This window comes from Brachyistius frenatus, unplaced genomic scaffold (genome assembly GCF_029030835.1).
Source record: "Brachyistius frenatus isolate BFR_SWC_R1_liver_20210118 unplaced genomic scaffold, ASM2903083v1 Contig_17, whole genome shotgun sequence".
Taxonomy (NCBI): domain Eukaryota; kingdom Metazoa; phylum Chordata; class Actinopteri; family Embiotocidae; genus Brachyistius; species Brachyistius frenatus.
This window is the reverse complement of record NW_027210616.1, coordinates 2037450-2103097: the sequence shown is the minus strand read 5'-3', so window position 1 is coordinate 2103097 and position 65648 is coordinate 2037450. Positions and strand designations below refer to the sequence as shown.

The window sequence follows — 65648 nt, the reverse complement described above, 5'->3', positions numbered from 1 at the left end:
GCGAGAGAAAGGGTTACACTGACTTGGATTGATTCTTTCAGAGCATGTGTTCTCTCTCTGTGTGTGTGTGTGTGTGTGTGTGTGTGTGTGTGTGTGTGTGTGTGTGTGTGTGTGTGTGTGTGTGTGTGTGTGTGTGTGTTGCATTGGCTTGGATTGGCTGTGTGTGTGTGTGTTCAGGGTCAGAGAGAAGGGGTGATGTTGAGGAAGCTGTCTGGCAGCGGGGCTTGCCTACTGTGCCTTGCTGTCTACACCCACATGCACAGCTGTGTACCACACAATCCAATCTTGCCATAGGGTTAACACACACACACACACACACACACACACACACACACACACACACACACACACACACACACACACACACACACACACACACACACATAGAAAAGCAAGGCCAGAAGTTCAGCCGCAGCCACTGCCACTATCACCTTCTTCACCGTCTCCCTGAGCCTTTTGCAGATGAGAAAATTGTTTGAAGTGAGAATGAAATCATTGCCCGAGCTCCACATTCAGCAACAATCAACCCTCCATTACATCCAAACAGACACTTTGCTTTTCTGTTGAGCGCTCCATCGATCGCCTGCCATATGGTTAAGCAGAGGCTCTTATGGATTACTAAAATAATAAAAGGCTACTCGCAACCGTTGTGTCTGCGCTATTCCTTTGGTTAGTGAATCAGAGACCCTGCAGATGGAGCGAGCGCCGGGTCCTGGGAGAGGAGGACTATTTCTGTGTCGCCTGCAGCCACTGACACAGCGCGAGTGTTTACTGCTGTGCCATGCTGCCTCTCACAGTGGGAGCAGTTGAAGGATGACGGCTGACATTATCGTGCCTCCAGCCTGTAGCAGGAACAGTACAGGGAGAGCTTATTTAACCATCAGGTCACCAGACTGACTGCAACATCACACAGAAAAGGTGTTGATGACTGCAGCCTCATGGCCACCGCAGCTCCATGCAGGCTGTTAACTTAACAACCTGCTGCTCAGGTTGTACTTAAACAGAGCGCTTTAATATTTGAGGTTAATCTCATAGAAGCAAGAGCGATTGTATATTTAAGAACAGCAGGTGCAGCGTGGTTTTATAATGTTAAAGAAAAAGGAGGTGAAAATACATCATCTCTTTTGATATTAGAGCAGTACACCTTCCTCCACACAAGATGGCACTGGTAGTACATGTGTCCTGAGCCGAGCCCGAGACTCGGTGTGGATTGGAGAGAACTGTTCCTTCAGGTCACTAATCTAAATACAGACACTCCTCATACATTGGTTTTCACTCCCCACCGCCCCAGAATAGCAACTCACGGATCTAAACGAACGAGCGATTATTTGAAATGAAAATAAGCAGCTGGGAGTGAAGTTTTCCTGCATTTTTAATCAGTCATAAAATGAATGAATTTACTTGTGAGCCTCAATGGAAGTGGCCAGTCCTGAGGCCAGGTAGTGGGAAAAAAAAACATCCTTTGAACTGTGATAACCTGTTAAAAAGGCTCAGCATCTCTGTTTATCCTGCAGAGCAGTCGATCTTGCTTCCTCTCTTCATCAAAACAGTGATAAACAAGTGATGGAGGAGGAGGAGGAGCAGGAGGATGAGGCGTGGGGGGGGGGGGTTCCTATATAAAATGCATCAGAAAAATAGTGCAGGGCTTCAATAGAAATTATATATTCTTTAATTCTGGTCTGCGTGGGAGGAGTTCACTGTTACAGACTCCCAGATTTGCTTCATATCTTATGTAGCCGGTATTGAACCACTTCATACCTAGTAGGAAAGCAAATTAACTTTCAGTTTTGAAAAAGCCCGACTCATCAAATATCAATAGATTTTGAGGAGATCAAATTTTTGCATTTTTAGAGGAAAAACCTCCTTTTTGGGGGGAGACGGAACTTCCTCTCTATCATTTTTAGATTTCATCATAAAATATCTTGTTAACGAAGCTGTGTGAATTAACATCACATAATGAAACGCTGAATGCTAACAGATGCAGATTTTTGCTCTTATTATCTGTGTATTGGTCGCTGCACTTTTCCAGCAGGTACAACTGGACTGGGATTTGCTCTCCTGTAGCTTCATCAGCTCTATCCAGTGTCTTTCTCCTCCTCCCACGATGATTTTTTAATTGTGACACGTCTGTTCTTTAAAAGTTTGACTTTCATGGTTTAACATTGGACTTTTTGTCCCAACAGGCATGATGAGCTCTCAGGGAACCAGCTGTAATATCTGTATCAGCCTCTCCAGTCAGGGTGAACCATCCCATTCAGACCGACTCTCAGGGCTTCCATGGCAATTTGCTCTCACGACTGCACAAAAGAGTCCTCAGTCCTCAGAGACCTCACTAGATAGACAACTAACAACTAACAGCATCTTAGGAAAAATAACACTTTATACTATTTCCCAACTCTGAGAGTGCAAAAGCTCTACAGCAGCAGCAGCATGCTGAATGCATCCATTATGAGACACACTTGACTGTTTGATGTAATAAGCGGGAAATGGTGAGAAATGAATTATATAAACACTGATTTTATGAACTTTTCAGAACTGCCTGAGGGGGGTGGAGGGGCGGGGCAGTACACTTGTCAGTTTATTTGAAGTATGTTGGCAATTATTACATTTGTTAAGTCCTGGCGGTGTTTTTTACTTGACATGTTGCTTTGGGCCATTGACATTATTGATTTAAAAATAATATTATTTTGCAGTCTGAACTCCATTTATGAACATGTTCATAAAACATTTATATACAGTAATATGTCTCGCCCTCTTTTTCACAAAATACATCTCGCTGCCAATTATTGTTGATATCATTGACAATATTATCATACTGAGCCGACATCCAGATTTAGTGAGCAGGCGTGATACTTATTACTGTAAACAAAGCATTATTATGTATCATATACACAAGAGAGTCTGGGGTTGTAAAGTAGAGACAATAAAAGCATGTATATATGTGTTTTTTCCTGTCAGGACATAATAGCTAAACGCTCCTGCTACTGAGGAGGGGGACTAATGGAGAGGAGAGAAGGACATCTGTCTTTTCTATGGATTCAAACCCATACTGCCATCACACACAAATACCCTGGGGTATTAAGAGTCTTTCAAATAAATCACATTGTTTCATATGATAGGACAACTGAGATTATTCATACAATGAAATTTTAATTGGGAAAAACAAGGAGCGTGGAAGAAACATAGAGAAGACTTCAAAGCCAACTATCGCAACACAAATGCTCCATTTTTGTCTCTCTGTTTGACTTCTGAATATCACATAGCTTGAATACTCTTGGGCATTTATGCACCTTGTTATTGTGATGACAGAACATCAATTACAAATGCCTATCTCGCTTGCTTATCTGTTAGTTGCAGCTAAGAGTTATTTCGTCTCGACACGGCGAGATGCAGCGTTCACAGATTAAAATCGCCTCAGCAAAGAAGAAGTTGTTTGAACAGCGTCACTATTTAAAGCGTTTCACAGATTGCAACAACAGTGAAAGTAATGGAGGATAACACATCTGTAAGTACATCACAAAAGAGAGCTGAGGTCTACGCATCTCTAATTAAACATCTTTAGTTTCACATTATACAAAAACATACGGAAGAATTGCAAAAATACATGGAGACATTTAGGAAACTCAGGACTTAATCTTCAGAAGCTTCATCTGTTTCTGTTTGGGCATGTTTAAATTATTATTTTCTTCTTGATTTGAACATTTTCCATATAATTTGCAAATATATAATTTTGTATGTGGTGTCTTTTAATTTTTTTGAAATGTTTTTTGTGTGTACGTCTAAAAGGGATGTTAAATGAAGCCCATCACTCCCCCTAGTGTCCCAGAGCACTTCTGCTGCATGCATTGCTCTTATTTGTGTGTTTTGGTATTTGCAGCATTTCTGAATTTGGAGTGTGTTTCCCTCACTGCTTGTGCTTTGACTCTTGTATGTGCTTTGTCCTCAGGGGCTGCTGTACTGCAGAGTATGAGAAGGACTTTTATCTGCCAGTTATGTAAGCAATAAAAAAAAAAAAAAAAAAAAGATATATACACTCACCGAGCACTTTATTGGGAACACCTGTGCAATCCACTGCAATCCAGTACAACAGCTCTGCCATAAATTCTGCTTTATGAAGCTTATACATTTTTGTTGACCTTGTCAGAGAGGTGATCCCTCTACTTTGTGTTTATTATGGAGGTCGCAGGGGGAGGCGGTTGGTGGTGTACTGCGCTGCATACTGTTGAAAAATGATCCTGATATTTACATTTTCTAATGTGGATACAATACTCCGAACAAACAATGGCCTCTATAACAAACATAAAGTAGAAACATCACCTTTCCAACACTGTCGACAAAACTGTATAAGCTTAGTAAAAGTAGAGTTTAGAGCAGAGCTGTTGATTGCACTTGTGTTCCTAATAAAGTGCTTGGTTAGATATGTTTAGCTAAAACTATAGTGCTGGACTTCTACATGTAAATGAAAGGCTGTTACATTTCAGATCTTGTCAAACGACTTCAGACAATACTGATGTAGTTTTTGATGTAGCCAGTGTGCAGGATTTAGAGGGATCCATTGCCAGAAATGGAATATGATGTTTATAACTCATTCATTCGTGGATAATCACCTGAATCTAAGAATTGTTCTGTTTTCATGTTGCCCTGCCATGTTCCTGCAGATATGACTTGAGAGGATCTTTGATGTTTTTGGTGAGTTTTGTAGTCTCTCTAAATTCTCTTACACACTTGAAAGGTGATGGTGGTGAGGCGAGGGAGTGTTTTGTTCGTTGCATTTTGAAAACACACCACTAGATGCCACTAAATCCCACACACTACTCCTTTAAATCTGTCTGGTGAGACATTCCCACAGCGGCCAGATGAATGCACACTGGGCACGCTCAATGGCCGACCTGACAAACTTCCTAACTTGAATGGGGATAAAAAAAATAATTCAGCCGTGTGGCTCTTTTAGACTTTCTAAATGTGGAACCGAATGGGTCAAATTCTGATTGTAAAATAAGTCATTTCGTGGGGGTTGAGATGCTTGAAACAATTTCGTACACAATGTAAAACGATAACGTAAGCATGTGTCTGCAGTGTTTCTGTAATACTTTCACTGGAAGAAGTGGGAGACAAAAGTACTGTGATACTGCAGGTTTAAATGTTTAATATGATACCACCATTCATATTGTTATTTGCTGAAATACTGTATGCACTGTACATTTTCATATATCATATTAATAATAGAACGTGTCTTTTTAGCCCATAAAGAAACAATAAATGCACACCAAAGTCGGCAAAGAAAGGACAGAGAGCGCTGAAGTATTCTGTTTTGGAGAGCATATCTTTCCAACTAAATTGCACTCATTGAAGAGGATCAAATGGCAAAGAGAGCAAATGAGAGAAGATCAGACAGCTGCAAACAAACAATGCCTTTTAAGAACGATTTAAAACTCTTCAAATTCCATTTAGACTCTTTAGACTGACTCATATTCAATGGGAGAACTACGGTATGTAATAATTGTGTGCTGCTTTGGTTTCACAATGCTTATAAAAAGCAGAATTTGCACATACAAATCCATAAACAGTTTAAAACCCAGGCAGCACGCGGCCGCCTCAGATCTTCCCCAGCATACGGGCGATCCACCAGTTGCACGGCATGACAATCTGACAGATGACCCTGCCTCCCTGGTAGTAGTACGGCCAGGGGTTGAAGCCACCCAGGGGCTCGTGGTAGCGGCGGCAGTAGCGGTAACCACGGTGACAGTCCTGGCAGCAGTAGCCACGGTCATCCAGACGGTTATCCAGCTCGATTCCAGCATCTCTCTGCAGAGGACACAGGAGTGGGCAGGGTTACAATCACACACATGACAAATGCCAGTCCTCCGGAGGCAAGGGCAGGAGAGGAGGAAGAGGAGGGGACGACGTGAATTGATGAGGCTGCTTTGGTTGTAGGTCAGCAGAATATATGTAAAAACCAGTGAGGAGATCAGAATTGATGTCTGCAAAAATGCAAAGTTGTGCCTTGCCTGATGACAAAGAGATGAAGATAGCGGTGGGAGTGAGTGAGCGTGATTTAAGCTCCAGCAGCATTAACATGAAATAATACCCTTGACCTTTCTATTATACCAAAGGTAGAATGATTGGCAGCTACACAGTGCCCCGTCTCTGAATCCAGCACTCACAACCTGTCTGCCGCTGTTTTCCTCACTCAAAGGGACTCTAACGTTGGTAGTTACCAGCATAATTACACTATTTCTTTCATCTCTGACCTCTTAACTCCCTCGACCGAGGCACACACTCTGCACTAAAATGGCTGCCCCTCCTCCACTAAAGCATTTAAATTAGAGCTCCTCACGTCTTTGCGTCCTCCTCCTGACCTTGACTTTAAGTGCACGGCACATTCCTAAAGCAATTAGCGAAGTAATGATCGCCTAACAAGGATTCTTTCATTTGCTCTTGCTGGCTGCCTCTGAATTTATAGTGAGGGCCAAATGAAACCCAAACGAAAGGTAAATTGGGTAGAATTAATGGCCCTTGGATTTTTCCATTGTGCTGGTTGGTTCATGCCCTCATAGACTCGTGGGGGCTGAGTGCCATGCCTTTGATCAAGAGCAACTCCAAATGGGGTTCGGAGAAGTGCCACTTAACTCACGGTGTGAGTTGAGGCAGCAACTGCCCTCAGTATGCATTTGACCACATTTCAATCTCTTTTAGTAAATGAATCCTTGGAGACAATCCGGCGCTGTCTCGTTAAACAGCTCGGATCCAGGAGTCAACGGCCTGACTTCACATTCAGAACAAACCGGTACAATTCTCTGCCAGCGCTTACAGTGACTCAGCTACGTGCAACACTGCAGAACAAAACACATCCACTGTTGGGAATAGAAAATGTGTGGGAATTGTTTAAGAGGACAGGACCCGCAGGAGAACATGGCTGAGTCCCTCCAGTCCCTGACCGCATTAAGGAGAGGAATTAGGGGATTTCTTGCATCTCCTCTGTATTTCAGCGAGGAGTCAATCACAGTCCTTTTACACACACTGTATTTGTTTTCTTTACGGTAAAAGCTAGCACAGTGCCCACCGTGTATTTGAGCTGAGAGATGATCAACTGCGTAAAATTACACACTCGTGAGACATATTTAAAACACACAGAAAGGTGTGACAGATTATATCTAGGTGAGTGTGATTTATTACTTTGACAGGCACAGGTAAGGTTTTTAATGATTTATTGCTTCAGTCAGGCTTCAGGTCATCAGCTCCCAGGCAACAATCTGTTATGGAAACAACACGAAAGCTGTCAATGGACCAACGATAATCTTATCTGCTCCTCGCAGCCCAAACTGGGATGTTACGAAATCTGGGGCTGCGGCTCGGAAAATGAAGAAAATATTTTATTCAAATGACGCGTTTATCAAAACAAACAGCCAATAGGCGGCATTGTACCTTAAAGACAATTAATCAGAGCTATCCTTTTAAAACGGAGGGTACATATTAATCATTCTGGCTTTGAGTTGCCGTCTCTAGTGAGAAGCTGCGTTGATAAGAATGGTTCACCTTGGGAAATCTGAGGCAGTCACTCACAAACAAGCAGCATTAATGAAGAGTAAAAGCCATTACCCCCTTGCTGCATCTGATTTCATCACACACCCAGGCTCACATATACACATGCAAACACACACACACACACACACACACACACACACACACACACACACACACACACACACACACACACACACACACACACACACACACACACACACACACACACACACACACACACACACACAGGCATCCCTGTACATAATATGAAGCATTGGATGTGAATGAGTCTGCAGAGTAGAAAACTGTGTCAGTCATTCAATAAGATGTAACGAATCAAAGCATGACTCCTCTAATCTCCACACTTGTTGGTATTATTTCACACACACTGATCACCGCTCTTCATAAGCTTGAAGCACATGCCTGGATGTGTTATTAAATCTCATAGCAGAGCTCATCACATTCATTCTGGGATCAAAACAGCAGAGATAACATTTCTGTTTCATACCCTTCTTTGTATTCAAAGACTTTTTTTTTTTATTTTTTTTTTTATGTAGACACACAGGACAGTGCAACATATGAAATGCTTTGCTGCATGCCCTGATCTCAGATTTGGATCTCACGGTGCTGGTGAGGTGGAATGACAATGAAATTGGACGTAATTGAATAAGCAGATAGTCATGTATTTCAGTAAACTCTGCTGGTTTACCAGGGTGATAAGGAGCTTTAGCTTCAGTGCAAAGATTCCTCTGGAGGCAACAAACAGCTCCTGCATTCATGGATTTGAATTCCTTTTTGCACCTCTGTTATGCATGAGCAGCCATCTAACCTGACCCTGAATGTGGCACCTAGATATTTGTGAGGACGGTGCAAGTTTAACACACAATGCAAACGCAGGCGGACACACACAACAAACATGTTTGGATGTCCGTGAGTGAGGTCAGCTCTTATTGTAAGCTCGTCCTTACTTTGTGGGTTAAGGACAGTGGTACAATCCTTTCAGGCATGTCAGATGGTAGTTATTCAGTTTGAAATTTCCAGGGCCACCTCTGATACAAACTGCACTCTGACATGGCAGCGGTGGCAAAGTTCAGCACTATATATCTGTCAGCCTCCGTCACAGCGACTTCAACACTTATTCTGCCTTGTGAACGTGTGCTGGTGGACGCGGCGCTGAAATTCAGACTTATGAAATGCAGATGTAGCAAATGCATGTTTTTTTTGTGTGTGTGACAGAAGAAAGCACGCATGTAGAGAGGAAAGCGGTGCGAGCAGCAGAAACTGTGAGTGTACCTGTCTGTTTTCAGACTTTGTGCACATTTACATGAGTTCTGGATGAAGAAAAATAACACCAACAACCACAACAACAACAACAAAAAAAAAGGGCAAGGCTCGGCTAACACATGTGGCATCCCACTGGCATGAGCGAGAGTTCAGACTCCCAATTACAGACTGCTGCCTGCCCTCTGCTTGGCCACAAAGGCCTTTGTTATCACTGGACCCACAAACAGTGCCCGGACGTGCTGCTAGAATGGATTGCGATGGTATGCATTACTCTGCTGATAGAGGCAGACCGTTTCAAAAGGAGAGATGAGTTTTTCATCCCCTGGTATGTTTTAATTGCATAGCGCTGCATCTCCTGCCACAGACAATGAGGGAGAAGACAGAGGAGCTGGGGGGAAATTGAAGGGTTGAGCGGGAGGTGTTTCTGGGACGGGCCTGATAAATGTCAACATTATAGGATGTCTCTCACCGTTCCTCCCAGCTCTGAGGAGGAGACCCAGCCTTACTCATTATCCTTGAATGTAACGTTAGCTGCTATTCACCTGTAAGTGCTGAATGTGTGTGTGTGTGTGTGTGTGTGTGTGTGTGTGTTGTGTGTGTGTGTGTGTGTGTATGTGTGTGTTGGATATCCTGGCACCTGTGCATGTTCCTGGTATCTTTAGTGTGCAAATGCAGTTTCTTTGTGTCAGTATGAGTGCATAATTCCTGTGTAATATACTATGCAGTGTGATTTTCCCTCACAGTCAGGGATAATTAATCATGCCGTATTGAGTGGTTTACAAGCAGTATACCAAAATATGCCACTTGGCCTTTACATTCATTTTATACGCTTTGATAATTAAAGCATTATTAATAAATGTAACTTATCTGTGCAGCAATGAGTGACCTTGAGAGTGCTCCTTTGTACAGTGCTTTCCACTGCTTGAGAAAAAAGGAGGTGAAAAAAGGCGCTAACGGGTGCTGTAAGGCACAAGTTGCTGCCTTTGAAAGGCTGGATATTCCTCTCAATTAATGGAGAGACATTAAGGGAGTCTTCAATGAACTGGCCTTACTTAAACAGATATATAGAGCAATTGCTATGCCCTCTGGTGCACAAAGTCAGTTTTAACATCAATTAGTGAGCAATTTATATGCAGAAAGAGTCGAGGCAGAGCTGGAGCGGATTGAAGTGGTTTTACTGTATCTCTTGGTGTGGTCCCCGGGTGACGTGGCAAGAGAGGACCCTACTTACATAGTCATTTACTTGAAGGTGGTCCCCGACGTCGCGGGTGAAACGCTGACCTGTGACCTCTGCGTCAGGCGTGTCCACATTTTCAACCTCAGCATCTGGAGAGAGAGAAAGGAGATGATGTCATGTACTCGTAGCAGTTATCTGTTGTTTGAAGTGAAATCAGAAAAGCTCTTGGATTCAGCTTTGGCTTCCGCACCCTGTTTTCCAGCTAAGGTTCAAGAGAAATATGCTGGAATTCACTCATACTTTGGTCAAACAAAGGTGTTGTTGCTGTTGTAATACTAACACACACATTCTAATTCACCAAGTCTTATGGGAAAATCCCTTAAAAACAAATCTCCCCATGAGGACACTGGATGTAACAGGGTACATTTACTCAAGTATATTTTTAGATATTTGTACTTTAAGACTGAGATACAGCCGACTTCTGTTCCACCACATTTCAGAGAGAAATATTAATACTTTTCGACGAGATTTATCTGATTGCTGGTGTTACTTTGTAGACATTTAATATATTGCACACACTGCAAAAATCATTTTTTGTCCAACACAGATTCCTAAAAGGCTTTTCAAGGCGTTTAGAAAGCTCTGCCATTGTGGTGAGATAATTTCATGCTGCTCGACAGAGTTTAACTGGTTTTGTGGGATGATGTCTCTTCCCTTTCGCTCTTCCTTTAAACCAGAAATGACTGATTTGTTTGACCGCTCGGGGGGAGCAAAAGCAACCTGCGAGCACAACATCAACATCCCTTTTAAAATTGACATGGCAGACTTGTTAGCAAAAATGTTCCTATTTAAACATCCAGCAGTTATGAACTAATATCATAATTCACATGCAGTCATGTTTTGGATCACGGTGAATTCTGACTCTTTTTTAACTCAGTTTTTTGGTCTCTAGCAGCTAATGAAAGAAAATATCTGTCTTTTTAGCTGCTAAATATTCGACTGTCTGGGGCTGATGGTTGTTAAGTGCATCCGTCTGCTGTTTGGCGCTTAGCTGGTGGTGTGTGTTTTCATGAGAGCAGTGAGAGTGAAACAAAACAGAAAACGTTGCTGGTCAGACGGCTAAATAATGAGCTGAAACTCACCATAAAGCTCTGTATGGTTCAGGGGAGGTGCAGATTCAAGTTCATTAGGACAGTCAAGATCTTTCACAATGTCACATTGTTTTACGGTTGCTATTTGGATGATTGTTCGTATAAAAAGAATATCTATTATTGCTGCATTAAGGTTCCCACCATCATTTCTTAAAATGACTGAGCTAGAAAAAGACAGAGACTGGATGAACTAATCAAACTAGCATGGCAGATAGGACTAATTCATTTACACTTAGTACGTTTGTACTGAAAAATATAATGTCGTCATCATAGAAAGTGGTGAAAATCAGCTCCACCATGACCAGTTTACAAATTAAAGCATCGCTGATAATAATTTGTTCAGTTACTCAGTTCATTCCTTGCTTCACTCCCTCCATCCACCAGAGGTCCCCAGTGTCTCTCTGTCCTTTCTGCCACGCCCACCTCACCCGCTGCCAATTCTGAAGCTTTTGTACTTCAGATGACCTCTATTGCATCATATTCATCACGTGACTTTTCTCATGTAATGTGCATCTACTTTCCAAGCTGCAGTTTAACGTAAATGTCAGAAATACACGCTACCCTCTAGTGGACTGGTGGTTGAATTACATGCTTTGCTGATACTGGGCTGGACCATCAGTCTCTCAACTTTCCTAACACACGCAGCGTATCCTGAGCCAGCTGTTTCCTATGGTTGGGGAAAACACTCGGTCTCTGTGGACCTGCATGTGGCCTGTGGGGATGCCCTCCAGCGAGAGTGTTAATAGTCTCCGTTTAGAGGCAGTGATGGCCCCTGCTCTCACCGCTCAGGGGGGAGGGATGGATCCAGTGGATGGGCAGCTGCTGGCAAATCTCCCAGATCTTGGAGTCGAGGAGGAAGGCCGGGTTAGCAATGGGCTCCTCGGCAGGAACCCACACTTGGGAGTCCTCCACCTTCATATCCATAGCCTCTGTCTCATCCACCTGCTGGAAAACACCACACAGCCACACACATGTTATGTACACACATTTTATAGCATGTCAGAGCCTGCAAAAAAAAAATGTCTTGGCCCCACACAAAGTATAGTCCTGCACTTGGACTCTCCTCCCCTGAGCCATGGAGCAAATGCAGCTTTGCTGTTTTATCTCTCACCTCGCTCTCTCTCTGCAGAGGACAGCAACTTCCTGGCTCCTGACTCCCACTGCCCCGACTCCCTCCTCTTCCTCCCTCTCTCTCACCCTCTTCTCAACCCTCTGGCATGCCCTTTCTATTATACATCATTGAAATTCAGAGACAGTGATGATTTGACTTTTAAATGACTTTAGAAGTGGTCTTCATTACTCTGAGTGTGGCTGCAATATCGTTTAATGTGACAGACACAATAAAGCCTTGCATTTTCCTTCCCCCTCCCTCCCCCACTGCCCTCCCTTCACCCCTCCCCTCCACCACAATGCTTGGCTTGGCACCCAGCACTATCAGCGGGCTTAATTTGTTGATACTGTAGTTCATGAGCTGTAAAGTAAACTATTATTGCTTAATGATAGGGACTACATGTCAGGGTTGTTTAATAGAGACATATGAAGGGGATTTGGTAATGCTTTCCCCTAACAGTGCGGATATTTATTTTCTTCATGTATATGTAAATACACACACAAACAAACCCCTCTTCCCATTCCCTTGTTAATTAGCAGCCCAGAACAGAAAAACAGTTCACTTGACAAATGTTTTTACAAGGTGATTTTCTTCCAGTCTAAAGCTTAATTGCACATTAGTTAAGCTTGATGTAGAATCCTGGGGCTAGAGTGGGAGCAAGAATCATTTATACTGGGTCGTGCCCCCTTTCTCATGCTCAGCCCCGTCACTCTTGCTTGAATTAGAATTTCGCTTTCCATGCTGCTTCTTGTTTGTCATCGAGTGTGACCTGTAGAGGGGAAGAAGGGAAAAAAAAAGTCTCAAGCACGTTCTAATTACATCAAAGATTGCGTCTGGGGCGCGGGGGGTGTTCAGCCAAGCTTTTGACACACTTTCCCCTCACTTTTAAGCGTCGACCGGCAGATTAATGATGACGTGGAGGATTGGTGCAGCAGGGTGGTGGCGGTAGTGGTGGTGGTATTGTGGAGGGGTGATTTGGCATTGAGCTGGTGCGCTCACCATTCCCGTGGCTGCAGAAATTAAAACCAAGCTGAAGGAACACAAACAGCACCCTCTAATTGGACCTCTTAACCACTGAAGCCGAGTGAGTCTTCTCTGGAAAGTAAATGGAGGTCATGACATGGGGCTCACAACATGACTTTGACTTCGCAGTTGAGAAACGACTCCAATAACTTGTAGGAGAGAGCGCCTGGGGGGGAAGTGGTAAAGGTCAGCAGTTTAGCATGGGGCAGAGATTTCTAAATGCCAGTTGACAAGCACAAAGACAATATGATTACAGTCCTCCAGTTCACACACACTTTTGAAAGGCTTTTCCATTTTGCTGTTGACAAATGATATATTATTAGGACACCAGCAACTTTTTATCAAGTATGGGACCTTGGGAATGATGGTTATTTGTTTTGTGCAGTCAGCTGCTGGCGTATGTATGCTTTTCGCCTACAGTGCACAACTTAATTATACACCAGTTGTGCTGTAGTTAATGAATTTACCCTCTCCTGCCACTGTGTCCCAAGGGGAGGGAAACACTGTCGACATGACACATTGTTTAAACTGGTGTTATGTTTACCAGAGATCAACAAAGATTTTCTCACCATACCCAGGAGCTTTCACATTGCTGCACCTAGCAAATTCAGGGCTTTAAAAAAAAAAAAAAAAAAAAAAAAATTCAGTCTACCAGGTGGTGAATTTTAGTTGACAACCATATAGAAGCAGCTTACAATTAGTGTGCTGGTACCTGCTCAAGGCCTGGTCACAGTAGCATCTAAAACAGAGAAGTTTCGCGGCAGAAATAAATTCATGTCGTCGAATTGATTGGATTTGCGAGTCGGGGCAAAGTAAATCCGTGCCAAAATGTTCAGGTTCGTTACATTTTGTTGAATTTTGACATGCAAATTTGTTGCATGGACAAACAGCAAACTGTCTCGATGGTGCTTTGAGGAAACAGACAACCTTGAGAGCCTGAAATGAAGGAAACCGTCTCTACTTATTAGTTCTGTGGGACCACGCAAATTTATTTGACCCTCCTTTGTCAGAGAATAACCTGTTTCCTGACACAGGAATGGTATGAGACAGCAGTAGATTGTACAAATAAACTGTTTGAATGAACTGTGAATTTCCTGTCTTGTTTGGAAACTAGCTAACTGACACGTTCCCCACTTCAATAAATCTTTATTAATGAAATTATAATAGCAACAATCTCGGACAGCTATTGTGTCAGACCGAGTAGCACGCTTGTCCTGAGTTAACAGCTACGCCACCAAGTTTCTAAAATCCCATAGTTTGTTATCCCATTTTCTATTGTGACCAGGCCTATTACTGAATACATCAGCGAACGAACTGAAGTTTTTGTTGCAGCCGCACTGGCCACCCCGCCTTCCGCGAGCTCCTGCAGACGAACAATCTGCACTGTGTGCTTGCAGGACTTTGGTGTATTCACATCGTCTGCAGCGGTGTTGTTTCTCAGCACACTGTTTGTCTGAGTGGGAGGTTTTGGGTTGCTGGGTGAGCTTTGGTCATCCATATTAAGTGGTTCTTTAATGGAGCAAGCAGCATCCATTCACAATGTTTAGGGGTGTGAGGGAGGCGGATGGCGATTTCCGTGTCAGACTGGGGGAACTGGAATGAAGCTCAGGGATTACTCCCTCAGACATTTCATAGAGAAGGCAAATTGAAAAGGGAAGACAAAATCCTGGCAAACAATTCATGTTTGTCACCTGGTTCTCCCTCGCAGGGGCTGCATTTCCTTATCAGCCGCTTGCAGTTTTTCCGCAATTTTTTTCCATTGTTTTTCAACCCAGCTCTAAAGCCTGCCATGGCTGCTCTGAGCCCTTTTTTTTTCTAAAAGCCTGTGGTGGGGTTAAGCTAGGAGCCATTAATGCTTGGCTTTAACCCCTGTGAGCTTCATGAGTTTCACCACCTGAGGAGGAACTTGTGCTGCTCTTTTCCTGGGTCACACGTGGGTGGATTCTCACAGAGGACGGATCAGGGGCCGCTGTTTAATGCGAGGACAGACTTTGGTGAGGTCAAGCCAAGGTCACTGTTTATTACTGAAATATGCCCCGCTGATATTTATTCATTTCTGTTATGTAATCTGGTGTTTTTGAGGTGAAGTCATCTCCTGCAGAAATAGCAGACAACGTTTCCAGTGGTGTAAGTTGGAAAAAAGAATAATAAAAAATATCTGGAATAAATGGAAGATGAATGGCAGGTATTTAAAGAGTTCGATGAGAAGATCAGTCCCAGAGTCGTCTTTCAACAGATGGTGGCCCTGCTCCCAGCTTTAAGTTCAGAGCTGAGTAATGTGGCAACATCAGCATAGCTGGAATGTTGAGATCATCATTTAGTCACACATGATTACAAATTTGTGAGCAAAATCACAAGTTTTGCATTGTGACTACCTGGACTCTGTTAGATGTCAACCTTACAACTTGATATAATGGCAAAGTGTGTAATACACCCATTAGTCCACTAGAGGGTGTTGTGTCTGTGTCACGTTTTTGGCTGGTGGTCTAAAAAAACACTTGGTAAGGGTTACGCACCAGGAAGTGCACAGAAATACACTTCACTTCATGACCTACACCACCTGACAACCACCCCAGCCTCCAAAAGAGCTACAAATTAAATTGCTGTGACACGGGGTGGCACCTCTAGGTAGCCAGGCAACCAGGTGAAATACCAGGAAGTTAGTGTGCTTCATCAAAAACCATTTATATATATATATTAAAAAAATAAAAAAAAAATCTGGCTAGTATCTCCTGTAAAACACATCATTTTCGGATAAAACAATTTAAATATAAGCTTAAGAGGTAGCCTACTGACAGACATTTGTACATGTTCTGACAAGAGCCATGCTAGTTGTTCTATAAGCTAAACAGCTGCTGGCTGTGGCATCAAATTTACATGGTGAGTGGTGTCAATTTCCTCATTAAACTCTGCCTGATAATTAAACACCAGAATCTTAGGAGATTATGATTCCCACAGTTTAAGAAAATGTATTATGTTTTATATAATATATATGTATATATTTTTCCACTTTAATTGCTTATTATTTGCATTCACACATTTGCCATGGCCAAAAATGCTGCTGCAAAGTGTTCTGTTACCGATGTATTTTATTTGTTGTCTTATAAAATCCTTCTTTTGGAAGACAAAATGTGTTTGGAACAACATAATCATTATTACTGAAGTGTTTTTGTTGCCTAAAGCAAACAACATCTGGGATACAAAAGCTGATCTGCAGCGTTACTCCTGTACTTTTTTACTCACCGTCCACTTTCACCACCTGCAGTGCAAAAAGTTTGGAAACACTTTAATAAATGTTTTCTGTAGATATACTGAAGACACCAATTATACTTTCCCCAAAACATACTTTGCACAACAAATTAGTTAGTAATAGTAGCTCATAAACACAATTTGGATGGGACCACATGTTGCTACCTTGTCATCACTTCTCACATGTCAACTTTTAAAGCAAGGTTGTAACAGTGCTTGACTATTTACTGTGATTAGAACAACTTAATATAAACCACAGCTTAAAAACTTTTTTAACTACTGGTAGAAGCCCTCATCACTGGGCCTCCGATGATTCACTTTGGAGCTGTGAATTAAGCCAATTAGGCTTCACAGTGCACAAAAGAAGACAGAGATGGCACGGACATATGGTGCTGCCTGGGCAATTAGTATCTGTAAATGTGAATCAGACATTATGAAGATGAGAAGAATAGAAAAAAAAACAGCATTTTTTTGTTTGTTTGGCATAGCAGCATATGTTCTTAAAGTTAAAAACTGACACTGAACTGACAATTGGCTTATTCTGTTTTTAAAATGAAACAGCATAAGAGCGCAAGGGAGCGTCAGATATTTGCCAGCTACTTCTTCTCAGCTGCAATGTGAAATGTAAATGAGAGCATGCGAGGAGTAGACATTTGAGAGAAGGATTTTCTCTTTGAACATAAGGCCCACTCAGTGAATTGCACTGTGACACTGAAAAAAACGAGAATTTTGATTGACTGAATTTCCATTGCTTTTGCTGAAGTTCACATACAACTATAAGAATCCCGAGAAGTAAAATAAATCACTCTAAACTTGGAGAGTGAGGCTCGTGAATTTTACAAAGAAAACATCTTTTAGAAAATACAATTTTAATGGTTTACCTCTCACTCAGACCTATCTTGCACCTTTCCCCCTCTAGGCTAGTTGGGAAGAGCCTTTGGAAGAGATGATTAAAAATTAATATTGGCTCAAGATTGACAGCAAACACCATTTGATGTAAGCCACAAAGAGGCTGTGGGTTTGTGGGTAGCTTTCTGGCGGTTTCACAGGCACCACAAACCCCAGTTTATTCTTCAGTGAGAGGGCTGGGGGAGATAGCACAAGATGGACAGGCTGAGGATTTGTGTGGGGCTCACAGTGCTCTACTCTGGTTATCTCCCTACAATATGCATGACAGCCTCTGCAGGACTACAGAGAGTCCGAGCTACAGACAGCAGAGGGAGGAGGCATACCAGTAACTCTGTGTCCTCAGTCTCCACCTCTGCCACAGTGGGTAGTTTCTTAGTTTGGGTCCTGATGTAGCACCTCTGATGTTCGGCAAACCGGATCCCAGTGATTCCCTTTGAAAAAGAAAGAGGAATGAAGGGTTACTTAGCAATTCAGATGTATGTATCATTCATTAGCTGTCTGTGATGTGGATATCCCATAAGAACTGGGGCGATCGTTTTAAAACGCTCAGCTTTTTGCTGATAATCAAAAGCTGTTAGAAATGTTAAAACCAAATGAATGAGAAGAGGTGTGTTTTTTTTTAATCTATTTTTTCTTTTATCGTGTTATAAAATGGATGACTGCTCAGCCCTTGCAACACAGCTCCTGCTTTCAAGCTGAATGAAGTAAAAAGTTGGGGCTGTTCCGCTGTGGCTAATACTTCATAACAGTATATATCGCACAGGGGAGCCAAGTGACATTGTTGAGAATGAAGTGTTTTCTACAGAGTGCCCCCATTGAATTAGCCAGTCATAGGTTCCTGTCACTCTCTTAATCTGTGCAGTCAAGTGTGGAGTCACTCTCTTCAGCTCCACTGATGATCCTCCACCATGTGGACTGTGGCTCTATTCAGTCTGACACAGAGAGCCTCAATAGGCAAGATCTGTTAATTCTCCCTCGCCGCTATTCTATGTTAATCTAAGATATTCAGCCGAAATAAGTCTGAAAGACTTTCAGTAGATCAGATTGTATCCAATTTATTTTCTGCAGACTGGAGCTGCTCATTCAGCACACTCTGTTAGAACAGACAGCAGGATCTACATCTGCCACGGCTACTTTAAAATTGTATCAAGTGAAAATTGTTTGAGCAGTACCATGAAAATGGACTTGATTCAATCTAAAGTTAATTACAGTAACACAATGATTGCTATTACATCTCCTTTGAATAAGCTATCTTGACCATGTTGGTGCTATTTCTACATTTTCTGTGGTGCTGTCAGTCCGAAAACCAGATACCAGCTGCACAAGACATGATACAAAGTGATGGCTGTCATAATCCAGCGCATGTAATTTCATCTGTGTGGAAAAAGGATGGGGCAATAATGGTCTCAAGCACAAAAGCATGATGTTTATGCCGGGCTTTATTGTGATGAGTCTCTGTTTAATTTGGGTCTGCTGTGTTGGTGAGCTGCAGCAGAAGAGAACAAGCCGATGTTGTGATGAGATACAATGATTACTGGGCTTGGTCAACCAGAAAATGAACAAAGACACATTAACACAGGGATAAGAAATGGAAAAACGATGTCTTTTTAACAGACAATACTGAAATATCCACTTACAAGATACCCATCTGAGGCTTTTGAAGAGACTGAGAACATGAAACTGCATGCATCATTCAGTTCATTCACAACTAAAGTTGTGTCTGCAGATATTTGTTTTGGTCGATGCATTGATTTTAGCAGCAAAATTGTCTGTATTTAAGGAATGTTTCATACTCATGAAGCATATAACATCCAATCCTAACATTTTTTTTAATTTAAAACTGTATAAAATAATATTTAACTGCATCAAAATTGTATCCAATTTGACACATTACACATTATCAATATGGTTGTGTTAGTTTATTACCTTGGGTGTGCCTGTATGAGTCTAAACTAATCCCATTTTTAAGGACTGTGCATCTTTTAGTTACTTACGTCAAAACATAAAATTGATCAATTAAATTACTGAGAAAAAGATTTAACTGAATTACAGTTACTACTTAAAATGTTGGTGATTACAAAGGGGTTACATCTGAAAATATTCTTTTCAGTAAAAAGCTTGTATGTAAAATATTATATTGATTTTGTTGCTCTCCATGTCTAGCCAGGATCCATTCCTTTGGCATTATGCGCAAAAATGTTGAACTTTGTTTTTGTTTGTTGAATTTGCACCACCCATCGTCTGCTAATCAAATCAATGCTTATTGCTCTAAGCAGCTACATTGAGGCAGTTGGACATATTGGCAGAAGAAATATCTAAAATTAATCATTCAGGTCCCAGTGTGAAAAATCTATAAAAAGTATGCAGCCCTGTTGATAGTTCTATTATGTCTCAGTATGGAGTTGACCTGAATAGACTTGTGCTGTGTTCCAAATGGTGTACTTGTGCACTAACACCCACTATGTTGAGTGCATAAGTGTGTTCACACTGTCAAGTACAGAAACATGCAATGCACTACATGTATCAGGATGATGCACTCAAAACGTCCAAAAAAAAAAAGGTGTGAAGCTCTGGACACTTTTCACCCTAAACGGTCGCCATCTTGGCTTCGTAGATGAAGGGGCGGGCCCACCAGTGTAAAGAATTTTTTAAATTAAGTTTTCCAGGAAGCTGCAGCTGTTCCTGAACACCACACAAACGTTTTTTTTTTTTTCTTTCACTACAGCTGCTGGAAAAAAAAAATAATCGGTGTGTTTTTTTGAGTGTGTTAAACAAAGGAAACAAAAACACGCTCTTAATTTCAAACGGATATAGGAAGTCGGCCGACCAATGGCGAGTCCATCAGCCAGTCACCTGACATTCGCTTGGCCAATGGTGTAACCATTTCGTTAAATCAGTGAATACGCACGTTTTCACCTGCTGTTGGTAGTGGTTAAACTAAAAATGCTCCAAAGACGGAAACTATGGACGGATGTATGCTGGACGGGAGTTGTGATGCTTTTTTTTTTTTTTCTTTTCTTTTTCTGAGAAGAGTAGAGGGCATAGAAGATTAAAAAAAAAAGTACCCGTTATTTTCATATTCCTCTGTGACCAGCACTTCTTCATGGCTGAAGGCTTTCTAAAAGAGAGAAACACATTCCACGCGAAAAACCGATGATACACACAAAAACAAAAAAACAAAACAAAACAAAAAAACCCTCAAACCTACAAATCATACAAACATCTGCTCCTGGGTTAAACTTTTTAAACCGCTAAACTTTTGTTGTCAGGGTGGTTTCTGTTAAGCTTGCCAGCAGTTGTTTTCTGCTGCAGCGTTTGTGTGGCTCTGCTAACCTAACTGACTTTATAGTTTAGCCTCCAACGACTTCACGTCCACTGGTGTGGCGGTATTTGTCAAAGTCTGAGAGCACAGCTATGTCATTACATGAGCCAACATATCAGATCGGATAGATAGTATGCATCGTCAGATGTATTGGCTTTCGGATTTTTATGAGCAAGACGCAGCGTGAGCAATTCAAGAAAAAGTGAACTGTTAAAACAAAGCAAATGTGTCACCAAGTGTACGTTTGTGTGGGACAATGTGAGCCAAAATGCTGGGAGGTTGTTTTAAATTTTGATACAACGTCCCAACATTATGTCCAAGTTAGAACGTACTCACACACAATAGACGACGCAGGTTACAGGTTTGACCTTCAGTGTAGGTGAGGCACTAAAAAAAAATAAGTATATTTTATTTGTACTCCCATACTAAGTAAATACATAAGCAATTTCACAGTAAGTCTTACGCTGTGCTATCTTACTTCCACAATCTGCTGACCTGTATGATTGGGAGTGCTGCACAGCGTGGTAAATGCAGGTTATTTCAGCTGCTGTTTCCTTATCTGTCTTGACAATCATCTTTGTGTGTCGGTGAGAACGCACTGGATTGGCGCTTCTCTTTTTTGAGCCACAGATTTCTTGTGAGACTTACGTGTACTGTTGCTTCAAGACATGTTCTCCCCCGCGTGAATTTGAGATATAACTGGCAAAAGAAACCTCTCTGAGAATCGCCTTCCACTGGTTTCACCCAGTTAAGAATAGTTTCAGGTCTCTGTTGTAGCAGCATTTCCTTTTCTGTGTGCTCGTTTTCCATCATATGCTGCTGAAATCTGCAGAGCTTGTGGCTCGCTGCTTTTTCCATTGGCAGCAAAGATGGTGACAAACTAACCTGCACTTAAACGACATATTCACAGTTTGACACAGCCCCAAGGTAAAAAGCCTTCACTTTTGTCACAACCTTTGGATAAAAGTTTGATTTTAGAAATCGTTTGTTCTGCAGTTTTTAATTTTGTAAACTAGAGATGATAAAAATGCGGGACATCGTCTTAATATGTTGGACGCGGGATGAAAATACTGTGCAGTCCCGTACTAAGTGGGACACCTAGTATCCCTACATTAACACGAATATCACTTACAGAGTGGCTGCATTCTCCAGCTGTTTCTTCCATCATCTGTGGGGATTTATGGACGTTGTCTTTCTGGAACTTCAGGCTAGATGCCATTTTTAAGGTAAGAAGCTTGAGCAAAGCCAAATCTGGCAAATACCTGTGCAGTAATATTTAAGTGTTATGTGTGTGTTGCCTGATCATGACAGCCAGGTGGTAAATGTTAAAAAAAAAAAAAAAAGGATATGTCCACGCTTGTTTTACATAGACCGGTCCAGTGATTCAGAAGAGGCCCCGGCTCCTCGGGTTTCCTCTCACAGTTCATACATACAAGTTAGTTGAACTGCAACTTTAAAACTGCGATTTAGATGTCACTGTGAATGTGGTCGTGTTATCCTACATGTCCATATTACACTGTATGTATGAGCGCTGTGAAAGACCTGTCGAAGGTCTACCTTGCCTCTTGCCCAACAAGAATGGGCTCCGGACCTCAGCAGCCCCGACATAGATAAATGGATATCCGTTTACATATGTGAGCGACAGAATATGAAAAACATCTGTAAACATGATAATGTATATGTTTCAGTATAAAACAGGCTTGCCGTTGCACAGTGTGGATATGTTCACAAGCAGAAGTTTGTGTCCCGCTGTGAGGTCTGTTTGAGGACGCTACAGACTCTTGCGTTTGATAGCTTTCATGCTGACTTGTTGAATCCTTTAAGTAGTCAGCTGGTCTGCAGCGCTGCAGGCATGGCTTGAGGGAGTTACCTGATATTTGTACTGTTTAAATTAAAATTAAAAAGAGACAACAAGAAATTGTGAACATTATCAGTCGTAATTCATTTAATAATTGTCAGAAAATGTTTTATTGAAAGAGTTGTTTGGATCAAATTTAAATGTAACTAGCAGCAAGCTTGGACCACAGTTCTTTGGTCTAAAAAGGCATCACTATTTCTTTTATTCTTTTTATGTGTAGTCAAGGAAATGCTAAGACTTTTGTGCTTGAGTCTAGGAAAGATAAATACATGTCATCTACAAAGAGAGATGACAGAAGTACAGCACCAGCAAGTAAATTTACCTTTAATCCAAAGGTTATTTTAGAGGCTTCCTACTGTTTTTGACAGAATTTTTTTTTATTGCATGGTTAAGGCACAATTAAGCCTTAACCAAAATTATAAATCGCTCAATCCTAATTTTGTTTGACCTTTCCTTTGGTGTGCAGTTAAAACTACACAAATTTGTGCTTTGTCTCTGAACCTTTGTTCAGAAAATTTCTGGAAAATATTGAGGCCATTTTACTTAACTGTGCTTCTGTTCAGTTGTTCAGTTTGTTTTAACATAAAAATGACTGCGGTAATTTCCTCTTAGGAAGGCTCATTCTCCATTGTTGCCCGTCTCTCCTGTTAAAATGAGGCTGGTGGTCCACAGTCCTGGTGCCATAATCCCCTCATTTTCCATTCCACACAGCCCTTAGGCTTGATGGATATTGTTTTAAAGGTGGCCTCGGTCTGTGCAATAACATGTGACATTCCCTTTTATTGTATTAAACAGAATCCATTCTAACATCAGCACATAAGCTCCCACTTAGCATGACCTATTGTAAGTTGTGTCTGAGTCCCCTTATTTATTTATTTTTTTGTCACAATAAAGTTTGACTTGCTCTGCTCACTCGGATGGTACTTAGTCTTCCATGGTGGAGCACTGAATCAAACAAATCTCCTCAGGGGACGTGCTTCACGAACAGGAAGTGGAACAAGCAACAGGCACGTGTTTATGCATTTGTGTGCGTGTAAGTGGGACACGCACGCATGCTGGGCTTGATGTGGGAGAGAGGAACAAGTAGCAGTTGATTGCAGAGGTTTTTTTCTGGTGTTGTTCTGGTTTCCAGCATATAGCTGTTTTAGATTCACAAAGCCCATTGTAACAAAAACCACTCAATATGGTTTTTTTTTTGTTTGGGATGAGGTGCATCCTGTAACATTCAGCCTCGCTACCCAACATTTCACAGTAAATAATGGTGTGAGAGTAAGAGCATTCATTACCCAGTCAAGCAGCACGCTCCCTTCTCTGAGGTGTAGCATGTGTAACCTCCTGCACACTCGAACAGGATTTAGGAATGAAAGCTAAGTTAATGAGTTCTGCTGGAGACGAGATTGCAGCGAGAAAGGTGTGAGAAACAAATAGAGTTAGGCTTCTTAATGGTGTTTGTCTCTGTACTGTGAAGAAGTTGCTGTTGGGAATTAACGGGAAGAAAGTGCTTTTTTTTTTTTTTAGTAAGACTGATTCTCCTTTCTTGGCTGCTGCTTGCACACATAAACGCATAAATCTCCACTTGTACTGCTGCTTTAGTATTAATTATTGAAATGTGTCTGTATGGTATTTTGTTAAATTGTATTTTTGATCCCTCTGTGGACACCTCAGTGAGTATAGATTTTGTTTTCACCATTTCTGAGATGTTTCAAAGGTTTGTCACACCGCTTTATTCATAGAAAGATAGACGGTTAAAGAGGAAAATATGATTTTTTTTGGGGAAAGGATTATTGTTGTCAATCGTCTCTTTGAAAAGGGCAAGATACGAACATCATAATATCTACTTTGCTGAAGAGAAGACACAATTATAGCATCAATTTTTCATCAACAGAGGAATAGCTTGTTTAACCTGTACTTACATTTTTGAAGTCGTGCACCTCGAGAACCTCCTGGCTCCCGTTTCCCACTCTGAAGATTTCAATGCGGTGAGCAGGGTCAATCTCCATCATGCTGTCTGTCTCCACACCATCCAGCACAGCTTTGTACTGATGATCATACACCTGCAATGACACGACCAGTCACATACCTCTGTGATTAATTCATGAATGCAACAGTGGCGTAGATATCATTCACTATATCAAAAATATAAATCAAACATGAAGATTACGCCAATTTCTCAGTCCAGCCTGACTGTCAGTCACTTTGCTTCATGATTTAACGGCTCTGCTCTGCCCACATATCAAATTATTTTCAATTATTCAAACAGATGTTGTTCTCATTGACAGCTGTTTCCCTGAGTGAAAAAAACCAAACATTAATGAGTTGATAAGAGCATTGCATGCAGGATTAAGGATTATTCCTGCAACAAAACCAGAAAAAATAACTACGTACTGTACATGAAAGCTAGCAGCAGAATAATGGCCAAAGTAATGGTGACAAGTATGAATGAGATTGACACATATGCACAGGTTGTTTAAATGTTCGGTGTGTTGAGATCTGTTGACAGAAATGGCCTGTAGCCTTTTTTGGTTAAATGGGAACAATTAATAGTTTCATTTTGTTGCCACTATACTGTTAATATCATGGCGTTGCTACCAGCAGCATCAGCTTCAAATGCAGTACTTTTCAAATTTACTTTATATTTCTTTGTTGGAAATGACATTTAAATATTTTGTCTCCTCTCCTTTCCCCGTGCTACTGTGTCTCACTTTTACTTCTCTCCCGCTTCTTTTTCTTCTTCTATTGTTTAATGGGTGATGACAGCCTGCCTCAACTTCCTGTAATTGAGCAGAAAGTCAGAAACATCTAAAAAGTCTCTTTTCACTGCAAAAAAAAAAAAAAGACGAATCATGGTTCACTTTGATCGGGACCGAGACCATTTCTTTTAGTCTGGACCTGAAACACCTTTCACACCTGCCATTTTGGTTCTGAACAAACAAGTTAACACCCTTAAATGCAACATCCAACTTGTGCAGTCAAAGTAACAGCTGCTTAAACGATGATATTATACATAAAATAACATTTGCGTCAACACTCACTTGAGCAATTAAAATGTTTGTGTTGACAAGCTGTAAAATCTATTGATTGAAATTAGCCTGAAGTAAGTAAAATAAAGCCATTTTTAATTGGCCGTACAGTTAAAGCTTTTTCTTCAGTGTTGCCTTAAAGCGGTGTTGTTCATCACAACTGCTTGCTTATGTACTGTTCTCGGACACGCATGGATAGCTCTTAAAATTCCCTGTCGGAAAAATGATTCATGCCCACCAGCTGAAAATATGCTATTAATATTTATGTGAGGGTTGTGTTATGATGAGAAATATATTGCTGAGTTCATCTTCATCTGTCTCAGTTGCAAATCAGAGCCTCGCCAATGAGACGCATGATTAATGAATACACTCAGATGGGAGTCCATCAGGATTTATATCCCCCATCAGAACCTTCTGAATGTCCTCTAATGCTCAAACACAGAATTAGCTTTCAGTTTAAACTCTCTCGCATGTTCAGTATTTAACATGTTTTGCATTTGTTTGCTTATACGCAGATTCCAGCACATTTAAAGATGCTGCATTACATTTAGGGATGGCTTTTTTTTATTTTTGGTGCGAGAACAGAGTAATAATGATCAAATGGGATATAATTTTTAATAGACGATCACTGTTAGAATGGCACAAGCCTATAAATCTCCATTAACATGGGTCACAGTAGCCTTGGCTCCAAAAAGAAGTAGAACTTTAAATTGTCAGGAGAAGCCAAATTAAGATGGGCTTGAAATTTAAGTGTCAATTGCGCAGTTATGGATAAAATTGGGGCTATTAAATAGTCTGCAAGTCCGTGTGGTGAATTAAACTTCTATTTGAGCATTTCTTTTATATTAACATAAAGGTGGAATGGGGGAATAGATTCTAGAGGCTTATTGATTTATACTAAAACAGTGAATTACATTTTCAGCAGGCTATCTCTTTTGATGAAAATCCAGCAGTGAGAATCTCCCCACCGCACCAGGTTGAAATAAATAATAATGTATTACAACAGTTTGACTTCAACTGGTTCAATAGCCAAAGCTGCTGCTGTGCACAATAATTGGCATTCTGAAAATAGAAATGAATAGCCTCTGTATGGTCTCTTTTCATACTTATAGATACTTCAATACAGTGGGAAACTTGCAGTTGGATTTTATGCTGTAATAAAGGGAAGACAACACAACATTTTACCTCATTGTAACAATGGCGATCATTATAATTAGTTTTTGCGCTGACTCTCGTTATTTTCATCCAAATTTGTTTAAAAATAAGTAAAAGGGGATTTAAGGAGACTTGTTTCTCATCATTTCTTTTTTCATTTATAAATAAGAATTTCACAGGAACTGTCGCTTGGCTACAAAAAAGCTGTGAAAGTTAATTAGCTTCACATATGACACCGAACAGGCAGATAAAAGGCCAGCACATAGGAAAAGCTCCAATTTATGTTACAAAGGACTTGGAAAGGCTGCTATGTGACTACTTTGGTCACAAAGATGCCTAATACGTTTGAAGCACTTCAACATTTATACCACTGTGACATTAAAGCTGTAATGGGCAAGACTTTTATTTAAAAAATACACCTGGAATGTAGGTGGACCCTAAAAATCTCAAGTCCAGGGCCTCTTACTAGATCCGTCAGAAGGACTTGTCAACCAGCTGACCATTTATACAAAATGGCGAGACAGTTCAAATGGGTGGCTCTGCTTTTTTAATATTTACATGGACATTAAACGAACAGTACCAAAAATAGAGCACCAAAGGAGGAAGCTGGTGGTGCAGCTGCAAACGACACTGGCGACACAGTGATTGTGACACATGAATGAACCAGCTGAAGCAAACACCAGTTCAGCCACATCGCCGAAGCCTTCTCATCTCAAAGACACCTGAGCTAACTCCATCTGAAAACACACAAAACAAAAAGATAAGTGGACCTTGAGTTTAGATTTGTTTTTGTTAGTCTACTGAACCTTCAGGTTTCACCACTCTAAACATTTTAAACATGCAGGAGCATCATACCTACTGAAGCTTTACTGTTTCCCCCTCCACATCAGATGTGCTCAGTTTTCCTTCATTTTATTAGGGTTAAAAGAAATATCCCCAAATACAACAGAAATGCATACATGGTATTGTAAACTTCTACATTTGACTTTTTTCTGGGCATCACATGCAACATTGGCTCTATTTTATTTTTTTCCAAATGCAATTTTTCTCGTTTACTTTAAAAACTGAAGCTTCTTTCAAGTTAATATTTTTTTTGGCCTTTTTTTCACTGCTTTCATGAAAATACAGATTAGTGCAGCTTTGATTAATTTCTGCAACCTGTTCTGTGGACGCTAGAATCTACAATTTAATAACAATAGCCAACAACTATGTTATACAAATGCATGTCTAACAAGATTCTTATAACCTATGTGAAAATAGACAAATAAGTGCACCATGTCTACATTTATGGCCATTTAGAGGTATTCAAAAGCTCTTAGAACAAAGCATACCATCAAGAAAAATAGTTTGGTCTAAATTTGTAATTAAACGACTAAATATATTCAAATTTATTTACAAAAAACACCATTGTGTATTCAGTCTCCTTTTTATGAAGATACATTTAACCATTTATGCCTATATATTTGAAATTACAATGTCTTCCTTCATTTAAGATGTTGTCCACGGTCTTCTGATGTTTGTTAAGTCTGGTTAAAGTAGACCTCAGACATGCACTTTTTCCTTTTTGTATCATTTAACAAATATCCTCAGCAAGTATAACATCCCCTCTCAGCCTGCCTTCTCATAACCACCATTCCAGAAGAAACTGTCTTTGTTAATTAATCTGGCCATTCTTTGAAACAGTGCACAGCTCTCTGAAATCACATTTCATGATTTTCCGGATTTGACATTTTCAAACTCAAAAGAGCTTCCTGTCAACATGTGAAGTTTCCTACTGCGGCTATAAGCAACAGCCTCTAATCTGAAGTTCAGCTCAGACTCCCTGTTGTCTCACCAGCGTTACAACTTCTAAGAGCACGTTGAAGTGCAAAAACAACTTGCAGAGTTAGTTTGTAAGAAAGAGACCGTACAACGGCGAGTTTGGATGTTACTGTTGTTTTTCAAAACTGAGAAGTGTAGTTGAACGCTTAAAGATTACACAGCAAACAACCCATGGCACCGTAGTGAAATGCCATTGATTGCAAAAGGAACATTGCTGTGAACTAAACCTTGTTAGACATTTGAAAAAAATTGGCTTCCACCATGTATGATATCCCTCCGAAACAGCCGGACCTGTCTCGCAACACAAGATGCCGCAGACTGTTGTACAGTACGAGATAAAGAATTCAGATCTCTAAAGCCAGAAAAACATTCAGACTCAGGAGCAAGAGGCGATCTGTGTGGAAGCCTTCACAGACAATGCCTTGTTTATATCCTGTGTTCAAGGTTTCTGTCTGAAGTGATTCTTAACAACCTCCTCCTAGATGGTTTCAAACACCGACTCACAGTGAAAGGAATGAATGAGAAGCGGCAGGCACAGCCAGACCTGCGGGTTGTTTGTGCGAATGGGTTCTGCTGTGGCACCTGAGGACATTAAGCAAAGGTTACATAGATGTTGTTACAGGTGAGTGGGTCACAATTGTGTGTGTGTGTGTGTGTGTGTGTGTGTGTGTGTGTGTGTGTGTGTGTGTGTGTGTGTGTGTGTGTGTGTGTGTGTGTGTGTGTGTGTGTGTGTGTGTGTGTGTGGGAGGAGAGAGCCTGTGAATATGCGCATCTATGGAGGAGGCAGTCGTGGGAATGAGAGAGATGAGCTGATGACAATATGTCCTCTTAGTTGTCCTTGAGGGTTTGAAGATAGAGACTGCAGTCAGGCGAAACTGGATGCCTGTCACTCATAGCGGGGCGGTGATGGGGTGGAGGCGTAGGGGGTTAAGGTGGTGCGGGGGTTGCGCAGTGCACCGGGCCTCCTGGGAGCTGTAGCCAGCCCTGTGATAGATCGAGGTGGGCAGCAGCTTAGACAGTCACACCAGCAAACATTGTGTCCTTTTGATTTTAGTCCTTTTAAAGTCCTTGCTGGTTTTAAAGCACCAAGAGACTTCTGGCTTCAAATTCTGTTTGACAAAGCCTGGCATGTATGATAGCATATTTATATGCTGCAGTGCATTTCAAATGTATCAACAGATATATATTATTGACTAAAGAAATAGTAGTTTCTGTACCTTCTTTTAACCCAATGACTACTGATATAATAGTTTAAAAATATACACTAAAAATAATGTGTAACTATAATATCTACTACTTATTTGGAACATGTAGCATGTTTTTTTTTTAAGGGTGCAGTTTTGACCAGATTATGTTTTCTGTCAATGTAATGACAGAAATGTTGAATTATTCTATCTGCATAGCACAACGTAACATAACAAATAAATCACAATGAAACCTTTTAATCGTTAGATTTAGGTATCAAATATACTCAGCTGAGGTTGAGAAACAGTCTCAGTTGAGTATAGAAAAAGCCAACGTAAGGAACATAAAGCATTAAAGTTTATCTGAAACCACCATATTTCCCTAAAATTTCAGTGATTTTTGTTGCCCAAATCTAACCACATGTGCGAGTGAAGGTTAGGCATTCCATGCAAAATTACTATTCGATACTAGCAGGGAACAACTCTGAAAAAAAAATATCAACGCAACATTTTTGTTTTCACTCCAATTTCTAATGAAGTTGAAGTAAAAGAGTAAGACGATAGGATCTGAAGCCCGGTCCTCTGCTGGCGTGGTTACACTTGGTTTGTGGTTGTGAGGGCGATTGGATGTACTGCCAAATTCTCAGAAACCACATTGGAGACAACTTATGGTTGTAAAATGAACATTCAATTCACAGGCAACAGCTGTGGTGAACAGTTCTGCAGTCAGCATGTCAATTGCACGCCGTCTCAAAACTTGTGGCATTCGTTGCATTGTGTTGATTGATAAAACTACACATTTTAAAATCCCCTTTTATTGGGACCAGTACAAGGAACACCTGTGCAATAAATATGCTGTGTATGCTGGCATCTTAATTTGCCCCAACTGTCAAGTCGATGGATTATCTTAAAGGTGAAGTGCTCAAGAACACGGATTTAAAAACATTTGTAAACAAAATTTAAGAGAAATAAACCTTTTGTATTCATAAAAGAAGTCTCATTTAAAGTCATGAAACATTGGTGCAAAAACAAATGTTGAATTTATGTTTTTGTTGATTGACTATTTGATCTTTCATTTTCTTAAGACTTAGAAAATCATGACCCATCCTTAGTGAAGACGTGAATCTGTTCTCTTGTCAAAATCCAGTGGCTGCAATTTCTGACTGAACATAATCGACTCGGCTGTTATCTTTCTTTGCAAATCTAAAACTACTCTGAGTGGTTCCAGGATCCATTAATACCTTTTTTAGTTTTTAAATTTTTTTTATGATAATTTAGAAAGACCCAATTCTTTGGTAATGCAAATGAACCGATGATAGTAGTAACAATAGTATAATAGATAATAATATTGATAAGTGAAAGTACAATTTTATTCAAACCCTCCCTACTGCTGGATACTGACTGACTATGGAAGGATGAAAAAAAAAAAAAAAATCACTAAAAGCTGTGATGTTTTGTCATTTTCTTTTATGGCACAATACATTTTTCAAATACATATTGTCATGATAATAGTCTAAAATTATTACAATAGAACAGTGCTTCATCTCTGATATCCTCTTCAGTCAAATGAGCCTTTTCTTTGCCTTTCGGCCCAATAGGTGAGCAGTTTTATCTGACAGTTTTCTTGCTCTTTCAGATCTTGTCTTGACGTCCACAGTTGCTCTTAAATGCCAGTTCTTAATGACATTTCATACAGTGGAAATTGCAAGCTGGAAGCCCTTTGATATATTTTTATATTTTTTTCTGGCTTTGTAGGCATCAATTAGCTTCATTTTCAGGCAGTTGCATAAAGGAGCCTGCATGTTTGACGTTTGAAGAGTCCGAGAATTTCTCAGCTCTGAATTGTCATGGGTTGATTTTAGACCCGCCTTACAAGTCTTAATGAGTCAATTAACGCCTAAGAACTGAATGAAGTTGCAGGACTTTGCATGTTCCTATAATTTAGATTCATTTTGATATAAATTTGCAGAAATGTGATCATATTTCTCAACATTACATTTTCAAACAAGAGGCATAGACGTGAGAATGCCTACTTTCTCAAATGTGTTGGTTAATGGAAGATTGTAGGAGAGCAGGACTTTTTCATGGGCCATTTTTTGACATGTCTCAATAAGTAAAGCATAAATTAATGATGGTTGTATTACTACTTATGCTCCTTCTCCTTTTACCTGTTAAAATGTCTGCTGTGAAAAATATATATTTTGACAAAAACATAGCAAGTTTTTAAATAGAGCTGTGAATCGTTCAAAAATATTCAAGATTTGTACTGATACATAAACTTAAATATCTGTTCCTGTACGATTGTTTTTTCAATACTAGTTTTACAAAAATCCATTTTCGGAAATGGAAAACTACATCCGGCAATATGATACAAATCTTTTGTTTTCATGCAGTAAAGAGGGGGAGAGTTTAGCCCAGGTTATTTTCTGTAGGAACAATTCAAAGCTGTCTCCTAAACGCCTCACGTGCAAGTGGTGCTACAGTTCACCAATGTTAACTCAACGCCTCATGATTTCGATAGACGCCAGCTTGCTTGCTGCACACAGAGAAGCCTCCATTTACTGCAGCGCACAACTCGGACAAAAACTAGTGTGAAAAAAGTGAAGTATGTAGATTTACTCACTTAAGTTTAAACTGAGTATTTTAATCTACGCGAGCGAGCCTACAAATGGGAAAACACTGTATCGGCTCACTGTTGTGAATGAAAATTTACTTCTTTGTTTGGATGTAGCCAAGGTATTGAAATTTGTTACCAAATGACACTGCATTTTTTGATTCTGCAACAGTTCAGTTGATGCCATAACTATAGATTTTGGTTCCGAGCCCCTTTGCAAACGACTGAGTTTGACCTCTAGATCAGGGGTGTCAAACTCATTTGAGTTAAGGGGCCACATACTGCCCACTTTGATCTCAAGTGGGCCAGACCAGTAAAATCATAGCATAATAACGCATACATAACGACAATATTTCTCTTTGTTTAAATCATTGGTGAAGGTTTTTGGATGATAAACCCTGTTTTAAGGTCTTTCTACAATAAACTAGAAACATAAAGACCAAAAACTCAGACATCAGCCCACTGTTTATCTGCCCCGGCTCTCCTCTGCAGATTCCCTCGCTTTGTGACGCGTTTGACGTCAAACGCGTCACAAAGCGAGCAGCGAGCGCTGCTGCCTGTGGCACCGAGCGCTTCTTCCTCCGGAGCAGACGTCGCATTTACGCTGTTTTTGAAGCAATTACTGGATCGATAAAAAAAAAAAAAATAACAAAACGTTTGTACTCATAAACCTCCATATTCTCATAGAAATGCAATTTATGTCTTTCTGTAATTTTCACACTTAACAAAGTTATCCGGCGGGCTGAGCTAGACCCCCTGGCGGGCCGGATCCGGCCCGCGGGCCGTATGTTTGACACCCCTGCTCTAGATCATATCTTTCTAATGATGGTCTGTGTACTAAAAAAAAAACCTGTAAATGACAAAGTTTGGGATGAAAGCTAGTTTATAACTTGCTTTTAGAATTTTGGTGCGAATTTCTTCACATTTGAACCACAGATAAGTTATCACTTGGTTAACAATGATGGTATGATTTGCGAATGGTTGGAGAAATCCTTTTAACAGAGTGTGAATGGAGCACTTGACCATATTCGATCGAAAAAAACTGACATCTATTCAAGTGTTCTTCAGGAATATCCTGAATTGCACTTTCAATGAAACTTCAGACAGTCGTGCTGTATCGATGCTGAGTCACACAGTCCATTTCCAGGTTTTCCATATGTGAAGTATTAATATTGGCCAGTATTTCAGCCAGCTGAGCATGAAAAAGCAGAGTCAGTTGATCACCTCGGCTTTCTTGCCAGTGATGCACTGTTTCCCTTGTCTGTACTGCTGGCTCTTTGTCCTCCAGCAGCCTGCACCAGATTTATTTTTCAGAGCTCAAGTCTTTTCACATGGGCAACCACATGGGAACGACTAATGTCTCCCAAGTACTCCTTTTGCACTCTGGTTGGCAATGTTGTTGTTGTGTTAATGGTGTTTTTTTTTAGTTTTTTTTTTTTTAAATGTAACATCTCGGTAAGACATATTCAAAATTGCCACTGCTGAGGTGTAGCAACAGGAACACAGTTACTGCCAGAATAATTAATCCTTCCCTATGATGACAAAGTTACACACTGGCTCGCACTTAAGTTTCACCAGAAACACAAGAAAATGACAGGTATGAAAATTCTTAGAAATGTAACACATTAAGCCGAAAGGGAAGTAGTAGCTACTGCTTATGGAAATATTACTTAAAGATGAGGATCTGCAAAGGAAGTAATTAGAGCTGGTATAGTGTTCCCCCCCAGAAACAGCAGTGCAGATGGCCTTCACACATGTGAACGCATGCTGTCAGGCACTGTGTGGTATGCATATTTATGGATGTGTTTTCTCTTGCAAGGTGATTTTAACAGATTTTATACATAAAATGAAGAGAGGAGAGAAGATAGAGAGGGATTTGATTGTGTGGTGTCTTGAGACCATGGGGATTATGCTTGTGGACACTGATTACCAAGCCTGTCAACTCCCAAGGTCTGGAGAATTTGGATAAATGAAGTAAGAATGCTCTCCAGCTGCCAAACACACGCAGGCTGCTGTTTGGTGATGCCTGCTGAATTCAGGCAGCACGTTCTGGACAGGCGCCAGCATGGAAAATTCAATTTAGAAAATACTGGTCAGTCACTAATGCATCATCAACTTAGTCGGTACAGGGTAAAATGAGCCCATTGGCAGCGCATGACATTAATCTCACTGAAGACAACCTGACAACAAGCACAATACAAACGGCGCAACATGTTGCGAACAGTACAAATACAGTATGTGGTTGTATAGCAGCCATTTTATGACGTTACTGCTTATATGTTTTTGTTGCAACGTCACTCAATACATTTACTATTGCGGATATTTAAAAGACTCCAATTGATTACACTAACAATTCTGGGAGGAGAGGAAACAAACCAACAAAAGGCAGTTTCTCCCAGCAGCTTTTTGCAGCCATTGTTTTTGCACAAATGCACAATATTTTGCTATATTCCTATCATGGTAATGCCAACATAGAAAACTGCGTTCATTTAACTTATGTGTACCGAACATATTTTATATTACACATGCACCATGATGATGAAGGTCCAGTACGCCTTTCACTGGTACTATCCAACAATGATGTATGTCGTTTTGGCAAATGGGTTATTCTGTTGTTTAAGTATTAGGACGTGTGCGTCTTATAGAGAGCGCTGAAAACACGCATGACGTTTTGCAAATATGCCTGCTGTGTTTTGGTATGAGGACGTGTTGGCCTAAACCAAAGTTTCTGTATTGCCTGAACTCAACCACACATCGGACCCAGGATGTAAACACTGCTGTAATAAATACAAGTAAAATGCAGCGGACACACAGCCCACTGTACGTTTTTCAAAGCTGGGAACACATGCCTACATTCTTGAGGTGGTCCTATATCACCTCCACCCCAGACATCAGGCTAAAAAGCTGATATCTAGAATATAATTTGGAAGAGGTAGCATGTTATACATAAATAAATGAGTCCATAGCACAGAATACTAGAATGTGTATAATAGTGCAGCTAAACCCAAATTAATTTTCACTGTCTTTAACGAGACCTACTGTATCAACGTGTGTCTTAAAGGGCCAAAGGACAGATCTTGGTATGATATCACATTGTCAGAAAGAGATAGTAAATACAAACACACTGACACTAAGAGTAACTGAGTCACTGTTACTATTATAGGAGTGAGTTGACCAGTTGATGCCAGAGCTGTGCAGGTAAACTGATCTAATTAGGGCTGCTTTGTAAATAGCAGTTAATGTTTGTCAGACTGCTCAAGGAGAAAGTCATTCATTTTCATCAATGTCCGCCAGTCCTTCATGCTGTATGTTATTTTATAATAACTGGTCAGATATTTGTAAAGTGGGCAACTATGCCTATATGAGGATGAAAATATTTTTTTAACCCCCACCCCTGAAAAGGCACCAAAGGTTTTGGTGTGCATATTGTTTTCATGAGATTTTAAAATGTCACCAGCTTTGAAAAGCCAGCCTCACAGAGATGGGTGGATAGAACGGCGAAGGTTTTTTCAACAACGCATTACTCAGTCCTCGGGATTGACCTTGCGCCGATGTCCAAATTTAGTCTGTGGCTTATTTGCGAACCTCTACTTCAGAATCATATCGGTTGTGACATCAATCAATGACTTTTCCAACTCAATTGCCATTCCTGTCAACTTTGTCCCTGCAGAAGGGTTTGTAATCCACACTTCTGTACCAGATATTACCCGATTTTCAGGGAAATACACTGGATCCAACTCAGATGAGCTCTGACCACATGTTGTTGGGCAATAGAGACATTGAGTAGTTTGTGATCAGAGGGAGCACAAAGTCCCAAAGGGAAAAAAAGAGCCAAAAGCAGGAACTCTGATGAGAAGTAATTCAAGTGCAGTTTCACTCAAATCTCAGGTGGCGGGAAGCCATGACCACATGTCATTTGTTGGTATGTGTTGGTGAAGGAGAGCTTTAAACCTTCTAAGATGCTAACTCAGTAACTTGTACTATCAGGAGTTTTTTTTTTTTTTAAGAAGTCAGTGTGATTTTATAAAGTAGCCTACAGGTGGTGCTTAATATGCAAGTATTTTTTTAGTACTCCAAAATTATTTTTAATACTTTTTGTGGACTTTTATTTCACATTACTTTACTTTAGTACCTTTACTATGTCCTCACGGTGTCCCCAACTCATTGGTTTAGAACCACCGATCTACCTAGTAGTCTATTAATAGTTGATTAGTTCTGAGTGATTATCGAATAGTATTTTTGCTTGAATTGCCCATCCCTAGTTGCGCTACCTTTGTGGACTTTGGGATCCTTAGTCAGTGTACACGAATGTACAATTACATGTCAGTCAAATCAATATATACAGTTTTATATATAGTTTTCTCACAAAAAGGTTGTGGACCTTTGAGTTGGAATTATTTGTTCACAATACAATAAGGTTCAATTGTTGTGTGGGGGTGTAATCACCAGAACTGAGAAGAGCTAGTGGTGTTACCAAAGTTAATGCTGTACCAGTTTAAGAGTTTTTACTCACAATCTGTGAGTCTGTACTTGGCTTTCTCTATATTGAAAAAGGCTTGATGTCAGTTAAACACGATGGAGATGTGTGAGTAGTTTCCATTAATCCTATTAAGGTGTGAAACTAGGTCACGAGAAACAAAAGCTACTGGGAGTTATCCACATCTCAAGACTAAAACAAATGTTTATTCAATTTAATTTTCTGTCCATTTTTATATTTAGTCACCGAAATATGTTTAACAATCAAAACAACCAACATGCTGAGCTTTCTGGAAGCAGACTCGGGGGAATGTCATCCTCCAATTACAAAACCAAGGCATGTATTGTGGACTTTTCTCTGGATGCCACATGCATGTGCCCAGTCAGTGTGTAATGAAAGGATGCAAAATTAGAGTCTGGCTCTAAATATAAACATTTGTAAGGCACTGAAACATTTCTGCATTTGTAATTAGTAAGGGCCTTTCTGTGGTTTTGTTATATGTGGAGGTATATAGCTGGATGACAGTAATTAAGAAACAGTGCCCAAGTTTGCCTTCTTTTTTATCTTCAGGAAGTTCTATCAAAAGCACTAACAAACACAAATGGATCTACTGAACTTTGAATTGTACTCACTAATCTGTCATTTGGATGAAGTTATCCTGATGAAATTTCTGATGTTGTTGCATACTTAAGCTTGAACTTGCTTCTTAATATGTTCTTGGATGCTATACAAAAATCACAATCTGAGTATGCGCTGTATGTAGCATTAAATGGAAAGTTAAATCTAGGTTGGCATGAGGTTAAAGTGCTTTTGGTAATTCACCCAAGCAATTACTTTAAGCATCAATTTGATGTTAAAATGTTTTACAGCTGCCAATGCCAAAGGCCACTTAAGCAAAATGCTAAGGTCATTAGCCTTTCAAAGAATAAGTGTCAAGATGCAAAAGCTTAATGGAGCCATCTTCGTAAAGCACATTAACACTGTTAAAACAAACAGCCACCGGCAATATACCTCACTTCTGAGCCAATTCTTTCTCTGATAGGGTATTTTTCAAATTTGAGCAGATAACTCGCCAACACAGACAGAGCAATGCCACTCTCAGATATTTCCAGCAAAGCTACTTTGGATTTTAATCACAGATACATGTATTACCACCTAAAACACAGGTCAGCTTTTGGAGGAGCAAAGAGCAAAATCTTCTCTCTTGTGTTTGTACAACTCTACTGTCGAAATAGAAAAGGTATAAAATTGCTGGCTAACAGAAATCTCTACAGACCGAATGTTAATGCTGCTGCAGATTAACAGAAAATGCATTTAGCAAAAAGTGAATTACAACATTTCATCACAAACACACTCCTGAAGTGCATTAAACATTAAAAACTGAGGATATTTAAAAGTGTTAGAGTATCTGAGGGTGGATTTCAACAAACCCCTTGGAAAAAAGTTTTTTTTTTTTTTTGTATCGTCTTTGTGGTGCTGAAATTACTCAAACTTCACAATAGGTCTGGTGAGGCACCTGTATGGCATATCATTTCAGTTCGTCACAGAAATACAGCAGGTTATGTTGTCATTCGTGAATAGTTATTTTAGGTCTTTAAAGGAGTAGTCTAACATTTTTGGAAAAATACATACACGTTGTCTTGTCAATATTTATAGTACGTTATCACATCTCCGTGTGAGTATTAAAAGGTCAGTGGGTAAGATTTAGGGGGATCTTTTGGCAGAAATAGAATATAGTATTGATAATTATGTTTTCATAAGTGTACAATCAACTGAAACTAACCAAAGTAGGGGTTTCGTTGCCTTAGAATAAGCCCTTCATTTCTAGAAAGAGAGCAGGTACCATTAATGAAGCCTGCCATGTTGCACCGCCATGTTTCTATCGTAACTCAGAAAGGACAAACCAGACCATAGCTCTGTGCGTGCCTTTCACATTTTAGCGAGTTTCTCGGCGACCGTAGATTCTTTTACTTGCTCGGAAGCAGAGGGTGAGGCAAGGAGTGTTCAGTTGGTGACAATCTGCAACCCCACCACTAGATGCCATGAAATCTGAGACGTTTCTTTAAAAGGGAAGGGGAACTTGAGCTACTTTGTAAAGCCTGTGTTACTCACCAAAACTCTGTCTGTAAAGCAAGTTGAATTAATTCCTTCCTCATAAAATATTTGCAAGACTTGCAATAGTGTGAAACCAAAGGCAAGATGTGAATCACATTGGCCATGACCTACGCCTAAAGACATTTCTCCTTGGTGCTGTTAACAGTTTTGGTTTAAGTAACATGAAGCAACATAAAACAATTTGAACAGCAGCCCAAAGTGAGGATTTTCCATAATTTTAAATTGGCTAAACTGTTGAATGTCAAGAAAAGTTGTAAAATTTTCGCTTTTTCATTTGTTTTTTGCAGACCAAACAATAACAAGATACGGCATATTTATTAGTGACCTCTAGTTCTAGCTGCTTTATGACAGATTACCTGATTCCTCTTGCCTGTAGTCTAGTCTAAAATAGGTTAATGCCTTCCTATTAGCTCTACTTAATACTCAGCCAAAAGAGTGGTGTCAGTCTTCTCATTTAATTCTCAAAATGTAGAAATTAAGCCTATTTTCTAAAACATTGAACTACTCCTTCAAAGAGCCTCAGAGAAATACTACAAACGAAATCATTCCTCTCTTTTTATGCTAAAGAACTGAAGGAAAGAGGAAATTATACTTTTTTTTTAGAAAATAAAAAACAGATACCAAATAAAACGGTACTTCCAGAAGCACCTCTTTTTCAGGATAAATGGAGCGAGGAGATATTTGAGGGCTCATGGAATATATGGAGCATATTTGTGAGGTAACTCAAGTAGAATTTTGGCAGAAGTCACAGATTATCAAACTCCTGCTTTATTTTCATTGCGGAAATCAATTCACAGCAGAGCGTCTGAATCTTGAACGGAGCCTACCTCTTGCTTCTGTCAACCTACTCATATCTGAAAGGGGTGTAATGACCCACTTTCTCTCCTTGTCCCCCAGCGACTCTGACGCTTACCACGTTTGACCACCTTGCTGCAGTCGACTACAGTCTGCAGCTGCTGTTAATTTACAGGAGCACTGTGCACCCCTTCTTCTGCTGTGAAGCATATATGACTAATCACACCAGTCATTTTAAACAACTTGAGCTCTCTCTGGCAATAAATCACCATGATGCGTGCTACTGTGCCCATAATAGAGCTGCATTCAGGAGGGAGGAGGGGGACTTTGGGAGCTATTCAGTTCTATTGGTCAACACACTATTGTGAAACAAACTTGGGGACTGGGACATATTGTTGTTCAATGTGTTGTTTGCTTCTATGATCTCAGTAAAAATCAAGGTGAGAACAACAATGGGTTGTATTTTTTTTGCACTACAGCCCAGGGAATATGATGGTTCTCCAGACTTTTTGTTTAAAAAGTGCATGTTTTTCTATCCTTTTTTGAAACCTGTTTTTGCAATTGCAACCATTAGAAAATACACACACACACACACACACACACACACACACACACACACACACACACACACACACACACACACACACACACACACACACACACACACACACACACACACACACACACACACACGATGCGTACTCTATAAATATGCCGTAGAGGGTTTTCAGGACACAGCCTTGTGTGTTCAAACAAATGTGACAAAGGCCCTACCTAGACTGGAAATAAAGTGTTGCTAACTTACATGTAACCAATGTTTGATCTACTTTGAACATGGTTTTTTTTTTTAAATTTTAAAAAAATTTTTTTTTTTTTTTTTTTTTTTTAGTTTTAGCCAAACCCTAGATAAACTAGAAAGAGGGAATATCGGCTTTTTTCCTTCACCTCAATAACATGAGAAAAAAACACACCTTTCAAAATGTCCAAGAGTGTACTTTTTTATCTGCACCTGCCAACTGTGAGGGAGAACAGAGGGACTTCACACAGCCTTTAAAGATGGTGTTAAACCATCTTTTTTGGGACATGACAAATGATGTAACATTCCCTAAATTCCACATGAGATAGATATGGCCTCCTCAGTATCAACAGCCAGGAAAAAGTAGTAAAAAATGAAATGAAGTTAAACAACACAAAGGCCTGGGCTATGACTGTGTCACGCCGTTTCTCTTTTTTCCCCTGTCATTGTTCAGTGTTGCATCTTCCCTTTATGCCTTTCCCTGCCAAGTAACCACTGTGCCGAGCTCAAGAACAATCTGCTCCTTGTCAGAAGCGCTGAATGAATCCTGTTGCTTATTGTTGAGGTGAACACGTTATTTGAATACGACCAATCTCCTGTAATATAATGGCTGGTGTGGTTTATGAAATATTCAACAAAGGTATCCCCTGGAGACTCGGGTGCATTCAGATGCATATCTCAGAATCTGAAACAGATTTTAGCAGACAAAAGATTGCGAGCAGTGAGTGGAAGCGTCTGAGCTATAAAGGCACCAGTCACAAGGGGAGTGACCTCTACAGTGGATATGTCTCCTTGTCGCTCTGCTGGTTTTCAGCCATTCCACCTCCTAATAAATCAACAACAGCACACTCTGCGATCCAGCAGCTAAGTGGCATTTAAGAAACAGCTTGTGAGAGCTGTAAGGCTGCAATTTGGATCATTTAGACGCAAAGCAATAATTTGGCCAGATGAAAGGCATTAACAGCAACCGGAAAGTTTTTAACCCACTTAAACCCCAAAAGAACAAAAAAAGTCCACCAAGGATTTTTTAAAAAGTCAATGAAGGCTGAACTTCTTGTTGTTCAGGAGGGCAAAATTGCTCTCCATTCTGTCAGGTTCACTCAATGCTCAGCTTGTGACACATTTAAATTCACTGGCAATTTACCAACTGATGACAACGGATAGTTACCTTGCTGTTTATCAGTAGTGCTATTACCTGCATGCCAAATTATGCATAAAAATAGTGCTTTAAACAGCAATAAAAGCCAGTGTACATTCATTTTTCTGCAAAAATGCCCTGATACCGCTTCTGCTACAAACACCGGTAACGTAACCTTCAGCAAACATCCATGATTTAGTTAGAATGATCGAAGTTAGAATTGCTACAATGAGAGCACAACCACCTTTCTTCTTTAATGATCCCAACACAGCTGATATACCCAGAGTCCCCCCAACCCCTGCTTCATTTGTGCCTTGTAACGGCTAGAACAAGCGAGCTATGCCTGTAACAAGGTAGACGTGTTGGAACAATTCCTAACAGAGCTGCTGGGAGATATACAGGCTCATAATTGTTCAAACATTGTTTACACCATGCTTCTGCCTTGAAGACACAATAAAAGAGGGAGTGATAGTCCTATGCAGAGACACTGGGCTTTCACACTGGGACTATGGGTACTGATGAGAAGCTCTTGGTCCGTTGCCATGGCCCCTGTGTGGGTTGCATGTCAGTACTGGTCTGCCCTTCTTTTTTAATAACACTGAAAAATACTTTGAAGACCCACAGGGAGAACACAACACATTATGTTACCAACGGTGTGGGTCTGTGATTTTACAGCTTAACGTTGTCTTATGCTCTTAAAAACAACAACTCTGGAGCATCATCATTGGACTCAGTTTTTCAGCACAAGTTAGTCAAACCTGCAAAGTCCATCATGGTCGGCCACTGATTTTGCAAATGGGGCACTTATTAGAGCAAATTAAGTCTTATTTGTGTTTTTGCAACTGGTTGGATGTAGGAAATTAGGAAGAGCTTGTTCTGCATACAGGGAACGACCAATGAAATTTTTCTCTTTCTCTGGTTGAGGTGAATGAACAGGTCTTCTCTCGGTGTCATGTGTGTTAGAAGGCTGCTTAAATCCCTCTATTTGACTAAAAGCCAATCTCACCTCCATTAACCGCCTATTTGTGTCCAGTTCAGGTCAAGTTTTGGAAAAGGAAGAAACTTGTCGATAATTTAGGTAGAGCCTGGTTGAATAGTATCTTTTGACAACTTATTTATTACCAGAGATTTATTTAATTTATATGATGGAGGTTTGACCTTTGATTACATAAAGTCTAGGTTCAAAGATATCTTGAATACCTCTGACAAAGGCAGTTTTGTGGGAGGCCTGAAAACAGAAAAATGATGCACCTTGTGTATTTTTGAAGGATGCTGGATCCTAAAGATGATGTGATGACCTGTTGATAGCCACTAGTCCATCAAATTTAACAAAATATATGCAATGTCCTTGCCGTCTTGAGGGACACAAACAAAGAAGCGTTGCCTGATAAAATCTAGAGAAAGATCATTGTTTTATTTCAAAAGAAGTACTCAAATTCAATTTTGGGAAAACTTTTCAGGTTGGATTAAAAAGATTACTTTGTTAAAGTTAGGGGACTTTTGTTTTCATGGTTAAAATAGTAAACTCTTGGTTACAGTTACGGGACAATCCTGGTCATACTTTGAAAAACAATTACGCTGTCGGTAGAAAATGGGATAAAAATAGCTGTCTGATGTTTTGATGAACCCTCCATCCACCCCGACCTGCTCCCAACGAACACTTTGCTGTTCTACAATGATGCCACCTCACTTCTTTCTTTCATCATGTCTTAATTACTATGGCCACTAGAGGGCACTTGAATGTCTCAATGGAATACAATGGTCTCAATGATATCTTATGATAGAGGCAAACCTTAGCAGTCCGTAGGGCACATCCGTCCCGGTCGTCACACCGGTCGTCACACCGTACATCACACCGTACGTCACACCGTACGTCACTCCGTACGTCACTCCGTACGTCACACCGTACGTCACACCGTACGTCACTCATAAGGAACATAAGGAAAAACTTTGCTCTTTTAAACCTGTTATATCTTCAAATTTATTTTCATAATACCAACAACGCTTCAAGATGTCTTAATGATCAAAACTGTTTTAAAGCCAATATTGTGACACGCTGCTGCAGCCTGTGCAGCAAATTTAACATATGTGCAAGTAGAGCAAATGTGGCAGACTGTGGAAATACTAGATTTAAACATTGGTCTTACCCGGCAGAGAGCTGACATATGTGAGAAATTGAGAATACCTTTAAAGATGCAACTCACAACTGGATTTAAAAAAAAAAAAAGTTTCACATTTTCTAGTATACAAACCAATAACAGTGTAAGAACCGGGAGCTCACAAATTGGGCTGAGAGCAATAAAACCTGAATTGTATTCATCCCAGGAAAAAAAAATCGGAACTATAACGAGGGTGCAAATTCTCAATATTACAATATGAAATATTTACTCACACCCCAAAGCAATTAGGAGCAAACGAAGAATTGTGTTGAATAACTGTGAAGATTATCACAACATTAGGCTCCCACACATATTGAAAGTGCATTTTAAAAAGTATTTTCTGCACAAATATGTGAAAAACATTTCAAAGTGACAGAAAAAACAAGATATTAATAGGGCTATTAAGATGGTTTGTACACTTTCCATCACTGGACTGCAACATTGTTGAAGATCACAAGGTTAAACGAAGATAATTTAGGTGACATAATAAGTCTCTTATAAGATTCGAGGAAAACAAGTCAAGAAACACTGAAAAAAAGAGTGGAAATACAAACGAGAGCATCTGATGAGCTTCCATGCACAGGTCTAAATGACAGACAGGACATTATTTCTATTAATAATGGAAAACTCATTACAGTTAACCTAAAATCAGATCTTTGCACATTGTGTTATGTATGAAATGTTTTACCTGTAATTATTACACCAACAAATTATTTTAAATATTATAAAAACGACTGTACAGTGTGTACAGCCTTGCCTTTTTAAAGATGCAAGTCATGCCACATGACTTATGACTCGGTGTGTTGGGATATTCAAACTCCTGTCCTGTTAGACAGCGTAAAAATCTGTTTCACAGCAGGAATGAATTTTGATATTAATATTTAGTGTATGACAGTATTGTTGTTAATTAAACCCTGCAACATTTCACCCACCACTATTATTTGTTCCTGCCAGACAGCTAATGAGCCCCACATTATCTCAGCAAGAGACAAAAGCCCAGAGGACAAAGTACTTGAAGGAGTCTCAGACCCCTGGTTATAACCGGTTAGAAGAAAGCTGTTTCCAAAATAACTCATCAGCACTTGCACACGGCAGAGGAACATAAAAAACCCCCCCAAAAAACAACAACCATCATCTTACTACAATATTTAGCATGAATTAGTCACCTCCCATCCCATCTGTTCATGTTGTTGCTGCCCATGCAGGTCAGTGGGTCAGTCCTGCTGCCACCAGGAAGGGATCTTGACAAGCTTTATCACCATCAGCTGACAAAGTGAAGTACATTTTCTGGGCAAATGAGACACAGCAGCCAAGCAGCAGCTGTCATCCATCATCCTTGTGGTGATGATTGCTGGATAACTACACATCCAGTCGGGGAAAAATCACAAATACGCCGGGGCATTAAATGCTTCAAAATATATTGCATGTTAAATTTTAAGTGGCTCTTTTGGCAACTGAACCATTAAAAATGACCACTTACTGTATGTCAAACACAGACACTGACTCAAAGTGGAACTAACATGAAAATACAGTGCATACTGTGTGTAATGGGGTTGTCCAATATAGCTAATGGGCATTTACCATTAGACTACTGACCATAATGTGCAGTGTTTCCTAAACCCGATCTGTCATCCAGAACTGGAAAATATTTCACACCCCTGTGTAAATACACCAAATTTTGAATCAACAATACAGAAGGTAGTCTACTTCTAATTTGTTGACAGAATATTTTTGAGATCAGAAACTGCTTCTTTTCATGGATTTTTCTCATTACTTTCTGTTGTACAAATGAAAAATATATGTTAAACTTTGGCCTAACTGACAGTTTTTGGACACAAAAGACACCACACTGACAATATAGTGACAGCGAACTTTAGAGAATAATAGGCTTCTTCATCCTCTGGATTTGACTGACATGTTTGCTTAATGAGCTTCACAAGTTTTTCCGTGGCTTCACTGTCAAAGATCTGCTCATCTTTTACTTTACATTTCATTTTGGTTTCTGGATAAATCTTGCCAACCTTAATCTTTATAGCTGTGCTGCCATCAGACCACTCTGTTTTGTTCCAAAATAAATCTAATTCATAGATCTTTTTCAAACAAGATATTTTTGACTTGTCACTGCAGGAAAAGTACATGTGCCACTGATAACATTTAAAGCAACAACTGCGATGCAACGCAGCAAGTATTTCAAACAAGTATCTAAAGATAGTCCTCATGATTGAAATGTTAAGGTTCATTCGTGTTAATATAAGTCAATAAAATCTAAATTACTTAAGTAAGGTAAAAGTAAAACGAACATGGATTACTTAAAATGTACTCATTTAATGACATTATGTCATATGATACTTGGAGCCCCTGTGGGAATGTTGACCACTTGTGGTGCTAATGAGCAACGTTTTGATGAGCAGGTCCCTGTATTTCTTTTTCCACTGTTGGCACAATGTCACAAACATTTGTTGACAGCCCTCGTTTCAGTGGGTGCTCCAAAGCAACATATGCTTTCATTCAAATGACAAAGAGCTCTAACAGCTGCAGTATTTGTGACAAAACCAAACGAGGAAGTCTTGTGATGTGAGAGGGAAACATAGTTTGCAGAGGGAGGAAATTGGGGTTGATGGTTGGTCAACAAACATCCAGCTTAAACATGGGTGACCCATGTTAATTTTCTGTTTTGTACACACCGTGAATGCTTTTTTTAAACCATGACTATGATCACTGTGATTACTGTAACCATGATGACAAAGCTCCCCTAACCTGAATGAAAAAGTCATTTGAATTGTAACCTCAATGTTTTCCTTAACAAAGCACCTATTTTTGCCCAAATCATCCTGTTTTGCTTTATTCTAACAAAGTTTTTCCTTTTTCTTTTTTTGCCTTAGCTTAACGGAATCTTTACTCTAGCATTGTCACTGCATAAAAGAGATTCATTTTTAAACAGAGATTTGCAACGGTTTTGGAAGACACAGAATAATGATGTTGCATTGCTCAGAGCAGGATCAGATCAGAAAAATGATGTTATGTGTTGTTCTAGATGGCGTTGACAAATGATGTTCTTCTTGTTGTCTAATTTGGATGGCTTGCTGGTAACATAATATACATACAGTACATATGTCAATGTAAACTGTGTTTGTTTACTAGAATACTCCACTCGGTACGTATAATATAAAAGTATTATTTTTAATTAGAGCTTAAACAGTTTGTCTTTGTCCTTTTCTGTCAGTGATGTAAAACCTCTTTGGAGCTGAAGGGGTACATTTTCCCATTTGAAATTGAAGAAGTACTAGCATTAAAAGACAGAGGGTTAGCCCATCAGCCCAGTAATATATTAACATGCTATTTTTGATTCTGCGACTTATGGCTCCATAATATCTGGAATGAATGTCTCATCATTAATGAGGTTCATTACAGCTCTAAAAACTAAGCTGCCTGTTTTACTTAGCTCACTTCCAGTGTCAACACTTGACGTTTCACTCGATGAAAGAACCTCCTTCAAAAGTCTGTTGTTTCTGCTTATTTTACACACTTATTTCACCAATTCTAAAAAAAAAAAAAAAAAAAAAAAGCCTAAAGAGGCCTGATGGGTCTGGATGTACAGTGGTGTGAAAAATTATTTCCCCCCTTCCTGATTTCTTATTTTTTTGCATGTTTGTCACACTTAAATGTTTCAGATCATCAAACAAATTTAAATATTAGTCCAAGATAACACAAGTAAACACAAAATGCAGTTTTTAAATGAAGGTTTTTATTATTAAGGGAGAAAAAAAAAATCCAAACCCACATGGCCATGTGTGAAAAAGTGTTTGCCCCCTAAACCTAATAACTGGTTGGGCCACCCTTAGCAGCAACAACTGCAATCAAGTGTTTGTGATAACTTGCAAAGAGTCTTTTACAGCGCTGTGGAGGAATTTTGGCCGACTCATCTTTACAGAGTTGTTGTAATTCAGCCACATTGGAGGGTTTTCCAGCACCAACTGCCTTTTTAAGGTCATGCCGCAGCATCTCAATAGGATTCAGGTCAGGACTTTGACTAGGCCACTCCAAAGTCTTCATTTTGTTTTTCTTCAGCCATTCAGAGGTGGACTTTCTGGTGTGTTTTGGATCATTATCCTGCTGCAGAACCCAATTTTTGTCTCGTCAGTCCACAGAATATTTTCCCAAAAGTCTTGGGGACCATCAAGATGTTTTCTGGCAAAAATGAGATGAGCCTTGATGTTCTTTTTGCTCAGCTTTGGTTTTTGTCTTGGAACTCTGCCATGCAGCCATTTTTGCCCAGTCTCTTTCTTATGGTGGAGTCATGAACACTGACCTTAACTGAGGCAAGTGAGGCCTGCAGTTCTTTGGATGTTGTTGTGGGGTCTTTTGTGACCTCTCGGATGAGTCGTCGCTGCACTCTTGGGGTAATTTTGGTCGGCCAGCCACTCCTGGGAAGGTTCACCACTGTTCCATGTTTTCTCCATTTATGGCTCTCACTGTGGTTTGCTGGAGTCCCAAAGCTTTAGAAATGGCTTTATAACCTTTGCCAGACTGATAGATCTCAATTACTTTCTTTCTCATTTGTTCCTGAATTTCTTTGGATCTCGGCATGATGTCTAGCTTTTGAGGATCTTTTGGTCTACTTCACTTTGTCAGGCAGGTCCTATTGAAGTGATTTATTGATTGAGAGCAGGTGTGGCAGTAATCAGGCCTGGGTGTGGCTAGAGAAATTGAACTCAGGTGTGATAAACCACAGTTAAGTTATGTTTTAACAGGAGGGGGCAAACACTTTTTCACACAGGGCCATGTGGGTTTGGATTTTTTTTTTCTCCCTTAATAATAAAAACCTTCATTTAAAAACTGCATTTTGTGTTTACTTGTTATCTTTGACTAATATTTAAATTTGTTTGATGATCTGAAACATTTAAGTGTTGCAGACATGCAAACAAATTGGAAATCAGGAAGGGGGCAAACACTTTTTCACACCACTGTATGTCATTAAAATCAGCGAACATTCCAACTTTTAGAGCTGGGTTAGGTTCTCATTTTCTCACATTTAAAAAAGACTAATCAACTAACGTTATTAAACATGAAGATTGAGCACCAGGCAGAGACCTGCAGGCATGATTTAGAGGCTGCGTCTCCTCGCATATTGAGCATGGTGACTAGTGGGCCAAACTTACAAAAAAAAGTCAGTGCAACCTTTTAATTGCCGACAGAGATATAGCAGAGAGCACTGCCATTTTTTAGATGAACTCTTTAAAAAACAATTATGATTCATCCAGATATGTAACGACTAATAGAAGAAATTTAAAATAGTCTAACGTGCATGACCACATAGGTCATTTATTCCTGTCTTCAGATACGACCCACGTGGAGTGTTTCCTAAATTAGTACCCTTGGTTCGGAGTTGGCACAAAAAACACTTGGTAAGCGTTAGAGAAAGATAATAGTTTCTGTTAAAAAGAGGACTTGAGCTATGTTGTGTATTAAAGATACTGCTTCTTAAACTAATGGCATCAGTAGATGTGGTTTTAGAAGACTGTTCGGACTCTGGGTTGGAAATGGGAAGTAAACAGCGGTCTCCTGCACCCAGCGTTATGCAACCTTCGTTCTCATGGCAACAGTAAATGCAATTTTATAAATCTGTCCCGACTCGTAGTTGGAAAGGGGAAGTAAACAGCGGTGTCCTGCACCTACCGTTTTGCAGCCTTTGTCGTCGCAATGGTTTTAAAAAACAAAGTGAACAGCGGTCTCCTTCACCAGAGTCCGTTATTGTAGTAAAACCCATTCACCGAATCTGCATCTTCCAAACAAGGAAAACCACACAATATTTAGATGTCACCTGAACTGCGTCACTTCTCTGGGACACCATTATTTAGGTGACTGCTAAGGGTTACTTAACTTTAAAACGTAGCTGTGAGTCGAATAAGCCGCTTGCACTAAAAGACTATGGGTTAATTTTTTTTTTTAAAGGCACACAGTCAATTTCTGATCTTCAGTTTCAAATGCGTTTAGAAAGGACCGATGAGCAGAGTATTTCCAGTTTGCTGTTCACGTCTCTGCTTCAGCATTGTGGCTGTGAATGCACGTCAAGGCTGTAAGCGGTGCAGACTTACCGGGAGAGGAAAGTGGATGTGAAAGCTCAATCACCTTCTAAATTGTACAACAGAGCAGAGAGTCTACTTGGCAGTCACACCAGTGAGACAGGGAGGAGGGAGAAACAGAGTCTGGGAAAAAAAAAACAGGCAGGCTTTTATGTCTGTTTACCCACCTGTACATACAGTACAACATGCTGCACATGAGCTGCTGGTGGATTGGCAAATTGCAGTACTTGCAATTAAGATGCTGATCTTCCCTACACACGTTATTCAAGCATCTGAAAATTAAATCACAAAAACACTAAAATGCTGTATGGCACAATAAATAACCCGATGGGCTTTGCAGTGCTGTCACGCTCTCTGTAGCAGTCAGCGTCCCAGAAGAAGGCAATGTGCCACAACCGCCAAGCCTTCCTACCTCAGGCACTCCACTGGCAACAATTTAAAACAACTCTCTTTTGTTTTACCCGGTCTGCCACCCTTTCCATCTCCTGACTGTTCCCCAAGTAGAAGGCATAATGCATCATCTTAGGCGGCAGCCTGTAGCGGCCTAATTTAACAGCCAGGGAGAAACACCAGTGGACACTGGCCTGCTAATGAATGAATGAGCCTGACGTGTAAAATCTGAAAGACTGAGGGGCAGGCCTCCCAAAAGGTCTCGCCAAACCAGCTGTTCAGATAAGCCCTGTTGCTTTCTGAGAATAATAATTCCTTCACACCAGACTAAGTGAACAAACTCCTTCCACCAAAGGAGACGTTTGCTTTGTCTTGTTTTATTCCTTGAGAAAAACTGAGAAAGAAATGTCTGTTGCAGGAATATACAATCATATCATGATCAAATCTTGTGTCTCTCTCCCTTGTAGCATGTTGACATCTGGACACTTAGGGGACTGTTGGGTACACACAGCCTACGAGCAATAAATAAACAAAGGGGGGGCCCAGCCTTGAACATCCATACACCTGTGACCAGTCGAAAAGCAGCAGGCGCAGCAGTGTTCATTAAAGAGGCCGGTCCTGACAGTGAGGCCTTTAAGAGGCCATCAGGAGCGACAACTCGGCAGCTACCTTGGGACCTGAGAGGGAAAGGCATCAAGGTGAGCAATGCAATTTCAGCTTGAATAATGGAGCACTTTCCTCAGGTTTGACATTCATGTATTTCTCTGGCAGCTGCGCGTTATTCATGGATCCCCAGGAAAAACTGGTTTACAATGTCTACAGGTTCACAATTACCCTGTGCCCTGCCGCTGGTCTGCAGATAATCTCACTCATAACGGTTCATGAATTAAAAATGGCACCAAATATATAAAATCTAATGATACGAAACTTTAGATTTTGGATGCTGTGTGTTACAGATAGTACCCACAGCAAACACCAACATCTAGATTTGATTTTTTTTCTTTCTTTAATTTAAAAAAAAAAAAAAAAAAAAAAAAAATAATTTCATTAAGGCAAATTATTCTCACTTTACTGGTGGATTTCATTTTCACGCAGTTGCTGATGTAAACTGGTAATAACAGAGGATTCATTTACAAGGAGGCAAAATCCCCCAGTGAGACTTGTGGCCCAGAACAATAATGAGCGCATAGTAAACAGGAATTTGCCGTGAGCCAAAAGAGAATGCAGAGGAACCTAATCTACACACTGAAACACACAATGGACACTGACGAATAAACAATCCCATGTATGAGCACAACCACGCCCTCTGTCTTGCTCTTACGCACACACACACAGACACGCACAGACACACAGACACACAGACAGGCAGGCAGGCAGGCAGAGAAAATGATGGTATAGTATCTTCCTAAGGCCTCTGTAACAACATATGTTTGCAGGTAATTAAAAGAAGTTCCCAAGCGGTTATCATGTCATATTGAAATACAATGCACAGAACCAATTACCTTTCTGTGGTTATTTATACAAAGCAGGATGAACGGGGTCGTTGCTTTGGTGAACTGCAGACAAGAAGTGTTCGTGGCTGTAGCTGTGCTGTGGTTTTGCCTTTTAATTGCGATGCAAAGGTCAAAGCGAGATGTAAAATGTAATATATGGTGTGTAATATATGTGTGTTTGTTTTAGTAGCTTTTGGTAATTGTTTTTTATGCAGTTACAGAAGTGAACTGTTGACTGAGACTGAAACAAATTTAACAACATACACAGTTTGCGAGCCATTTCTTGAGAGCTTGCAATCAGTTTTTCAAGAGCTGAACAAATTTTGTTATTAATGTTTTTAGTAATAAGATCCAAGCTGGCATTAGGGCTTCCTTTGTTTGTTATCTTCAAAGCTGTGGATTCTCAGATTTGACAGTTTTAATTTGTATTGTTCATTTGAAAGTGTCCAACTGAGAGCAGAGTATCCTTTGTACTGAAAAGTGTTAAAAAGACCATACTGTTTTAAACCACCAAGTTGGGGTACTCTGCAGTGTGTATCTCTTTCATTTGACGAAGCTTTTAACCTTGAAAAAGATGTGATTCTAACATCTAGTTTGGTCCTTTCACATTCAGAACTTGTCAAAACGAGGAATCAAAGTAAATAAACAGATTTAAGTTGAGAAGGGACAATTTCTCTTTCCAGGATTTACTTTTTCAATTTGTGCCACTTTAATGTTTTTTTTTAGTCACTCTTTAATGTCATCATTAACAAACTTTAAACTGCAGTGTGGGACTTTTGTTTCCTCCTTCTTTCAGTGAGAGCAAGGACCAAAACCTTGTCAACTCCACCATAGCCTACTCTGTTGCTACTGTTGTGGCTGTGAAATGGTGAATAAATTGTGGATAAACGAAATCTAAAGCATCCCAACTCAGGCAAAATGACACTTTTTACTGTCCGAACTTGATCCATTGGGTCCGTTAACATTTGAAAAGAATAGAAGAGCCCCATGATTGAGTTATTTTATCCACATTCAAATTAGCATGGGGCTAAATGTGTCGAACCTTTTCATTAATACAGTAAAACCATGTGATATATAAGGTGTGTCATATTAACCAGGCTTCACAATTATTTTCACATACCTACAGATATACATGTTTGGTCAATATTTCCTCTACTAAACTTTGCAAATAGTGTTAAAGAAATCCGATTGGGATCACTGCCAAAACACGTTGGTACATCCCCAATAAAGACATCATTAGTGCAGCTTCAAAGAGTACCTAAATGGGGAAGTTGGGCATTGGGTGTAACTACTCTTTCAGATACACCATGCATACCTGGACACCCTGGAGAAATATAACCGTGACAACCAGTTGCATACAGCTTGCATGTCTCTCTGTTAAAGTAAAACTGATGTATTCCAGATGTTTGAGGATTCTCACAGAAGCTTGACACTTAAGCTGAATTGGAGTTGTCAGCACAATGCTTATCTTCATTTAACAAATAAAAAACAACAACACACACACACACACACACACACACACACACACACACACACACACACACACACACACACACACACACACACACACACACACACACACACACACACACACACACACACACACACACACACACACACACACACACACACACACGTCTTCCCTAAAATAGATTCGGTACACTGCAGCTGCCAGAAACTGCTCAGGATTAGTTGGTGAGTCAGAAATTGTCCTGCTGCATAGGACCTCTCAGTTTTTTCTTTCACCAAACAAGGTGATGGCTGCCACATTGATGCAGGAGAACTAATCCATCCATCTATCAATCCACTGTATCAGTCCATCTCTTTACCTTCAGAGGAGGAGGAGGAGGAAGAGGAGGAAGAGGAGTAGTAGCAGTAGTAGTAGTAGTAGCATTGCTGAGGCCGCATACCTGAGTTTTACTGCGTCTGAGGGAGCTCCCTTCCCATCTGACAGGCAGATGATTCTCCTTTGAAGTGGCTCCATCTCACTCCCTGATGTGGAGGCCAGACAATGAGCCTCCCCCTCAAGACCCCATTAAAGGAAAACCCAGAGTCCGTAGGTTTGATATTCATCGCCTGGGCAACCTCTGCCATCAACACATTTTGTGCCACGTGAGAATGATCACAGCTTATTAAAGTGGAAATAATGACTGTTCTACCTCCGGCATGAAATATTTAACAAGGACAAAGGAGATGGCTCAAAGGTGATTCATATCTATTTTGAAAGGAGAGAGCATGGACCGTTTATACAGGAAGTGCAGATGAACTTTGGTTGGCTTGAGCTTAGAAGGTACTGTCTTCAATTGAAGTTTGTACCTCAATGGAAGCAAAAATATAATAATAGTGGCAGATGATGTTCTGAATTAATGTTTTTTTTTTTTTTTAGCTATAACAAAGATATTGATATAACAGGAAGCGGCAATCCAGTCCACTATACTTCCCTTTGTTCACCTCATAGCATTTACAGTGCACACAAAGCAGACTTATGAATTCGGGTCTGAAATATGTGTTAATTTTTAAACATCATTTCATTTTAATAATTTTTTCTCCTTCCCTACTGAGCTCAGAATGTATAGAGTATCCAATTTCTGGATGTGAAATTATTGATGGATTTTTCCTTCTAGCTTGGGTAAATTAGCTTTCTCAACCCCTTGGGAAAATCAGGGGAAAGGAGGAGAGCGAAAATGTTCTCCATCAAGTGTGATTGAATTGGATTTTACAAGATGAATTGCCAGGACAAGAGTTTATCCCAATTACATTGCCAAGAGGTTTTAGTCCTGCTGCAGCCACTCTGGTCAACAGCAATTAGGGTCAGCTTTGAGTTATCAGGACCGTCATTGTGAGAAGATGTTTACATGAAGATGTTTACATGCAGAAAGTGGATAGATGCAACAGGACAGCATTTGCAACAGTAAAAACTCATCTGCGGTTTGGGCCAACAATTCTTGAAATTACAGCTCTGACAGCCAAAAAATGAGCAGAGCAAAACACAGCTGTCTTTTCCTTGGCCCACACATCTTTTAATCGAGTGGAATACAATACAGACTGAGCTGACTGCCTCTGGCTTTTTGTGTGGCCATCCATTTTCATTTCTGCTTTCATGTAACCTGTATGATTTGCTGATGTGGAAACTGAGAGTGTCTGTCGTCTGTCTCTCATGAAGACTACACTTATGAACAGATGGTGGCAATACGATGACTGGCATTCATTGAGGGGATATTTAGTCTTACCTTCCCCAGACTGGGGCCCCACAGATATCGCAGGCTGAAAACACAGAGAGCCAAAACCAGGAGCAACAGAGCCAGGACCAGAGCCACGCGCTGGTAGCCGTGGTACTTGGCCTTCTTCTCTTTTCCAGCCTCAACCTGCAATATGAGTTAAAAACATTTATGTGATCATTTATATAAATGTCCCAAGTACCGTAACAATATTTTCCATGCCCTACCAGAATATAGAACAAAATAATTATATGAATAAAATAATAAAACTACTTTTAACTGTTAGCATATAAACAGAAAAAGCGGAAACAAACAGTGATGTCACCCATTGGTTTGTGAACGGCTGTAATGAGGCCTTGAGCTCGGATTTTGGCCACCGCCATCTTCCTAGTTCAGAGTGATTTGGAGACAGAATTGGCCATATTAGGAGGAGCCAGGGGGGATTGAAACTGGATGATTATACTTCTATAATAGCCCACTTATCAATCAAACAGAAGCCAACACGTATTTTTTTAGGCCTATATTCTAATTATGCCAGAAAACTAATAAGGAGTGACTCTATCTAGCAACACCAAAATAACTTGTGGAAAAAAAAAAAATCTATTGTCTTTGTATTTCATGAGACAAGTTGAAAGGTAGTCAATGGAACCAAAAGCTTTTTGGAGTTAACCTCTAGAAGTTCTCTGTGGTATTGCAGCTGAAGGCACTTCTGCATTGGCCTACGTTTTTTAGACTCTGATGCTTCATCCACTTCTATATAGTCTGAGTCTGCCTCCTCTAAAGCTCATTAATCGGCATGTTATTTTTTTTTGTTTTTAACAGTTTGTGGTTGGTAACTCCGGTTTGCATAGTTTTGTACGAATGAGGTATAATGTAGCATTTAGTGAGCGTTATAGATGCGGGTAGGTGAATTTTGTTACCTTCTGAAACAAGGCAAGCTGTTTGTCCCCGTTTCCAGTATTTATGCTCGGCTAAGCTAATTTAGGGCAGAACTGTACTGAATTCAAATAGCTTTGTTGTTGAATTTGAAAACAAAACACTTCTGTTAAGATTGCCAAATTTAATACGGATTCAAAAATCAAATGTGAATGTATGTAAGGCACAGATTATGTTTTCTGCTGTTAGAGATGCACATTAAAAATTTTAAGCTCTGTGATTTGATGTTTCTTGCCAAAATGCAGAGGTTTTTATGTGCACAGGCTACAAAGTACTTTTATCTTTTTTGTCAAAGAACCAGATATTTTCTAAATCAGTTGTTAATCTTGTATACCCCCTTAAACCGTAGCTTCCCACTATAGGTAACATTTTCATGTCTGAGCTGTCTCTCATCAGTATTGCACTTAACCAAAAGAGATGCCATTTGATTTGGCCACTTTGAAAAATGTATTCTGATGACAAAACTATAGCCATCCCCACGCCATGCGCAGGGAAGAACACAAGTGTCACAAAAAGGTTACATTTATTAAACTTTTCTTCAAATTAAAACTCTGCCTGCCGTAGTTAATTCCCCAAGCTTCAGGCCACAAATTAATAAAGACAGGCTTTTGTTCCACCAGAGCTCCAGCAGGGAGAAAATGAAAGCTTCTCATTCACACTGGACCACTTTTGAAGGTCTCGGAGGACAACAGAAAAGCAGATATGCAAAAAAAAGTAGACCTAACTTCAATTAGCAAAATTGGTGTTGCTTATCTTCACGTCTTTTAAAATGATGATAAAGCAGCTTTGGTTTTCTATTGTGGCTGAGGTTGTTACAGTAGTTAAGCTGTGGTAGATTGGGCAGCACTTTAACATACTGGCTTTTTTATATATAGTAGCAATTATTTTTTTGAATAATAGTTGCATGACTGACTGTTTTTTTTTAACCTTATGACTTGTATACAGTTAAAATAATTTCCCATAATTTTCCCAAATAGTATATTTCATGAAGCCTTTTTGTTAGACAGACAGATTGAATTCTGGTTGGTAAATGCATTAGCAGCACAATGTTGGAGGAGGGCTGAGGATACATGATTAAAGAGAGCCCCTTAAAAAGTTAAACTAGTGCCACAATAATATCTCCACTGTCACCATTCTTTATTCAACAGTAGCCACAAAAAATGTGAGGTACATCAAAGTACTGGACATTCCTAGGCCCTGATGAAAAACAGATGGCTACAGTAGGGGGAACAGAAATTTCACACATCGAATTTCTGAGAGTGAAAAAAAAAAAAAAAATGGTGGCTGAAATCCTCTGCTCTCCTGTGGCAGGTTGCATAAGCAGTGGAAACTTAACTAGAGGACAAACCTCCCTCTGTCTGTGCTTTGAATATCGAATACTCGGAGGAAGGGGGTGGGATTGGGAGACAGACAGACAGACAGAAATAAAGGCACGGATGGAGACCGAGTGAGCAGTCTGAGTGCACAGCACCCGCCAACTACTGTTTAAAGGTTTAGGAGTTCAGAATCAGCCAGGCAATTCCTCCTGAGCTTTGTGAGGAAGAGTGCCTGGAGCCCCCTGCTGTTATCATGCAAAGAAGGAGCACTTTCCAGAGAAAACAACAGCAAAAGAACAGAAGTAGCCAACATAACCAACAAGCAGAGGCAGTGGTTTATCACAGTGGGCCACATTCATATGAGCATTGCAATTCCTGTGCAAGCTACTCTGAAACACAAAGGCACAGGTGATTTCTTAACCATAACCATTCTCCATCTGTCAGTTAGAGTCTAATCATAATGAGCATCAGCTGGAGCAGTAGTTTTCTTTGATTAAAGTAAAAAGTTTAACCTTTTCATACATGTATAAATAGATAATAATACAGTGCTGTTAAGGTATTGTTTCTTCTGCAACAAAATAAATGTGAGACAGAATAAGAAAGGTTATAGGATACTATATTTGTTTGAATTATATTTTATTATATTATTTCACAGCCACACAGCCTTCCTTTGCTCGTCCCCAATAATGAAGTCTGAAATATAGACAACTCTTGGTGTATATTTGTGTGCTCCTTTCATTTGAGAAGCAAGGCTATTCTGGATATAAAGCAAATAAAATGGTCCAGGTGAGACTGCATATAAGGGTGGAAATAAATGGAGGAAGCCAGGATGAAATGCTTTAAATTTAATATTCTGTGGAAAACTCTTGTCTCTAGGCAAGAGATCAAGACACAATTATTTTTGTTTCAAAGAAGGCAGACCTTTGACATATTTCATTTTAAAAACTTGAACTCCAAATGTCACGATTTTTGCGCTTAATTTATTGAGCTGTAAAATTGTAAGGTGGCAGACACTCTCCTTAACTTGTGTTCTTCACAATATTTAAAAAGTGAATTAATTTATTTTAAACTGCCTGTGCAGTTAATTAATTGCAATAAATCAAACACAAAAAGAGGCAGAAAATTTACTCACATCTTTCCACAGAATCTGTTGACTGCTGGTTTGACTGCTCGCCTCCATGGTGCAAGCCCTCTGGAGGAATCTTTCCGATCCTCTTCGCTGGGAAAAGTACAAATGCTCTGCAAGGCAAAGAGTCCCAGCTTTATTCCATTGCTGTAATTTTGGGAGTGTGCTGAAGGGGAGGGAAGTTTCAGATGGAGTAGAATTACCGAAACATTTGTGATACCTATTAAAAGCTAGACAGACGTCTTTCCTGCCTGTCTGCCTGGTCCCGATTCAAAGGTGGAAAACCACAAATCATTTTAGGCTGAAAGACAACCCCTCTGTTTATTAAATTACATACTATAATTAAATGAAAACATTGCAGTGTTGTGCTCAAATGATTCTTGCTTGGAGGGTGCAAAATTTTAGGGGGATAAAATAAATAATTATGTAGTTGCACACATATCTTTTCTGAAGTATAGTAGGGAGTTCAATCACCTTCTCTCTGCTTTTGTCCCCCAGTCATTAGTATATACACTCAACAAAAAACTGACTGAATAGCAACATAAAAACAAAAATCAGCCTTATAAAGTGGAAATAATTTGCACTTATGCACATACAGATAGAAAATAATTGAAGGAGAGATTGTTATCTAAAGACAGAAGTTTGTAGGTCAGACATACGTTACATTTATTCATTCAATATTGAAAAATCCAGCCTAAAAAAATGCAAATAATCTTCATTTCGAAAACTAACAGTTGAATACAATCTCCTACTTTACTGAAAACGATGTTCTCATTGCATGGGCACTGCATTTTAAAAATTTCAACATCACGCTTGTGTTAGTTACACACTGTACCCCGATCGTTTTCCAGTGTAGTTGTGATCATTAGTTATAATCATGGCGGTCATATAAGACTTAAATTCAGATTGAATGTTAGCCCAGAAAAACTTTCCATCTTCAGTAATTTAACATGACAACTTCTAGTGTCAAACTCTGCATGTTTGAGGTGTGTTTAAAAAGGTGCAACCATTGTATTGTTTAGGGTGAGAAATTTGCACACTTTCAACACGTTGTGAGCAGGCGCGTTGTGTTGGGAGAATCCCAGTGCCATTGCCACTATAGCTCCCTCACTGTGCTGCGCTCAATTCTCAAAACCTTTGATCGCACCTCATACATCATCCTGCGCAGTGATGCCTCAACAGTCAAACAGAGTGAAGTATAACGAAAACACACCTTGGAGCGGAGAGGAGCTGCTCATTAGAAAGTTACTCTCTCAAACTTAGAAATAATATCTCTCTTTGTTTACATTTTGTTTTGGGAATTTTCACTGCTGTTGTTGTTGTTGTTTTTTTAAGGCTCACAAAGGAAGGGTTAAATAACTCATGCAGTAACTGAAGCTCCTCAGATATTGGCACCCTCAAAACTTTACACAACTCTTGGCAAGCTTAAAAATGTGTTCTGTGCTGCTACACAGTTAAATATACAGTGCACAGTACCAATTCATAGTTTTTCAAAATGCCACTGTGACTCAGGACAAGATTAACCCTACGTTTTTTTTTTCCCCCTACTTTGGTCAAAACGGTGGTGGAAAAGGTAACCTCATTACATTTTTGTTTGTTTTGTTTACATTCACGTTATTCAGTTTTGGATGAGCTGTGACTTGTGCACTGCAGTGAGTCCCAAATGGCTTCTTTGTTGTTTAGTAAGCTGCCTTTCTGTGACTCTGGATTTTTCTCCAGCTTCTGTACGTTCAACTACAGATGCACTGTACTTTGTATGATTCATCTGTGCTGGAAGTCGGTCAGTAAAGACTAGAGATTATGATGATAACATAGCTAAGATTAGACCCAGGATATACTGTGGTGCTGGCATTGTACAGCATGATGCCCTGCTGTAAAATTACCTTCTCAGGTGTTCATGCTGAATACAAACACATGAAAGACCTAAAAAAAAAAAACACCAAAAAACAGCCTGCGTTTTCCTCTTCTCTATTGCCAGACAGAAACTGAACATTTTTGGATTTAGCAAAGCCTTGGATTTTCTTGGGGTTTCTGAAGTTTTTGCCTGAAGTTTTAAAATTTCCATTTTCTTTGCCGTCTCCGTTAGTGATAGTACGAATGATCAAATTCTGATTTATGGTTAGTTTAAGGCAACTGAAACATTTGGTTAAAGTGCAGATCAAATGCTTATCCAATATGATTGTGATTCGTTCTTTTCTTTTTACCTTAAGCAAAATATGGCACTGCAGTCAATATTGATATTCCCCTAGGATAGGGCACCACCATTTTTAAACAAGCAAAGTGATGACTTCATGGGAATGGTTTGTGTCTGTTGTTTGCTAGTATGCGCTCTCTAGTTGTATATTCATTTTGTTTGCATTTTGTCTATGTATCTCTTTTGAATCCTTTTCCATTGCTGCTTCTGCCCAGATCCTGTAGAAGTTACCAGTGTACACCGAGAAGAGGATGGGCGCATGGACACAAAACCAAACTGGTAGCATCTGCAAAGTCCAAGTGTCACTCTTCTGATGGTGAGTCATACTGTTTATATATTTTAGTGCTGCTTCTTGATGCAGAAATCACCCAATTTTCACTCGGTTAGAAATTATGTTGATCATGATGTGGTGGCCTGTAGACGTGACTGCTGGATAAGGCTAGCTATGTTAGCTGCAACATAATAAATTATAAACTAGAGGCATCTCACATTGTTGTTGCTGGTTACACTCTGGTTACTCCTAATGGCTTCTCTCTGATGTTAGCACATCCATATAAATAATCCCAAACTCAAACAACCAAAACAGCAAGTACAGTTGAACTACGCAGGGGCCATGCAATGTGCTGAAAAATGACCTCCTGTACTTTCCATGCACAACTCACACCATTGCCACTTTACTCAAAGTGTAATAGAATAAAACGCTGGCCAAAAGCACCATAATGTCATAGAACAAAATAGTCATAAGGAGACAAAACGTGCAACACAAGTTGTTCAATGATTCTTAATGCACCAAAACAATGGACTACTAACACCAAATTATATAGCTGCTGTCAAAAGAATGAGCTCGTCAGAGATATGCTGGTGGTGCAATTCATTTCCATTTAAAGGTTAGGGAAAGGTTATGTTTAATGTGGATAATAAAGAGTTGTTAATTTCAGGTCGGTGACAGGACGCAAACACCCTTACTTTGAGCTTCTCTACATACCGTTTTAGACACACTACCTCCTGCATTCGCACTGGAAATATATTGTGAGCTAGAATCATCTAATATGGATGTGATTCTTGGGGTACTGATTTTTTTCCCCTTGTGTCTTTCTGCTCTCACGATCATCTATTGGCACCATAAATGACTTGATAAACTTTTGAGTTTTGTGTTATAATTACTGTTTCATTCCAGGGACTCCAACACAGAAAACTCATGCCTCTCACGAGGGAACAGAAAAACAAGAATGTTTCACATCTAAAGACTTAAAAGACGATTTACTTGATTTGAATGCTGAATAATCTATGAAATTTCCTGGAGTTATCATGTGGCAATTCAATACAGTAAATACTGAATATTTACAGAAGAAGAGAATCTTTTCAGGAACACTGATAGCTATTGAATCACCAGTAAGTTCCTGAATAATTCTCTATTGAGGACTAGTAATAGTTATAAGTCAACCAAGAACAGAGTTTCAGGTGTCAATGAAATTATATGCATTGGTTGGTGTTATCATTTTTAGCATTTTCAGCGCCGACCTGGATGCCCTGGTCCCTTCACACCACCTGTAGTCATCATAATCATACGCAGAGTCTTCGGAGTCTGATGCAATGTAGGTTTATTGAGAATCAAAGGTTTCAATAGGCTGAGTGCTCTCGCGACAGCAACTGAGGCTGCATTGCCAAGAATTTCCTTTTAAACTGGTTAAACCCTGGACTTTATCTTTGGGGTTCCACATCTGCTGTCATGTGTTCTGAAACAATGGGTTTTGTCTGACAGCCCTGAGGCCACCTGACATTCAGTAAGCAACATGTATTTAGACTATCTGCTATCAAACGCTGTTTTATGATTAATACATAGTCCAGCTATTCTCAGTTTATACACTTTGTACTCTAGCAGTACACAAATCAAATATTCCTATTGATTAAGCGTTCAAATTTAAGATTCAATCAACAACTTAGATGGTGAGTCCAAACAAATCCACCGCAAAACTATTGATGGATAAGTTGCCCATTGTCCAGCTAAAATGGCATGCGGGTCGTACCACTCGGGATATTTCTCGACCTCATTAACTCTTTTTCCCTTATCTACTATAGACTGTAACAGTGGGAGGTGAGGAAGTCGAGCCGGCAGAGTAGAAGATAAAGTAATACGGGAGCCACGAGGTACGAGGAGTCTTTTATCTGTGGCAAAACTGCAACAGAGAGAGGTGAAGCAGTCGAGTTGCCCAGCTGCAGAGTAGTTGCGAGTGTTGGGAGGTCGGGATTGAGGCTGAACTGCTGCGGGAGCCGGTGGGTACAAAAACGGCCCTTTCTCTGCAGGAAAACATTTCTTTTTAGGCGTGCCGAGCCGTACGCTGAGCTGTCGCACGCCGAGCCGTTGCACGCCAAGCTCTCGCTGGTGTGGGGGTTTGCGTAGAAAATAATAGGAGCAGTTGTTTTCATGTGCGCCATGCAGTGTGCGACTGTGTTTTGGACTTTCGTTTTCTTGTGTTTTGTCTATTTACATACTTGTGTTGCCTGACCACCATAGGTAGATCTATATCGTAGATAATGATGTATCTAAAATCTAGGTAAAAAGTTTGCACATTATTAGTGATTGTTTAGTAATAATTGGTTCCTCCAGGTAAATACCTGGCATTTATTTTACCTTGGTGTGAAGTTTTACCAGTTATCTCAACATCACAGTGCCATCATTAACCAGAATGTTTTCCTGACATACTGCACAGCACAGTTGAGAATGCTTTTACAGCATGCCACCTGCTCCTTTGCTTTAAGACAGTAAATACACAATGCACAATTCATTTTATTTTAACATATCCTGAGGGGGTGAACGGCGCAGAATCAAAGCATGCCATTGCATATCTATACACACAAACCACCTGTCAGTCTATTTTAATGTCATATGAGACGCGCACACAAAGCAAAAGCTTAAATGTTTGGAAGTAATTCCAGTTTATTAAAACCAGAATTTCACAACCTAAAAGTTTCACTTCACGCTCTATTTACAGAAGTGAAAAACGGCGGCTCGGTCATTACCAGCTGAGGTGGAACATTCCGGGTAAAATTGGTCAACCTGCAAGCCTTTAGTGTGGCAGGCAACATTTGAGCACATATTAAGACTGTCAGATCTGATAGCTGTGGGACCTCGTCAGCTCTTTCCTATTGATATAAATCTTCACAATTACTGTGACATTTTGCTTGGGTAAATCAAGTGGCGGGTCTTTCAGGAATAGTGTCGTGTCAGCAGCAGTGTTGAACATCCTGGGACCCTCATTCCCCTGATAGCATTCAGCACCAGGCTGGAGCTTTTGACACCCACAGAATAGAATAAACAGCAATTTAGTTGGGACTGTATACCAGATACTCACAGATTAGAGCAGAGGTTGATGGGAGCAGCCTTAGTAAACCAGGAAGAATCACAAAATAAACATTTACCCTATCCTCTTCATGCCTCGGTCCTGATAGCTTGGATAGGAATTTTTCTCTTTTGTATTTGTCACTTTTGCACAAACAGATTGAGTGCTGTGACCAACAGCGAGGCCCATTACAAATCCAACAGACTATGTTGGATTCTGTGAGTTTTGTTTTTTTATATAAATAGGCCGTTTTCCGTCAGACAACAGTAGTTCCGCTCAAAATGACTGGTAGTACTTCAGGCAGGCGCTGCCTCCAGTATATTTTCCCTTTATTTTCCAGTGGCCATCTGGAAAAAAGATGTTCCTTGTTTGCTTTTTTTTTTTTTTTTTTTTTTTAACTCTAAATCCAGCCTCTAAAGCCTTGTTCAGCTTCTGTCACTCAGAGAGAAAGCTGTGTTGGAAACCCACACATTACCCACGTGCACATGCACATTCATTAACAGCCCCTTCCCACATGAAGGAAGACTGTCACAGCTAAAGAAATAGAAATAGATCCTGAAATATGGGTAAGAGAGATAGAAATATAGAAAAAAAGTATTTGAGCAGAACTGAGAATTTGTCTTTCTCTTGCTCTCTTTTTCCCCCTCCTCACACAGACAGTCAAAACACCCCTGTGGAGTGAATCCCACTTTTGAGTACAGAAACTGGGTCCGTACAGGTCAAATGTGACACATAATCCTGTGTGATTTGATTATCCGCCTCCTGCCTCGATGCAGCTAACACCTCAGTCTGTCATTACAGGGGAAGGTGAGGTGGGGCAGAAGGGGTTCATCGTGAAGAGGCAGTCACGGATCCTGACTTGGTCTAAACACAAAATCTGAGAGCCTCCATCCGTCATCTTTGAGGAGTCTCCTCATGCTTCAGTGACCTTGGGAAGGAAGTGTACCTCTGCACTGGAAGTTTCCACAGCGCTCTGTTTCCCAAGAGTCGCTTGGCTCTTCAACAGACTGGAGCAAAGGCCTGACACATTGTGCTGATATACTACAGAAAATTCCTAAGTGCAAATACAGTGAGGCCCAGCAAATAAGCTACATTCACAGGTGAAATTCTCGTGCTGCTTTTCAAAATATATGGCAGAATTTATTATTAACAACAACGGGATAATATTATTTTCTATTTTTCAGCTATAGGGTCTTCCTCAGTGTGGTGTTGGAGGTATTTTACCATATAAATACCTACTGTATACAACTGATAATATATTTGATTTGGATAACACCATACGTAAATTCTAACTTTAAAAACTTTTTTGAAAAATGCTTTTAAGAAAACATACAATATATTCAGTATGATTCATTTACTTACAAGAAGGAACAGTTAATAACAGTAAATACAAAAACACATTTATTTATACATTCATCAGCAAATACAATCTTTCATCTTAACCCATCAATGTTCGCAAAGTTGAAACTCTTATTTATGAACACAAAGCACCAAAGTCTTTACTTTTTTCAAACCAGTTTTTCTCCATCTCAGTCTAGAAATTTACATTGACTTCAATAATTTGCAATATGGGATGTTTTGGCCATATGATGGAAGTGGTAGATAGCTGCAAACACAGTTCTGACATATCACCTTTTAAGTTGAAATCAAAAAAATCTCTTGGAAAATG

The 65648-nt window shown here is 39.9% G+C and overlaps 1 protein-coding gene across 1 annotated transcript; it reads right to left on the bottom strand.

Annotated features, from left to right (window-relative positions):
- Positions 1-5126: 5126 nt before the first annotated feature.
- tnmd (tenomodulin) lies at positions 5127-58534 on the bottom strand. Its single transcript, XM_069694232.1, has 7 exons — positions 58451-58534; positions 55079-55213; positions 24522-24662; positions 17752-17859; positions 11919-12081; positions 10040-10134; positions 5127-5805 (listed from the first exon to the last, which is right to left on the bottom strand). Exons 1-7 carry the CDS (start codon positions 58496-58498, stop codon positions 5596-5598), a joined length of 900 nt encoding a protein of 299 aa, XP_069550333.1. The 5' UTR covers positions 58499-58534; the 3' UTR covers positions 5127-5595.
- Positions 58535-65648: the final 7114 nt, after the last annotated feature.

Excerpts from the sequence above, each read along its gene's own strand:
- tnmd (XM_069694232.1), bottom strand. The coding sequence starts at position 58,498 with ATGGAGGCGAGCAGTCAAACCAGCAGTCAACAGATTCTGTGGAAAGAT. Across the intron at positions 17,860-24,521 it reads AGGTGCACGACTTCAAAAAT|GGAATCACTGGGATCCGGTT; the intron begins GTAAGTACAGGT and ends TCTTTTTCAAAG. Across the intron at positions 10,135-11,918 it reads CCATCCCTCCCCCCTGAGCG|ATGCTGAGGTTGAAAATGTG; the intron begins GTGAGAGCAGGG and ends CTCTCTCTCCAG.